This window comes from Tachyglossus aculeatus, chromosome 2 (genome assembly GCF_015852505.1).
Source record: "Tachyglossus aculeatus isolate mTacAcu1 chromosome 2, mTacAcu1.pri, whole genome shotgun sequence".
Classification (NCBI taxonomy): Eukaryota; Metazoa; Chordata; class Mammalia; order Monotremata; family Tachyglossidae; genus Tachyglossus; species Tachyglossus aculeatus.
Genome location: NC_052067.1, coordinates 135,044,438 through 135,098,309, shown reverse-complemented (window position 1 = coordinate 135,098,309; position 53,872 = coordinate 135,044,438). Strand labels below are relative to the sequence as shown.

At 46.1% G+C, this 53,872-nt stretch overlaps 4 protein-coding genes across 4 annotated transcripts; 2 read left to right on the top strand and 2 right to left on the bottom strand.

The window, feature by feature from the left end:
• The first annotated feature begins 8,451 nt into the window (after positions 1-8,451).
• LOC119942851 (olfactory receptor 52D1-like) lies at positions 8,452-9,399 on the top strand. The gene has a single exon (XM_038763865.1). The coding sequence runs from the start codon at positions 8,458-8,460 to the stop codon at positions 9,397-9,399; it is 942 nt and encodes a 313-aa protein (XP_038619793.1). The 5' UTR covers positions 8,452-8,457.
• An 11,437-nt stretch (positions 9,400-20,836) lies between these two features.
• Positions 20,837-29,864, top strand: LOC119942843 (olfactory receptor 52D1-like). Its single transcript, XM_038763853.1, has 4 exons — positions 20,837-21,774; positions 24,380-24,449; positions 25,141-25,248; positions 29,856-29,864. The coding sequence occupies exons 1-4, from the start codon at positions 20,837-20,839 to the stop codon at positions 29,862-29,864; spliced, it is 1,125 nt and encodes a 374-aa protein (XP_038619781.1).
• Positions 29,865-31,180: 1,316 nt separating this feature from the next.
• Positions 31,181-32,128, bottom strand: LOC119942838 (putative olfactory receptor 52P1). The gene has a single exon (XM_038763838.1). It carries the CDS (start codon positions 32,126-32,128, stop codon positions 31,181-31,183), a length of 948 nt encoding a protein of 315 aa, XP_038619766.1.
• A 5,412-nt stretch (positions 32,129-37,540) lies between these two features.
• On the bottom strand, positions 37,541-38,479 carry LOC119942834 (putative olfactory receptor 52P1). The gene has a single exon (XM_038763825.1). It carries the CDS (start codon positions 38,477-38,479, stop codon positions 37,541-37,543), a length of 939 nt encoding a protein of 312 aa, XP_038619753.1.
• Positions 38,480-53,872: the final 15,393 nt, after the last annotated feature.

Below are 53,872 nucleotides of genomic sequence, written 5' to 3'. Positions count from 1 at the left end.
TTTGGGCAGTGCATATTATAATTTTAAAAAAGCATAATTATCTGTGTTTAATATTTGAAAACAATTTGGGGTTTCATCAAGTAAAACCCTGAAATCCAGTCTCCTGCTCATAGGTCTGTAGCATGGCTCAGTGGAAAGAGCACAGGCTTTGAAGTCAGAGGTCATGGGTTCAGACTCCGGCTCCTCCAGTTGTCAGCTGTGTGACTTTGGGCAAGTCACTTAACTTTGCACATCAGTTACCTCATCTGTAAAATGGGGATTAAGACTGTGAGCCCCCTGAGGGACAACCTGATCACCTTGTAACCTCCCTAGCGCTTAGAACAGTGCTTTGTACATTGTAAGTACTTAATAAATGCCATCATTAATATCATTATTATTTTCTGAGACAACTCTTGGGTTGTTTTCTTGCTCCTGAGTTCTCTCTGGGTCTCCTGTGGTCTTAGCTGCCAGACCTTTCCCTCTCTGTATGCTCTGGAGATGGGCAGGGAATGTGTCTGTTAATTCTGTTGTATTGTTCTCATCTTAAGTTTCTCATAAAGTGCTCTGCACATAATAAAGGCTTAATCAGTACCATCAGGAAGCACCATGGCCTAGTGGATAGAGCATGGGCCTGAGTTCTAATCCAGGTTTCACCATCTGTCTGCTGTGGGACCTTGGATAAGTCACTTCATTTCTCTGTGCCTCAGTTACTTCATTTATAAAATAGAGATAAAGACTGTGAGCCCCACCTGGTACATGGACTGTGTCCAACCTGATTTGTTTGTACCTACCCCTGTGCTTAGAACAGTGCCTGGAACATGGTAAGAGCTTAACAAATATCGTAAAAAATTTGATTGATTCCACTGCTCTCCAGCATAGTCCTGGACTTGGTCCAGGGACAGGCAGAAGAATACAGAACAAAATAGCTGCAGAACCAGGGGATTCTGCACATTGACTTTCCTGTCTTTCTTTCCCTCCCCACTTCCCATCCATCTCCCTATTTTCAAAGGGTTTAGGGGGAGGGTGGCAAGGGGGTTCTTTGCAGGATCCCTGCCTCTAGGGTAGGATCTGGGATCTGCAACATTTGTCAATAAAACACTTTATTAATGATAGTCATTATCTCTACTCCAACTGAGGGTCCTTGCTCCTGGCATGCCTTGTGCTCACGGGGCTGAGGATGAAAGCAGCTCCCACATACTCCCGCACACATTGGAGAAGCGGCATGGCTCAATCCCTGCTCTGCCAACTGTCAGATGTGTGACTTTGGGCAATTCACTTAACTTCAAGGCTCTCCATCACCTTGTCCCCTCCTACCTCACGTCCCTTCTCTCCTTCTACAGCCCAACCCACACCCTCTGCTCCTCTGCCGCTAATCTCCTCACCGTGCCTTGTTCTCGCCTGTCCCGCCATCGACCCCCGGCCCACGTCATCCCCCTGGCCTGGAATGCCTTCCCTCCCAACATCCACCAAGCTAGCTCTCTTCCTCCCTTCAAGGCCCTACTGAGAGCTCACCTCCTCCAGGAGGCCTTCCCAGACTGAGTCCCCTCCTTCCTCTCCCCCTCCTCCCCCCTCCATCCCCCCGTCTGACCTCCTTCCCTTCCCCACAGCACCTGTATATATGTATATATGTTTGTACATATTTATTACTCTATTTATTTATTTATTTATTTTATTTGTACATATTTATTCTATTTATTTTATTTTGTTAATATGTTTGGTTTTGTTCTCTGTCTCCCCCTTCTAGACTGTGAGCCCGTTGTTGGGTAGGGACATCTCTATATGTTGCCAACTTGTACTTCCCAAGCGCTTAGTCCAGTGCTCTGCACACAGTAAGCCTCAATAAATGTGATTGATTGATTGATTGATTCTCTGTGCCTCAGTTACCTCATCTGTAAAATGGGAATTAAAACTGTGAGCCCCCTGTAGGACAACCAGATCACCTTGTAACCTCCCCAGTGCTTAGAACAGTGCTTTGCACATAGTAAGCACTTAACAAATATTATTGTTATTATTATTCTCGAGAAATCTTTGACCTCTGCAGAAAAAAGGCACCATCGTAACCACCACCTTCTCTTCTGACCATTCTCAGCATGCTCCATGCATTCCAGGATGGGGCTAAAAGCTGTCCCCACTTGCTTTTGTACTCCTCCAACCCTACTGAGAATTTAAGTCTATTTTGTGGATTTGTTTTTGTGCTATGTTGGGCTTTCGTGTTTCATCATTCCTAATTAGTTTGTTTCCATCCCTTCGCCCCATTCAAACTCTTAGATTGTGAGCTCCCAAGGGTTAGGTACCAGAAGCAGTGTGCCATAGTGGATAGAACACGGGCCTGGCAGTCAGAAGGTCATGGGTTCTAATCCTAGCTCCTCCACTTGTCTGATGTGTGACCTTGAGCAAATGACTTTACTTCTCAGGACCTCAATTCCCTCATCTGTAAAATGGGGCTTGAGACTGTGAGCCCCACATGGGACAGTTGGAACTATGTCCAACTGAATCTGTTTGAATTCATCCAGCACTTAATATAGGGCCCAGCACAAAGTAAGCGCTTAACAAATATTAAGCTCATGAGAGAGTGTAATAAAATAAAGCTGTCCAGAATCCCACTTTGCCCATCTCTAAGATGATACTTGCCTCTTGACCTGGATTCCTCAGGCTGACAGTACCCTGAGGAGAGGTCATCCTCTCCAAACTCCTGTCCCTTCAAGATTCTGAAGTGTCATTTATGTGGAGGATAGGGAACTGATGCCTCCATGTCTAGTATGGTAAAAATGAGAGGAAATTGTCTGAAAGGGCAACAGGTGGGATTTTATGTTCTTCTAGGTAAACCTTGTCACATGGGATTCCTTTGGCATAGAGAAAGTGGAGAAACAGCATAGTCTAGTGGATAGCATATGGGCCTGGGAGCCAGAATCAATCAATCAATCAATCAATCGTATTTATTGACTGCTTAATGTGTGCAGAGCACTGTACTAAACGCTTGGGAAGTGCAAGTTGGCAACATATAGAGACAGTCCCTACCCAACAGTGGGCTCACAGTCTAGAAGGGGGAGACAGAGAACAAAACCAAACATATTAACAAAATAAAATGAATAGAATAGATATGTACAAGTAAAATAAATAAATAAATAGAGTAATAAATATGTACCAACATATGTACATATATACAGGTGCTGTGGGGAAGGGAAGGAAGTAAGGTGGGGGAGAGGAAGGAGGGGGCTCAGTCTGGCAAGGCCTTCTGGAGGAGGTGAGCTCTCAGCAGGGCCTTGAAGGGAGGAAGAGAGCTAGCTTGGCGGATGTTGGGAGGGAGGGCATTCCAGGCCAGGGGGATGACGTGGGCCGGGGGTCGACGGCGGGACAGGCGAGAACAAGCTCGGGGGGTCACGTAACTATTCCTGCTCCTCCACTTGTCTGCTGTATGACCTTGGGCAAATTACTCAACTTCTTTGTGCCTTAGTTACCTCACCTGTAAAATGGGCATTAAGGCCATGAGTCTCATGTTGGACAGAGACTGTGTCCAACCTGACTGTCTTGTATAGTGCTGGCACATAGTAAATGTTTAACAAATACCATTTTAAAAAAAGAGGGTCTTCTTCTCCAACTACCTGGTTCCTCTACTTCCTTCCAAATCCGTCTCTCTGATTGGCTTAGCAAAGGCTTTACACTTCCCTCAAGAAGTGTCACCAAGGAATGAGCCTCCTGGCTTCCTCCTGCCCCTTCTAAGTGTGGAGGCTAGTGGAACTGGGCAACACAAGAGATTAGAACCTGGCACTCTGACACCCAGGCCCGGGCTCTTTACAATGGGTCAGGCTACAATGGAAAGTCCTAAAGATGAAAATATCAGTAGGACCCAGAAGGACAAGCAGCCTGTACTGGGTCTACTAGAGGTCAAGTTGGGGATGTAAGAGCCAGTGGAGGAGGAGGGTGGGGAGAAGGAAGTGGGAGATGGCGAGCGAGCTGAATATGCAGGGAACAAGGGGGAGAGGGAAGACAATCAGCAATGAATCTGCCATTTTCTATAGCTGGGAGGGGCCGTGAGAGGGTCCCCATAATGGTAATGGAGAATCAGAAAAGGTTTCCTTTTCTTTCTAGCCTCAACCTGGGATTCAATCAATAGTGCTTATTTAGCACTCACTATATGCAAAACACTGCACTAAGTACTTTGGAGCATGCAATAGACACAATCTCTACCCTCAAGAATCTTACAGTCCAACAGAGGAGGAAGCTCTGATTCATACCCAAGTGGGCAGGAACCTAGACTAATTCTCAATTGTCTCCTTACAGAGAGAATCCCAGTTCAAATCTCTGCCCTTCTGACCCCTGCTTTCCTCTGCCCTTCTCTACTCTGACCCCCCAGCTGACCAGCAGGCTGTATCCTGGCTCATAGCAGATTCAGACTGCCTGGCCCAGGCAAACCGTCTTCTTTATGCACATCTCTTGGGACTACACTCTGTCCCAACTCTGTGCTCCCTGAAGTCTCAGAGCTCTTTACTGCCTCCCCTTGACCCCACTCTCAGCTCCTGCTCCCCACCTCCCCACTCCTGACCTCGGATTAGTAGAGCAGATCTGGAAGTGTCATCCATCATGACCCAGAATGGCAAAGACTCCTCCATCCCCTCCTAATGAGACCCAACCTTCAGTCAGTTATTCCTTGAACAACAGTTTGGTCCTTGTAACCCAGGTAGGCTTGACACACTTAATCTTAGTTTGTTCACAATCTGACCTCAGTGGCTTCTGGTACCTGAACTCTGCACTTAATTCTCTGAGGAGAGGCAGAGAGGGAAGGCACGGGCTCTGCCCTAAAGGGACTGACAGTCTGATAGAAACAGGAGGAAAGGAGAACCCCAGCCTCTCCCAACCTGGCATATAACACTCTTGGTGTTGAGGGGAAGGACCCAGAGAGGTGAAGATGTAGTAGTTACTGCTCTCAAGGAGCTGTCAGTCTGAAGGAACACAAGAGCACAAAAAAACGCACACATACACACAATCACATACACATATAAAGAATCAGCGTTGCCTAGTGGATAGGCATGGAACTGGGATTAAGAACGACTTGAGTTCTAATCCGGCTCCTCTATTTGTCTTCTGGGTTACTCTGGGAAAGTCACTTCACTTCTCTCTGCCTCAGTTACTTCAATTGCAAAATGGGTAGTTAAACAGTGAGCCCTATGTGGGACAGAGACTGTGTCCAACCTGATTAATCTCTATCTATTCCAGCACTCAGTACAACACCTGGCACATAGAAAGTGATTAACAAATACTATTAAAAGTAAATAAATAAATGACATTTATTGAGCACTTACTATAAGTAGAACACTGTATTAAGCACCTGGGAGAGTAATAATAATAATAATGCCATTTATTAAGCACTTACTATGTGCAAAGCACTGTTCTAAGCACTGGGGAGGTTACAAGGTGATCAGGTTGTCCCACAGGGGCTCACAGTCTTCATCCCCATTTTACAGATGAGTTACCTGAGGCTCAGAGAAGTGAAGTGAGTTGTCCAAAGTCACACAGCAGACAAGCGGTGGAGCCAGGATTAGAACCCATGTCCTCTGACTCCCAAGCCCGTGCTCTTTCCACTAAGCCACGTGCATACACATCTTCCCTTCCATACTCTGACAAGGTCTCAGCAATAATATGAGCTCTATCCCCGACATTAACTGCATCACAGAATAGTGACATTCAGCACTACAGCCAATTGCAAGAAACCATCAATTTTGTTAAGCAGCAGCAAGCTCAAAATGCAAGATCACTCTTCTGCGGAAGCTGAGTTGGGAAGCCGAAGCTAATATATGCTCAGGGGAAGAAGGAGCTTCACATTTCAGGGATCTTCTTAGAGCTCAACTTCCACAGAGGATCTGTTTCATTATTTTTTCTCATTTGAGGAGGAGGCATGAATTCTGGGAAAGCCGGAAAGGAGAAAGAGGAATGATCTTTTGAGACTAGTGACTTCCAAGGGGGTATTGCTCATATGGGCCAAGGAATAAAAGATTCCCTCAGGGAAAGATGATTACTCTAGACTGTAAGCTCCCTGTGGGACAGGAATGTGTCTATTTGTTATACTGTTCTCTCCCCCTGTACAATGCTCTGTTCATAGTAAATGCTCAATAAAAGACTGAATGAATGAATGAATGAATGAATAGAAGCAGTGCGGCTTAGTGGAAAGAGCCCGGGCTTGGGAGTCAGAGGACATGAGTTCTACTCTCTGCTCTGCCACTTGTCTGCTGTGTGACCTTGGGCAAGCCCCTTAACTTCACTGGGCCTCAGTTCCCTCATCTGTAAAATGGGGTCAAGACTGTGAGTCCCAGGTGGGACAACCTGATGATCTTGTATCTACCCCAGCACTTAGAACAGTGCTTATAGAACACAGTAAGCACTTCACAAATATCATTATTATTACTATTATTATTATAGACTCCTGTTTCACATCGAACTTTGAACACTACCGAGTGACCTAGGAGAATGAGCACGGACCTGAGAGTTAGAGAACCTGCGTTCTAATCACAGCTCTGACACCTGTCTGCTATGTGACCTTGGGTAAGTCACTTCACTTCTCTGGGCTTCGGTTTCCTCAACCGCAAAAGGGGAGGTCAGTATCTGTTCTACCTCCCATTTAGAATGTGAGCCTCATGTGGGACAAGGACTTGTATCTACCTCAGCATGTAGAATAATAATAATAATGGCATTTATTAAGCGCATACTATGTGCAAAGCACAATACAACAGAGTTAGCAGGCAGGCTCCCTGCCCACAGTGAGTTTACAATCTAGGTGGGGAGACGGACATTAATATAAATAAGCAATTTAAAATTATAATTTAAAGCTATGTACATAAGTAATAGTAACGATGGTATTTGTTAAACGCTCACTGTGTGCCAAGCATCTTTCTAAGTGCTGGACTGTTCTAAGCGCTGAGTGTCGTGGAGTTGAGAATGGGGAAATTATCAAATGTTCAAAAGTCACAGATTCGAGGGAATCAATGACGCAGAAGGGAGAGGGAGCCAGGGAAAAGAAGGCCTAATCAGGGAAGGCCTCTTGGCGGAGGTGTAATCTTAATACAAGGGCTTGATGGTTGAGAGAGTAGTGTTCTGGCATATATGGAGCAGGAAGGACTTCCAGGATAAGCAGAGGACATGGGAAAGGGGTTGGAGGTGAGATAGATGAAATTGGGGCACGATAAGTAACCCAGTACTAGAGGAGCAAAGTGTGAAGGCTAGGCTGTAGTAGGAGATCAGTGAGATGAGTTAGGTTGGAGCAAGCTGATTATTTAAAGCCAATGGTAAGGAGTTTCTCTTTGATGTGGAAGTGGATGGGCAGCCATTGGAGGTTTTGGAAGAGTGAGGAGACAGAGACTGAAGTTTTTTGGAATAATGATCCATGTAGCAGAGCGAAGTATGGCCTGGAGTAGGGAGAGACAGGAGGCAGGGACATCAGCAAGGAGGTAGATGGAGTAGTCAAGGAAGGGTAGGATGACTGCTTAGATCACTGTGGTAGCAGTTTGGATGGAGAGGGAAGGAAGGATTTTATCAAAGCCTTGTAGTTAGAACTGACAGGACTTGGTAATTGAATATGTAGGTAGAATGAGAGGGATGAGTTGAGAATGCCAAGCTCACCAGCTTAAGAGACAGGAAGGATGATGGCACTATCTTCAGTGATGGGAAAGACAGCAGAAGGACAGAGTTTGGTGGGAAGATAAGGAGTTCTGCTCTGAACATGTTTAGTTTGTTGTCCAAGAGATATCCAGGTAGAGATGTCCCGAAGGCAGCACAGAGAGAAGCAGCGTGGCTTAGTGGAAAGAGCCTGGGCTTGGGAGTCAGAGGTCATGGGTTCTAATCCCGATTCCACCATTTTCAGCTGTGTGACTTTGGACAAGTTACTTCACTTCTCTGTGCCTCAGTTACCTCATCTGTAAAATGGGGATTATGACAGTGAGCCCCACATGGGACAACCTGATAACCTTGTATCTCCCCCAGAAGTTAGAACAGTTCTTGGCACATAGTAAGCACTTAAGAAATAGTGCTTAGTACAGTGCTCTGCACACAGTAAATCCTCAATAAATGTGATTAAATGAATGAAGACTGTATTCAAATGTGAGACTGCAGGGAAGAAGTGAGGTCAGGGCTGGAGATGCAGATTTGGGAATTGTTCCCATAGAGATGATAGCTGAAACCCTCAGGGTAAAAGAATTCTCCAGGGTAGTGGTTGTAGATGGAGTTCAGAAAAAGACCTAGGAACTGTCATAGGAAGAGAAACCTAAAGCCTAAGATCACAGACAGAAATGTATCCATATGATGACATAGGTATATAAGGACTTGAAGGGACTGGAATGACAGAATTGACCAGAGGTAGAAAATAAAGGAGAAGTTTATCTGGAAAAGCTTCCTGGTGAATTTGTGTCTTGAGTTGGCATTGAGTAATTATTCTTTTTGGGATAATTTTAGGGTTTGTCCCTCCCCACTTCTTCTTTTCTGCAGGTCACCATGTCAATTCCAAACAATACCAGCTTCCATCCCTCTGCGTTCCTCCTGTTGGGCATTCCCGGGATGGAGGATCAGCACATCTGGATCTCCATCCCGTTCTGCTCCATGTACATCATGGCTCTGCTGGGCAATGCCACCATCCTGTTGGTCATAGCCTCTGACAAGACCCTCCACAAGCCCATGTACCTCTTCCTCTGCATCCTCTTGCTCACAGACCTGGTGCTTTGCTCCATCACATCACCCAAGATGCTGGCTATCTTCTGGTTTGGTGCCCAACCCATCTCCTTCCATGGCTGCCTCACCCAAATGTTCTTTGTCCACACGGTCTTTGGCACCGAGTCAGCTGTCCTGCTGGCCATGGCTTTTGACCGCTTCGTGGCCATCTGCCACCCGCTACACTACTCATCCATCCTCAGCTCCAGAGTCATTGGGAAAATCATAGTGGCCTGCATATCCCGAAGCCTAATCGTTGACATCCCGTTCATCATCCTGATCTGCAGATTGCCATTCTGTGGGCATCATGTGATCCCCCATACCTACTGCGAGCACATGGGCATTGCTAAGCTGGCATGTGCTAACATCAAGATCAATATCATCTATGGCTTGTCAGTTGCACTTTTGGTCACGGGAATGGATGTGGTGCTCATTGCCTTTTCTTATGGCTTCATCCTCCATACTGTGCTTCACCTGCCCTCCCAGGATGCACAACTCAAGGCCTTCAGCACCTGTGGGTCCCACGTGTGTGTCATCATGATCTTTTACATCCCAGCTTTCTTCTCCTTCTTCACCCACCGCTTTGGCCACTGGGTGTCACCTCAGGTTCATATTTTCGTGGCCAACCTCTACCTCCTGGTGCCCCCCGTGCTCAACCCACTGGTGTATGGCATTAACACTAAGCACATCTGCCAGAGGATGCTGATTCTAATCCTGGGGAACAAATAGGGCCCTGCACGCCTTCTCACTGCTATCACTGGCTCCAGCAAAGGGCTCCAGAGAGACTTCATTAACGGAGAGACCAGAGACTCCTGAGGTGGGTTCAGGGCAAACACGGACACATTCCAAGAGGTGGTTTAACACCCAGTTGGCCACTCCATACTGGGCAAGAGTTGTTGTTTATAGTCTCTTTATGGCTATCTCCCAAATGCCCCTTGAATCCAACCCTGGGAAAGAGCCAAAACAGCTAGAGGTTGATTAAATCACATTTAATGACCTTCCTTCTGATTGATTTGTGGTCCATTGTTTGATTTCTCATCTCCAGATTTGGCTGTTGGGACAACAGTTGTTAAATATTTCTGTGGGGTGGATATTAAAACTGTGAGCCCCACGTGGGACAACCTGATCACCTTGTAACCTCCCAAGTGCTTATAACAGTGCTCGGCCCATAGTAACTGCTTAATGCATGCCATTCTTATTCTTATTATTATAAATACCATTGATTAATTGATTGATTTTGGGCAACTACTGCTCTGAAAAAAGTAAAGTCCCCATGCTTAGATACCTAGCGTATGCATATCCAGAAAACTGGGTTACGAAATTTTTGGTTGTGATAAACATTTAGAGGGGTGTGCTATTTATATTCAAGTCACTATGTATATATGTTTGTACATATTTATTAGTCTATTTATTTATTTTACTTGTACATATTTATTCTATTTATTTTATTTTGTTAATATGTTTTGTTTTGTTGTCTGTCTCCCCTTTCTAGACTGTGAGCCCACTGTAGGGCACGATTGATGTTGGGTAGGGACCGTCTCTATATGTTGCCAACTTGTACTTCCCAAGCGCTTAGTACAGTGCTCTGTACACAGTAAGTGCTCAATAAATACGATTGAATGAATGAATGAATGAATGAATAATAATGCAAAGAAATGTGGTATTTGTTAATTGCTTACTTTGTGCTGAGGGAAAGTGGTTCCTGAAACATACATGGAGAAGTTCTATTATCTCAAACTTCCTGCCCTCCATCCTACTTCTCATTCAAGTTGTTGGCCTTCCATTCTTGGAGAGGTGCAGTACTCCTCTTTTCTCTCTCTCTCAGGTAGGCAAGCCATCAGCTGGGATGAGGACTTGTCTTGCGGAAGGGAGTCCCAAGATGCAATCAAGAAGAGTTTGAACCTGCGTGCGTTTCCGCCTTGGCCCTGAAATAGAGGCCAGACCCTGTTCCTGCCTCCATCATTCACAGGGGATCGCACTGATGAATTTGTGTTCCAACCAGGCTTCCTGGCGCCTGTAGTTCTCCAGTAACAATAATTATTCATAATAGTAATAACAATAATAATAAATATCTATTAGTAAATGATATCTGCTGAGAAAATGTGTGGCCTAATGCACATTTAACCGGCCTTGGAGTCTGCGTCTAATCCTGGCTCTACCACTTGTCTGCTGCGTGGCTTTAGGCAATTCGTTTCACATCTCTGTGCCTCAGTTACCTCATCCGTAAAATGGGTATTAAGACTGTGAGCCCTATATAGGATAGTGAGTATGGCCCAACCCAATTATTTTGTATCTACCTTGACACTTATTACAGTGCCTGGCACATAGTAAGTGCTTAACAAATAACATAATCATTATTAAGTACTTACTGCGTGCCAAAAACTTTACTAAACACAGCGCTAGATAGAGGATAATAGGTAAGACACAGTTTTTGTCCCACATGAGGCTCACAGTCTATGATATTAGACCTTAGAGAAGCAGCATGGCCTAGTGGATGTCAGCGTGACAAGGAGCATGGACTTGGGAGTCAGAGGACCTGGGTTCTAATTCCAGCTCTGCTACTCATCTGCTCTGCAACCTTGGGAAAGTTATTTCACTTCTCTGTGCTTCATTTACCTCATCTGTGAAATGGGGATTGAGATTATGAACCCTAAGTGGGATAGGGATTGTGTTTGGCCTGATTGTCTTGTATCTACCCTAGTGCTTAGTACAGTGCCTGGCATATAGTAAGCACTTAACAAATGCCACAATCATCATCATTAAGACGGAGCTCACAATCTAAGCATGCTAACACTTTCCTACTGCAAAATTTCCAGAGGCTCCAAAGCAGCAAGATGCAGAGGCGCTCCACTCTCCTGCACGCACCCCAAGCAGCCCTTGGGAACTTCAATATGCACATAGATGTCCCTGACGACCCTTCCACTTTTCGCTTTATATCACACCTCAACTCCACCAACCTCTGGCTCCACTCCAGATCTCCCACTCACCAAATTGGACACACTTAATTAATCATCTCCAGTCACTGTACAGTCTTTACCCTCACCACCTCTGAAATCCCTCAACCACAACCTCCTCAGTTGCTTTCTCACCCACACACCTCCTCCACACAGCCTGTCCTGTTCCCCCACAGAAATTTCTGATCTTTTGACCCCATCCAATTTTTTCAACTCATCATGCCCTATTTAACTTTCCCTGATGACCAAATTGACACCCTCAACACCACCCTCTCTACTGAACTCAATGCACTCACTCCCCTATTCCTTCATCAATCCTGGACCACTAGCTCATGGCCCTGGATCACCTCCACAGTCTACTTCCTTTGCTCCTGTGCACAAGCTGCATAGTGCAGCTGGTGGAAATCTAGATATCAGGCTGACCTCATCCACCTCAAGTTCAGCCTTGCGAACTTCAACGCTGCTGACCCCTCTGCCCGGCAAAATTATTTCTCCTTTTTTATTAACATCCATGCCTATTGCCTTTGCCAGTTATTCCAGATGATGAATTCCCTCTTCAAATCCCCTGTCCCCCCACCCCCGCCTCCACCATTCCTTGCCCCTAATGACCTGGCCTACTTCATTGAAAAAATTGAAGCTAACAGGCATGATCTCCCTAATATCTCCCCTGCTCTTCTGCAGTCCCTCCCTCCTCCTGCCCCTTCAACTCTCCCATCTTTCCCAGCGTATGTCAGGAGGTGATCTCTGGCCTTCTCTCAAAATCCACCTCCTCCATCTGCTCATCCAACCCCACCTCCTCACACCTTATCAAAACTCTTGTCCCACCCCTTCTTCCCTCCCTGAGTGCCATCTTTCAACTGTTCGCTCTCCATGGCTTCTTCCCCATTGCTTTCAAATATGCTCATAAATAATAATAATAATAATGTTGGTATTTTTTAAGCATTTACTATTTGCCAAGCACGTTCTAAGCACTGGGGTAGATACACGGTAATCAGCTTGTCCCATGTAGGGCTCAGTCTTCATCCCCATTTTACAGATGAGGGAACTGAGGCACAGAGAAGTTGCTAATGATGGTATATGTTAAGCATAAGCACTTACTATGTGTCAAACATTGTTCTAAGCATTGGAATACAAACAAGCTAATCAAGTTTGACAGTCTCTGTCCCACATGGGGCTCATAGTCTTAATTCCCATTTTGCCGATGAAGTAACTGAGACAAGAGAAGTAAAGTGACTTGTCCAAGGTTAAACACACAGCAGAAGTGGCAGAGCCAGGATTAGTACCTAGGTCCTTCTGACTCCCAAGCCCATGCCCTATGCGCAAGGCCATGCTACTTTCCCTATCCTAAAAAAAACTCACTTGATCTCACTGCTCCCTCCAGTTATAACCCCATTTTCCTCCAACCATTCCTCTCCATGCTCCTTGAGCAAGTTTTATAAACCCACTGTCCCAAGTTCCTCTCCTCCAATTATTCATTCACTCATTCATTCATTCAATCGTATTTATTGAGCACTTACTGTGTGCACTAAGCACTTGGGAAGTACAAGTTGGCAACATATAGAGACGGTCGCTACCCAACATTGGGCTCACAGTCTAGAAGGGGGAGACAGAGAACAAAACCAAACATATTAACAAAATAAAATAAATAGAATAAATATGTACAAATAAAATAAATAAATAGAGTAATAAATACGTACAAGCATATATACACACATACAGGTGCTGTGGGGAGGGGAAGGAGGTAAGGCGGGGGAGATGGGGAGGGGGAGAAGAAGGGGGGGGCTCAGCCTGGGAAGGCCTCCTGGAGGAGGTGAGCTCTCAGTAGGGCTTTGAAGGGAGGAAGGGGACATTGAAAGGAAGGGGGCCTTTAATAGTCCCTGCTCTATTTTTACCACCTGGTTGCTGTCTGGAGACTTGGGCCTGCCCCTCCCAACATCGGTCCCCCAGAGGATGAGAAAGATAAAAAGTCTGTGGCCTCTGCTCTCAGGCCTGACTCTCACCACCCAACTGCAGCGTTCTGAGTGTCCCTGGGAAGAGCAGAACCAGGTAGGAGGCGTCTGCCTTGTGGTGGGTTAAGAAGGGCTGGGGAGGGAAGTAATGCTAAGGAGAAGGGAGGGCTAGGAGGATGGAAAAGGCCAGATAGAGGAAAAGATGCGTGCAGATGTTCAATATGTATTTATATAAATGTCTTTCTTTCTCTTTAAACTGTAAGATTGTTGTGAGCAGAGAACATGTCTACCACTTCATTCATTCATTCATTCATTCAATCATATTTATTGAGCGCTTACTGTGTGCACAGCACTGTACTAAGTGCTTGGGAAGTACAAGTTGGTTATGTATAGAGACGGTCCCTACCCAATAGCGGGCTCACAGTCTAGAAGGGGGAGACAGACAACAAAACAACACTTATTAACAAAATAAAATAAACAGAATAGTAAATATGTACAAGTAAAATAGAGTAATAAATCTGTACAAACATATATACAGGTGCTGTGGGGAGGGGGAGGAGGGGGAGAGGAAGTGAGGGGGCTCAGTCTGGGAAGACCTCCTGGAGGAGGTGAGCTCTCAGTAGGGCTTTGAAGGGAGGAGGAGGCGAGAATGAGGCACAGTGAGGAGGTTAGCGGCAGAGGAGCGGAGGGTGAGGGTTGGGCTGTAGAAGGAAAGAAGGGAGGTGAGGTAGGAGGGGGCGAGGTGATGGAGAGCCTTGAAGCCGAGAGTGAGGAGTTTTTGCCTGATGCATACATAGTACGCAGAGAGTTTTGGCACATAGTAAGTGCTTAACAAATACCATTATTATTCCTTGAATGTAGTCATTGTACTATTTATTGCTTATCTCATTGTGCCCTCATAACATTCCTGTTACGGAGAGACAGCAATTATTATCTCCACCTTACAGAAGAGGAAGCTGAGGTTCAGAGTGGTTAAGTGATTTGCCCAAAGTCCAACATCAGGCCATCCTCAGATATGGGAGTTGAACCCAGGTTCTGGCCACTAGGCTAAACTGCTTCCCTAAGGTTATGTCATCTATCCCTCTGCCTCTAGACAAAACCACCCTGAATGCCATCCAGGCAGAAGAACATGTCTCCTGTTCTTTATGGTCCTCAGGAAAGGTGCCCCAATGCCCTTCAATTATCCCTTCCCCATCTCACCACTCTCTCCGTTTTTTTCTGTCTAATCTAAATCCTTCCTGCTACAATATGAAGTCATTTGCACTTACCACGAATTGGTGAGTTTGAAAAATGGTTGACACTCTTCTAGCGATAGCTATTTTCATCTTGAAGGCTCTTTATAGGCCTCCCCCAAACCTTCTCTTCTCCTTGGTATATAATTCCTGATCCCCTTTCTTCATTAGTTACTAGGGAGTAGAGGAATTAAAAACTACATATAATATCATATAATTTCAGGGGTTTACTGCTTTTAAACTTCAGGTTTGCAGTTTGAAAATTTCCAATATGTAGAATTCTACCTTCAACCGCTCACTCTCCACTGGTTCCTTCCCCTCTGCCTTCAAACATGCCCATGTCTCTCCCATCCTAAAAAAAACCCTCTCTTGACCCCACCTCACCTTCTAGTTATCGCCCCATATCCCTCCTACCATTCCTTTCCAAACTCCTTGAACAAGTTGTCTACACGCGCTGCCTAGAATTCCTCAACAACAACTCTCTCCTCGACCTCCTCCAGTCTGGCTTTCGTCCCCTGCATTCCACGGAAACTGCCCTCTCAAAGGTCACCTCCTGCTTGCCAAATCCCATGGCTCATACTCTATCCTAATCCTCCTCGACCTCTCAGCTGCCATCGACACTGTGGACCACCCCCTTCTCCTCAACACGCTATCTGACCTTGGCTTCACAGACTCCGTCCTCTCCTGGTTCTCCTCTTATCTCTCCAGTCGTTCTTTCTCAGTCTCTTTTGCAGGCTCCTCCTCCCCTCCCATCCTCTTACTGTGGGGGTTCCCCAAGGTTCAGTACTTGGTCCCCTTCTGTTCTCAATCTACACGCACTCCCTTGGTGACCTCATTCGCTCCCACGGCTTCAACTATCATCTCTACGCTGATGACACACAGATCTACATCTCTGCCCCTGCTCTCTCCCCCTCTCTCCAGGCTCGCATCTCCTCCTGCCTTCAGGACATCTCCATCTGGATGTTTGCCCACCACCTGAAACTCAACATGTCCAAGACTGAACTGCTTGTCTTCCCTCCCAAACCCTGCCCTCTCCCTGACTTTCCCATCACTGTAGATGGCACTACCATCCTTCCCATCTCACAAGCCTGCAACCTTGGTGTCATCCTCGATTCCGCTCTCTCATTCACCCCTCACATCCAAGCTGTCACCAAAACCTGCCGGTCTCAGCTCCGCAACATTGCCAAGATCCGCCCTTTCATCTCCATCCAAACCACTACTCTGCTTGTTCAAGCTCTCATCCTATCCCATCTGGACTTCCCCTTCCCTCCTCTCCCCCTCGTCCCCCTCTCCATCCCCCCATCTTACCTCCTTCCCTTCCCCACAGCACCTGTATATATGTATATATGGTTGTACATATTTATTACTCTATTTATTTATTTATTTATTTATTTTACTTGTACATTTCTATCCTATTTATTTTATTTTGTTGGTATGTTTGGTTCTGTTCTCTGTCTCCCCCTTTTAGACTGTGAGCCCACTGTTGGGTAGGGACTGTCTCTGTGTGTTGCCAATTTGTACTTCCCAAGCGCTTAGTACAGTGCTCTGCAAATAGTAAGCGCTCAATAAATACGATTGATTGATTGATTGATTGACTACTGTATCAGCCTTCTCTCTGATCTCCCATCCTCATTTCTCTCCCCACTTCAATCCATACTTCATGCTGCTGCCCGGATTGTCTTTGTCCAGAACCTAGCTCTCTTCCTCCCTTCAAAGCCCTACTGAGAGCTCACCTCCTCCAGAGGCCATCCCAGACTGAGCCCCCTCCTTCTTCTCCCCCTCCTCCCCCTCCCCATCGCCCCGACTTACCTCCTTCCCCTCCCTGCAGCACCTGTATGTATGTATATATGTTTATACGTATTTATTACTCTATTTATTTATTTATTTTATTTGTACATATTTATTCTATTTATTTTATTTTGTTAATATGTTTGGTTTTGTTCTCTGTCTCCCCCTTCTAGACTGTGAGCCCACTGTTGGGTAGGGACTGTCTCTATATGTTGCCAATTTGTACTTCCCTAGCACTTAGTACAGTGCTCTGCACATAGTTAGCACTCAATAAATACGATTGATGATGATGATGATTCTACCTTTATCCACATTCCCTTAGGATTTATAGTATAACAATGTCAATTTGGTAAATATTTCTTCACTAATATTCCTTTCTGGTGTCAGCAAATGACACAAATGTCTTCAGGAACCCTCAGTATCACTGATGTCTGTTGTCACTCATGCAGTTTAAAAAACAATCTTACCTGTTTTAGAGAATCAGGCCACATGACGTTCAGTAAGTTAGTCATATTTATTGAGTGCTTACCATGCACAGAGCACTGTACTAAGCACTTGGGAGAGTACAATATAACAATGTAAGACATTCCCTGCTAACAAGGAGCTTACATTCTAGAGGGGGAGATAGACATTAACATAAATAAATGAATTACAAGAAATGTACATAAATGCCATGGGGCTGGGAGGGGGGTTGAATAAAGAGAGGAAGTCCAAGTGCTAAAGTGACACAGAAGGGAGTAGGAGAAGAGGAAAGGAGGAGGGCTTAGTCAGGGAAGGCCTCTTGGAGGAGATGTGCCTTTAATAAGGTTTTGAAGTGGGGAAGAGTAATTTTCTATCATATATAAAGTGGGATGGCATGCCAGGCCAGTGTCAGGACAAGGGTGAAAGGTCGGTGGCAAGATAGATGAGATGGAGGTACAGTGAGAATATTAGCATTAGAGGAGTGAGGAGTGTGGCCTGGGTTGTAGTAGGAGAGCGCAAGGTGATTGAGTGCTTCAAAGCTGATCATAGGAGTTTCTGTTTGATGTGAAGGTGAATGGGCAACCACTGGAGGTTCTTGAGAAGTGGGGAAACATGGCCTGAATGCTTTTGCAGAAAAACGATTCAGGCGGCAGAATGAAGTATGGACTGTACTTCAGACAGGAGGTTGAGAAATCAGTAAGGAAACTGATACAGTAATCAAGTTGGGATAGGATAAATGCTTGGATGTTTCGATGGAGAGGAAAGGATGGTTTAGTGAAGTTGTGAATGTGGATCCGACAAGATTTAGTGATGAACTGAGTATATGTGTTGAATGAGAGAGAAGAGTCAAGGAAAATGCCAAGGTTAAGGGCTTGTAAGACAGGAAGGATGGTGGTGTCAACTCCAGTGATGGGAAAGTCAGAGGGAGGACAGGATTTGGGTGGTAAGATAAGGAGTCTGCTGTAGACATGTTAAATTTGCACTGATTGGAGGACAACAAAGTAGAGATATTTATTCATTCATTCAATCATTTATTATTAACAATAATAATAATAATGGCATTTATTAAGCACTTACTATGTGCAAAGCTGGGGAGCTAAGTGCTGGGGAGATTACAAAGTGATCATGTTGTCCCACGGGGCGCTCACAGTCTTAATCTCCATTTTTACAGATGAGGTAACTGAAGCACAGAGAAGTTAAGGGACTTGCCCAAAGTCACACAGCTGACAACTGGCGGATCTGAATTTTGAATCCATGACCTCTGACTCCAAAGCCTGGGCTCTTTCCACTGAGCCATGCTGCTTATTGAGCTCTTACTGTGTGCAGAACACTCTACTAAGTGCTTGGGAAGTACAAATCGGCAATAATAATAATAATGATGGCATTTATTAAGCGCTTACTATGTGCCGAACACTGTTCTAAGTGCTGGGGAGGTTACAAGGTGATCAGGTTGTCCCACAGGGGGCTTACAGTCTTCATCCCCATTTTACAGATGAGGCAAGATATAGAGACGATCCCCACCCACCAACATCTAGAAGGGGGAGACAGACAACAACACAAAACAAGTTGACAAGTGTGAATACCATCAGAATAAATAGAATTATAGCTATATACACATCATTCATAAAATAAATAGAGTAATAAATATGTACAAATATACACAAGTGCTGTGGGGTGGGGAAGGAGGCAGCGTAGATGGATGGATGGGGGTGATGAGGAGGGGAGGAGGAGGAGGAGAGGAACAAAGGGGGGCTCAGTCTGGGAAGGCCTCCTGGAGGAGGTGAGCTCTCAGTAGGGCTTTGAAGGGAGGCAGAGAGCTAGTTTGGTGGATGTGTAGAGGGAGGGCAGTCCATACCAGCGGTAGGATGTTGCCCATGGTGGGACAGGCGAGAACGAGGCACCGTGAGGGTAACCGTGAGGAATGTGAGACTGGAATGTGAGGAATGTGAGACTGCAGAGACTGCAGGAGGAAATGTGAGACTGCAGAGAAGGAGAGAAATCAGGGCTGCAGATATAGATTTGGAATTCATCTGCATAGAGGTGACAGGTGAAGCCCTGTGAGTGAATGAGTTCTCCAAGGGAGTGGGTGTAGATGGGGAATAGAAGGGGACCCAGAACTGAACCCTGAGGGACATCCACAGTTAGAGGGTGGGAGGCAGAGGAGGAGCCTATGAAAGAGACTGAGAATGAGTGGCCAGAGAGATAGGAGGAGAACCAGAAGAGGACAGAGTCACTGAAGCCGAAGTTGGATAATGTTTCCAGGACAAGAGGGTGGTCGACAGTGTTGAAGGCAGCTGAGTGGTCAAGGAGGATTAGGATAGGGTAGAAGCTATTGGATTTGGCAAGAAGGAGATACTTTGTGACTTTCGAGAGGGTCACCCTTCTGGAGTGAAGAGAACAGGAGCCAATTCAAGGAGAGAATTGGAGAGGGAACTTGAGACAGCAGGTGTAGACAACTCACTCAAGGAGTTCGGGGAGAATGGAAGGAGAGAGCCATTGGGTCAAATGAGGGTTTTTTTTTTAGGATAAGGGAGACATAAGAATGTTTGAAACCCGCCGGGGAGAAGCTATTGGAGAGTGAACAGTTGAAGCTGGCAGTTTTGGGAGGGAAGAAGGGAGGGGGCAAGTGTTTGATAAGGTGCAAAGGAATGGGGTTGGATATGCAGGTGGAGGGGGTGGATTTGAGAGAAGGCAGGAGATCTCCTCTAGAGATAATCCTGGGAAAGATGGACGAGTTGAAGAACGGGCAGGAGTGCGGAGGGACTAAGGAGGGACTGTTAGGGATATCATGCCTGATAGTACGAATTTTTCAAAAAAGTAAGTAGTCAGGTCATTATTCATTAATTCATTCAATCATATTTATTGAGCTCTTACTGTGTGCAGAGCACTGTCCTAAGCACTTGGGAAGTACAAGTTGGCAACATATAGAGATGGTCCTTCCCCAACAGTGGGCTCACAGTCTAGAAGTCATTAGAGGCAAGCGTGGATTTTAGTGATGTTGTGAAGTTAGAACCCACTGTGATCTTCTGTTGGGTAGGTACTGTCTCTATATGTTGCTACCTTGTACTTCCCAAGAACTTAGTACAGTGCTCTGCACACAGTAAGTGCTCAATAAATACGATTGAATGAATGAATGAATGAACCCACAGGATTTAGTGATGGATTGAATATGAGCATTGAATGAGAGAGAGGAGTCAATGGTAATGGTGCCAAGGTCACAGACTTATGTGACAAGAAGAATAGTGGTGTCATCTACATTGATGGGAAAGTCAGGATGAGGACAAGTTTAGGGTGGCATCAAGGGCTGTGGGTCAGTGGAATGAGTTTGATGAAATGATAAGGGAGTGAATTAGTTGAGTTCAGTAGAAAGGGGGCTGTAGAAGGAGAGAAGGGAGGTGAGGAGGAGGGGTTGAGGTGACGGAGAGCCTTGAAGCCAAGAGTGAGGAGTTTTTGCTTGATTTGTAGGTTGACAAGTGTTTAGTACAACACTCTGCTCGCAGTAAGCACTCAATTAATGTGATTGAATGAATGAATGAATAAGTACAGAAGGCACTGGGTTGATGAGACTAACCAAAGCTAGAAAAATGGTAAGGGATTTACCTGGCAGGCTTCCTGAATAATGCTATTTATTATTTGGGGTTTGTTAAGCACTTACTGTTCTAAGCACTGAGCACTGCTCTAAGAAGGATTTGGGTCTTGAGTTGACTTTGAGTAATTACTCTTCTTGGGATAATTTTAGAGTTTATCCCTCCCCACTTCTGCTTCTTCTTCCCAGGTCACCATGTTGATTTCCAACACTACCAGCTTCCATCCTTCCATGTTCCCCCTGTTAGGCATTCCTGGGATGGAGGATCAGCACATCTGGATCTCCCTCCCCTTCTGCTCCATGTACATCACGGCTCTGCTGGGCAATGGCACCATCCTGTTGGTTGTTGCCTCTGACAAGACCCTCCACAAGCCCATGTATCTCTTCCTCTGCATCCTCTCGCTCACAGACCTGGTGCTTTGCTCTACCACATTACCTAAGATGCTGGCTATCTTCTGGTTTGGGGCCCAGCACATCTCCTACTATCCCTGCCTCACCCAAATGTTCTTTGTCCACAGGGTCTTTGGCACTGAGTCAGCTGTCCTGCTGGCCATGGCTTTTGACCGCTTTGTAGCCATCTGCCGCCCACTACACTACTCATCCATCCTCAGCCCTGGGGTCATTGGGAAAATTGTAATGGCCTGCATAGTCCGAGGCCTCTTATTCGTCTTTCCATTTATCACCCTGATCCACAGATTGCCATTTTGTGGGCATCATGTGATCTCCCACACCTACTGTGACCACATGGGCATTGCTAAGCTGGCATGTGCCAACATCAAGATCAACATCATCTATGGCCTGACAGTTGCACTCTCAGTCACAGGGATGGATGTGGTGCTCATTGTCTTTTCTTATGGCTTCATCCTCCATACTGTGCTCCACCTGCCCTCCCAGGATGCACAGCTCAAAGCCTTCAGGACCTGTGGGGCCCATGTATGTGTCATCCTGGTCTTCTACATCCCGGCTTTCTTCTCCTTCTTCACCCACCGCTTTGGTCACTGGATGCAACCTCAGGTTCACATTTTCATGGCCAACCTCTACCTCCTGGTGCCCCCTGTGCTTAACCCACTGGTGTATGGCATTAACACCAAGCATATCCGCCAGAGGATCCTGACTCTAATACTGGGGAACAGGTAGGGTCCTGCACAACTCCTCACTGCTACCACCAGCTCCAGCAAAAGGCCCCAGGGAGACTCCATCAACTGAGTTCCTTTGGTGAACTCATTCGCTCCCATGGCTTCAACTATCATCTCTACACTGATGACACCCAAATCCACATCTCTGTCCCTGCTCTCTCTCCCTCCCTCCTGGCTTGTGTCTCCTCCTGCCTTCAGGACATCTCCATCTGGATGTCTGTCCGCCATCTAAAACTCAATATGTCCAAGACTGAACTCCTTGTCTTCCCTCCCAAGCCCTGCCCTCTCCCTGACTTTCCCGTCACTGTAGATGGCACTGCCATCCTTCCCATCTCACAAGCCCGCAACCTTGGTGTCATCCTCGACTTCGCTCTCTCATTCACCCCACACATCCAATCTATCACCAAAACCTGCCACTCTCACCTCCACAACATTACCAAGATCTGTCCTTTCCTCTCCATCTAAACTGCTACCTTTCTGTTTTCATCTCTCATCTTATCCCAACTGGATTACTGCATCAGCCTCCTCTCTGATCTCCCATCCTCCTGTCACTCCCCTCTTCAGTCTATACTTCACTCTGTTGCCCGGATCATCTTTGTGCAGAAACGCTCTGGAGATGTTACTCCCCTCCTCAAAAATCTCCAGTGGCTGCCTGTCAACCTACGCATCAAGCAAAAACTCCTCACTCTCGGCTTCAAGGCTCTCTATCACCTAGCCCCCTCCTACCTCACCTCCCTTCTCTCTTTCTACAGCCCACCCTGCACCCTCTGCTCCTCTGCCACTAACCTCCTCACTGTACCTCGTTCTCACCTGTCCCGCTGTCGACCCCTGGCCCACATCCTCCCCCTGGACTGGAATGTCCTCCCTCCACAAATCAGTCAATCAATCAATCAATCAATCAATCAATCGTATTTATTGAGGGCTTACTGTGCGCAGAGCACTGTACTAAGCGCTTGGTAAGTACAAGTTGGCAACATATAGAGACAGTCCCTACCCAACAGTGGGCTCACAGTCTAAAAGGGGGAGACAGAGAACAAAACCAAACATACTAACAAAATAAAATAAATAGAATATATATGTACAAGTAAAATAAATAAATAGAGTAATAAGTATGTACAAACATATATACATATCTACATATATACAGCTGCTGTGGGGAAGGGAAGGAGGTAAGATGGGGCGATGGAGAGGGGGACGACGGGGAGAAGAAGGAAGACGCTCAGTCTGGGAAGGCCTCCTGGAGGAGGTGAGCTCTCAGTAGGTTCTTCAAGAGAGGAAGAGAGCTAGCTCCTCCAAGCTAGCTCTCTTCCACCCTTTAAAGCCCTACTGAGAGCTCATCTGCTCCAGGAGGCCTTCCCAGACTGAGCCCCTTTTTTCCTCTCCTCCTCCCCATCCCCCCCACCCTACCTCCTTCCCCTCCCCATAGCACTTGTATATATATATGTACATATTTATTACTCTATTTATTTTACTTGTACATATTTACTATTCTATTTATTTTGTTAATGATGTACATTTAACTTTAATTCTATTTGTTCTGACGATTTTGACACCTGTCTACATGTTTTGTTTTGTTGTCTGTCTCCCCCTTCTAGACTGTGAGCCCGCTGTTGGGTAGGGATCATCTCTAAATCAATCAATCAATCAATCGTATTTATTGAGCGCTTACTATGTGCAGAGCACTGTACTAAGCGCTTGGGAAGTACAAATTGGCATCACATAGAGACAGTCCCTACCCGATAGTGGGCTCACAGTCTAAAAGGGGGAGACAGAGAACAGAACCAAACATACCAACAAAATAAAATAAGTAGGATAGAAATGTACAAGTAAAATAAATAAATAAATAAATAAACAGAGTAATAAATATGTACAACCATATATACATATATACAGGTGCTGTGGGGAGGGGAAGGCGGTAAGGCGGGGGGATGGAGAGGGGGACGAGGGGGAGAGGAAAGAAGGGGCTCAATCTGGGAAGGCCTCCTGGAGGAGGTGAGCTCTCAGCAGGGCCTTGAAGGGAGGAAGAGAGCTAGCTTGGCGGATGGGCAGAGGGAGGGCATTCCAGGCCCGGGGGATGACGTGGGCCGGGGGTCGATGGCGGGACAGGCGAGAGCGAGGTACAGTGAGGAGATTAGTGGTGGAGGAGCGGACTTGTTGAGGACTTGTACTTTCCAAGTGCTTAGTGCAGTGCTCTGCACACAGTAAGCGTTCAGTAAATATGATTGGATGAATGAATGAATGAATGAATGAATGAGAACCCTGAGACCCCTGAGGTGGCTGAGGGGCAAAAATGGACATGTCCCTAAAGTCTGACCACTCTGCTCTATGTAAGTGCTGCTGATCCTTGTCCCTTTATGGATGCCTCATACATTCATTCAATCGTATTTATTGAGCGCTTACTGGATGCAGAGAACTGTCCTAAGTGCTTGGGAAGTACAATTCAGCAACCTATAGACAGAGTCCCTATCCAACAATGGGTTCACAGTCTAGAATGCCCAAGTCAATATGGGGAAAGAAACATGACAGCTAGAAGTTGATTGAATCATTTTTAGGCCTTCCCTCTGATTGATTTGTGACATATTGTCCGATTTCACTTGTTTAGATTTAAGGGCTGGGTCCTCTCTGACTCCACCACCTTTCTAGCGTGCCCAGGAGCACAAATGCCCCCAAAGGTAGAATAATAATAATAATAATCATGATGGTATTTACTAAGCGCTTACTATGTGTCAAGAACTGTTCTAAGCACTGGGGTGGATACAAGGTTATCATGTTGCCCCACATGGAGCTCACAGTCTTAATCTCCATTTTACAGATGAGGTAACTGAGGCACAGAGAATGATAATAATAATAATAATAATAATGGCATTTATTAAGCACTTACTATGTGCAAAGCACTGTTCTAAGCACTGGGGAGCTCACAAGGTGATCAGGTTGTCCCACGGGGGGCTCACAGTCTTAATCCCCATTTTAGAGTTGAGGTAACTGAGGCCCAGAGAAGTTAAGTGGTTTGCCCAAAGTCACACAGCTGACAATTGGCAGAGCCAGGATTTGAACCCATGATCTCTGACTCCAGAGCCCATGTTCTTTTCCACTGAGCCACACTTGTCCAAAGCCACACAGCTAAGTGGAGGAGCCAAGATTAGAACCCATGACCATGACTTCCAAGCCTGTGCTCTTTTCACCAAGCCATGTTGCTTAGGTGTGAAGGCTACTCCAGAGAGGGAAATATAGTCTGGAGACCCCTTTCTTGCCCTCTCCCTCATTGCACTGTGTACAATAGGCTCTACCCCAGAGGGGAATCTTTCACTTATTATGGGCCAAGCATTGAACGACACAAACACTGCTGCAGCTAAATTCATGCAGCACTGCATGCCTACCTCGGACCCTAGTGATCCCCTGGTGATCACCCCCAACCCAGTAGTTCCATTAGGATGGGAGGAAGTTCCTGTTGTCCCTGATTCAGTCAGGAAGGTGAGTTCCGTGCTTAGAACAGTGCTCAGTGCTTAGAACAGTGCTTGGCACATAGTAAGTGCTTAACAAATACCATTATTATTATTACCAGCCAGGACAGTGTCCCAGTTAAAAAAAAGGGCTTGGCACATAACATTTAATAAAAAGATAAATAAATACCATTATTATTTTATTAAAAGCTTTCCACAGCCAATGGTCATCCCCTTTCTGCCACTCAACTGGAACTGAGGAAGCTGAACTTGACTGGGCCTAATTAGTGTATCCTTTAAGGGGAGGAGTGGCTGGGTGGGTGGTAAAGAGATGTATAGAAGGAAGGACAAGGAATGTGTCCTTTATTCCAGCGGTAAGGGGGCACATGCAAACCAAAAGAGCAGAATAAATGACCCAGTGAAGCAGAGCTTTAAACAATGGGAAACAGCAGGGAGGCCATGACAGCAGTCAGACCAGCCTGGAGCAGGGGTTGCTATCCACAAATTGAATCTGCAATGACCTGGGCACCAGGAGACTGGCTTAGATATAGAGGCAGACCCTGCATAAGGAAATGCATCAGCCCAGCAAGAGGTTATATGCCCATGCACACAATGTGGAAGGGAGTGGAAGGGCACATCCAGGGTTGTTTTCCCAAAGTGCTCAGGGTTATGTCTGGGCATGGGAGGGGGCAGGGATGGAGAGGTAGTCCTGCCATTTTGCTCCTGGGTAGGGGGATGGAGTGATGGAGACCTTGGAAAGGATTCAGGGTATTACACTGTGGACAGTGATCAGCAGGTTACCAGGATGAGAGTAAATGGTCTTTCACTGCAGCAAAAGGGACTTCAGTGAGACCTCATGAAGAACTTCCTCCAAGTGAATGGTGGAGAGGTGAGAATTAGGACCTACCACTAAAGACTATGGTGTCTCCTTTTCCTGAAGAGCCTAAAATAGATCAGATCTCCAACACCCCATTCAATGACTTTCATGAAACATTTATGAAATTTTGTTATAACTTTGGTTCTCCTCCTTCAGCCACTATTTTAAAATAATGTCTGTCAATCTGTCCACTTCATTAGACTGTAAGCTTCATGGGAGCTAAAAGCAGGGATCATGTGTCTTGCTTCTGAGGGGCTCTCCCATGTGCTTATTACAGTGCTTCACACTTAGTTGATGATCAATAAATGCCATTGGTGGTGTGGATGATAACAGCCTAGTTCACACCCATGCCAGAGGCAGAAGGCTGAAGCAGATGAGAAGGAGAAGGTCCAGCCCAACTGGGGATTCTCTGCTTCTCTATTGAAGTCGCAGGGTGTCTCCCGGGGTTCATTCATTCATTCATTCAATCGTATTTATTGAGTGCTTAATGTGTGCAGAACACTGTACTAAGCGCTTGGGAAGTACAAGTTGACAGCTTATAGAGACGGTCCCTACCCAACAACGGGCTCACAGTCTAGAAGGGCGAGGCAGACAACAAAACAAAGCATGTGGACAGGTGTCAAGTCATCAGAATAAATAGAAATAAAGCTAGATACACATCATTTACAAAATAAATAGAATAGTAAATATGTACAAGTAAAATAAATAGAATAATAAATCTGTACAATCTTTTAGACTGTGAGACCACTGTTGTGTAGGGACTGTCTCTATATGTTGCCTACTTGTACTTCCCAAGCGCTTAGTACAGTGCTCTGCACACAGTAAGCGCTCAATAAATACGATTGATGATATACAGGTGCTGTAGGGAGGGGAAGGAGGTAGGGTGGGGGAGATGGGGACGAGGAGAGGAAAAGGGGGGCTCAGTCTGGTGGGGGGACAGGCAGAAGTGATGGAGGTCAATTAGCATTTACCCTGCTATTACTAATCCCAGCATAACCCCTGCTATTAAAGAAGCAGCCTGGCTCAGTGGAAAGAGCCCGGGCTTTGGAGTCAGAGGTCATGGGTTCAAACCCTGGCTCCGCCAATTGTCAGCTGTGTGACTTTGGGCAAGTCACTTAACTTCTCTGTGCCTCAGTTACCTCATCTGTAAAATGGGGATTAAGACTGTGAGCCCCCTGTGGGACAACCTGATCACCTTGTAACCTCCCCAGTGCTTAGAACAGTGCTATGCACACAGTAAGTGCTTAATAAATGCCATTATTATTATTATTATTACAATTAATGTATTGGCCACACAGTCCCTTGCATCACTAGCATCAGCCCCTTAAATAGAGTTTCTGGGGATTTCCCCAGATCAGCCTCTATTTGATTTGGGTGATTAACAACCTTTATTCACCCCTCCCTCAGTCCTAAAACACTTACAGACATATTCACAATGTATTTATTCATATAAAGGTCTGTCTCTCCCTCTAGAGTGTAAGCCCATTGTGGGCAAGGAATGTGTCTATCAAGTTTATTACATGGTACTCTCCCAAGTGCTTAGTACAGTGCACTGCAGACAGTAAGTGCTCAGTAAATATGATTGTTTAACTGATCATCTAATGCTTTTTTATGGTATTTGTTAAGTGCTTACTAAGTGTCAGGCCACTAGATACAGGGTAATCAGGTTGTCCCATGTGGGGCTCACATTTTTAATCCCCATTTTACAGATGAGGTAACTGAGGCATAGAGACGTTAAGTGACTTTACCAAGGTCACCCAGCAGACAAGTGGTGGAGGTGGGATTAGAACCCACGTCTTCTGACTCTCAAGCCCATGCTCTTTCCACTAAGCCATGAAAGTACCTTTCTGTTCCTCCTTGCCCCTTCCTGCCTGGGCCTGGTTTCCATGGTAGCCAACTGAAGTACTGTCCTCCCTGAGGTGTTGTGCCTTTATTCAGTTTTCAGCACTGGTTACCATGGGAATGGCTGGAAGTGCCTGACTGAGGTGCCCTGGGAGATCAGCTATATGATATTGGAATGCACTGTCCAAATCAAATGCTTCCTGGATGCCCATCTGTCCAGTCTGGGTTTTCCCATCAACTGCCTGTTACCTGGCCCTTTAAGGGCTGGCTCTTTCAAGGATATTCCCATTTCAAGTTGGGGCAGGGGAGGGCAGGGAGGAAGGAAGAAGTTTCTCTTTGTAAATTCACATAAAATAAGCCCTTCCCACTGCCTATTTCAGTCAAACACACGCACCTTCTTTGTGAGTGACTTTCTAAAGACTAGGTAACCCTGATAGCTCCATCTGAGTGAGTTTTCAAAGTTAAAAAGTCAAACTTCAGGGGGGTCTGAACTATCTCAGATCCACTGTTCACTCAGCTCTGCATCACAGGGGCTGGGTTCATCCAAAACCTCACTTGGAGGAAAAAGTCAGTAGTTGTCAGCTGCACTGCTGTCCCATGGGCTCCCAAGCATATGTAAAAGCCGTTTCCTCCAATACCATGATGTGACATAAGCAGACAGGCTCATGTTGCTGGATGAACATTCCCTAATTCCCTTATATCAACCCTGTCAAAACATGACCTGAAAACACAGAATATAGGAGGACAGGGTAATAAAAATAATTATAATAATGGCATTTGTTAAGTGCTTACTATATGAGAAGCACTGTTCTAAGTATTGGGGGATATACAAGATAATCAGGTTGTCCACGTGGGGCTCAGAGTCTTAATCCCCATTTTACAGACGAGGCAACTGAGATACGGAGAAGTTGAGTGATTTGCCCAAAGACACAGCTGACAAGTGGCGGAACTGGAATTAGAATCTATGACCTCTGACTCACAGGCCTGTGCTCTTTCCACTAAGCCACACGGCTTTTCAAGTGTTTACTATGTGCCAGGCACTGGACTAAGTTCTGGGGTATATACAAACTAATCAGGTTGGACAAAGTCCTGATCTCACATGGGGCTCACAGTGTTAATCCGCATTTTACAGATAAGGTAACTGAGACCTTATCTAAAGGTCCTCTAATGCTCAGGCCCTTGTTCTTTCCGTGAGCTCACATTACCTCCTGTTCAATGTGTCTGGGTTTCTGGTTCTGACCCTCCTCCTCCATGAGACTGTCAGCTTCTTACAATTAGAGACTGTGCCTTCTTCTTCAACTGTCCCTCCTCCTATCGCCCAGTATAGTATGTGTGCGTGTGTGTGTGTGTGTGAGAGAGAGAGAGAGAGAGAGAGAGAGAGAGTGTGTGTGTGTGTGTGTGTGTGTGTGTGTGCAACTTCTGTATCCTCCCATCAGACTCTCAGGCTTTCAAGGACAAGGATTATTATTATTATATTTATTAAATTCTTACTACATGTCGATCAGTTTGAAGTGCTGAAGTAGATACAAATTAATCAGGTAGGACACAGTCCCTGTCCTACGTGTGGCTCACAGTCTAAGTAAGAGGTAGGATTTAATTCCCATTTTCAGTTGAGAAAACTGAGGTCCAGAGAAATTAAGTGACCTGCCCAAGATCACATGGCAAACAATACAAGGCCTAATGCTTTCATTGCCAATGGAATAGATTCCCTAAGAAATAATAATGGTGGAACATGTTAAGAACTTACTATATACCAAGCACTGCATTAAATGCTGCAGTAAATACAAGATAATCAAGTCCCACGTGGAGTTCACAGTCTAAGTAGTAGGGAGAACAGGTATTGAAAGGGTTGTTGCAAAATTTTGTTAAAGGCTGACCTGTCTTTGTTTCCTAAAAATTTCCCTTCACCTTTCTTACAGGTCACTTGAAGTCAGCTCCACTATTATGGTGCCTTTCATCTGACCTGGCTCATACTGTCCCTGTCCACATGTGCCTGTGCCTGTCTGTGCTGTCTCCCCTCCCAGGAGTTCTGACGGACTGTCCTGGACATCATCTTCCTGGGGATGCTCTTTGAAAACTTGGGGACTGACTGACACCAAGCCCCTTGGTCTGTGCTCTCTCTCTCTCTCTCTCTCTCTCTCTCTCTCTCTCTCTCTCTCTCTCTCTCTCTCTCTCTCTCTCTCTCTCTCTCTCACTCTCTCTCTCTCTCTCTCACTCTCTCCCTCCTCCTAACACCACTGCCCCATTCCTGAATTTGGTTGCCATAGGGCATGCTGGCTTGTATAGATTCCCTGCCTCTTCTCTGTTACTTCCTCCTGCACAGCATGGCATCCCCTCCAGTGGCTACCAATCAACCTACACATCAGGCAAAAACTCCTCACTCTTGGCTTCAAGGCTCTCCATCACCTCGCCCCTTCCTACCTCACCTCCCTTCTTTCCTTCTACAGCCCAACCTGCCCCCTCCGCTCCTCTGCCGCTAACCTCCTCACTGTGCCTCATTCTCATCTGTCCCGCCGTCGACCCCCCCCCCCCCCCGCCACGTCCTTTCCCTGGCCTGGAATGCCCTCCCTCTGCATATCCACCAAGCTAGCTTCCTTCCTCCCTTCAAAGCCTTACTGAGAGCTCACCTCCTCCAGGAGGCCTTCCCAGACTGAGCCCCCTCCTTCTTCTCCCCCTCCTCCCCCTCCCATCCCACCTGCCCTACCTCTTTCCCCTCCCCACAGCACCTGTATATATGTTTGTACAGATTTATTAGTCTATTTATTTTACTTGTACATATTTACTATTCTATTTATTTTGTTAATGATGTGCATCTAGCTTTACTTCTATTTATTCTGATGACTTGACACCTGTCCACATGTTTTGTTTTGTTGTCTGTCTCCCCCTTCTAGACTGTGAACCCGTTGCTGAGTAGGGACTGTCTCTATATGTTGCCAACTTGTACTTTCCAAGTGCTTAGAACAGTGCTCTGCACACAGTAAGCACTCAATAAATATGATTGAATGAATGCATGAATAGGGTGAAGAACAGACATTAATGTAAATAATAAGTACTGTAGGGCTGGGGTGTTTAGTAAAGTGCTTAAGGGGTTCACAGCCAAATGCACAGTCAACACAGCGGGGAGGTCAGATAGGGAAAATAAGGGCCTAGTTTAACACAGTGGTTGGCACATAGTAAGAAACAAATTGATCATTGAATAAATGAAACAAAAGGGGGCTGACCCCCACCCCCATTACTACATTCTCTACTGGGCTCGTGTCCCAGGGCAGCAATTCAGATGCTTGGTGACCATGTCCCGAATCTCCTTGGTCCTCACCCCAAAGATGACTGGGTTAAACAGAGAGGGGATAAGGAGGTAGAGGTTGGCCAGGAGGATGTGGATGTGGACCGGGATGGAGTGGCCGAAGCGGTGGACGAGTGCAGAGAAGAGGCCAGGGCCATAGGCAATGAGAACGACTGAGAGATGGGAGGAGCAGGTGCTGAGGGCACGGAAGCGGGCCCCATGGGAAGACAATCGTAAGACGGCCCGCAGGATCAAGGCATAGGAGGTTCCAATGAGGACACAGTCGAGGCCCACCACCAGAATGGCCACACAGAGGGCGTAGATACGGTTGGGCCCCGTGTGCCCGCAGGCCATCTTGACCACGGCCATGTGGTCACAGTAGGTGTGGGTGATGACTGTCCGGCAGAAGGTCAGCTGTCTCAGCAGCAGGGGGACGGGCAGAATCAAAACCACCCCTTTGGCCAGTGCCATCATCCCCAGACGGCACACCAGGGAGCCACTGAGCACAGTTGTGTAGCGCAGGGGGTCGCAAATGGCCATGTAGCGGTCGTAGGCCATGGCCACCAGCACGGCAGAGCGCACCACTGAGGTGCCATGGATAAAGAACATCTGGAGCAAGCAGGCATCCAGGCTGATATCCTGGACGCCGAACCAGAGGAGGCTGAGGACCTGGGGCATCATGGAAAGGGTGGAGACCAGGTCAGCTAGCAAAAGCATGGCCAGCAGGTGGTACATGGGCTTGTCCAGGGCAGACTCCATTGCCAGCAGGAACAGGATGGCGCTGTTGCCTAGGAGAATGGCCACGAACATAAAGGAGAAGGGCAGGGAAAGCCACAGGTACAGGTCCTCCAGGCCAGGGATGCCCTTCAGGGTGAAGGTCATAGGGTTGGACTGGTTGAACCTTGGCATGGCCGACTGCCCTGGGCAAAGTTGGCTTGAGAAGCTCTCTGGTCTCCTGAATGAGGACTGGTGATGGAAATACTTCTCAGTACTTGGACATTAGGCCTGTTCCCCCTTTGCTCCTGCCTCCCCTCTGCAGCTCAAGGTCACCTCCTCCAGGGAACACTCCCCAATTAGCCCCTCCCACTCACTTATCCCTAAACAAAACCTGTGACGCTTTTCTCCCCTTTAACTCATTCATTCATTCAATAGTATTTAATGAATACTTACTGTGCATAGAGCACTGTATTAAGTGCGTGGTAGAGTACAACACAACAACAGACACATTCCTTGCCCACAGTGGGGCTCACAGTCTAGAGGAGAAGGAGAACCAGTAGTCGATTCCCATTTTTCAAATGAGGAAACTGAAACACCGAGAAATTAAATGACTTGTTAAGTGACATGAGAAGCAGCGCGGCTCAGTGGAAAGAGCCCAGGCTTGGAAGTCAGAGTTCGTGGGTTCTAATCCTGGTTCCACCACTTGTTAGCTGTGTGACTTTGGGCAAGTCACTTAACTTCTCTGTGCCCCAGTTACCTCATCTGTAAAATGGAGATTAAGACTGAGCCCCATGTGGAACAACCTGATCACCTTGTATCCCCCCAGCACTTAGAACAGTGCTTTGTACATAAAGCGCTTAACAAATGCCATTATTATTATTATTATTATTATTATTTATTATTGCCAATGCATGCTTCTCACCCTTCTGTTTGGGTCTACCTGGATGGCATCCTGTGTGTCTATCCTGTCTCTTCTCTCCTCCCTATCAGACTAGGAGTACCCCAGGATCCTGGAAACAGGAACTGGACACCGAGCACCGACTTGATGATGACGATGATTCTACTCTCTCTGTAAGCCCCATGAGAAGCAGCATGGCCTAGTGCATAGATCATGGTTCCAGGAGTCAGAAGGACCTTAGTTCTAATCCAGGTTCTGCCACTTGGATGATGTGTGACCTTGAGCACGTCACTTCACTTCTATGTACCTGAGTTACCTCATCTGTAAAATGGGGCTTAAGTTTGGAAGCCTGATGTGGGACATGGACTGTGTCAGGCTTGATAACCTTGTATCTACTCCAGCACTTCTCACCTATGAATCGATGCCATATTATGGCAGGAAATTTTGCATTCGCTGATAAAGCTAAGAGTTATGCCCTATGGGCTACACATAATGGAAAGGTCTTAGCCGAAACATCTGAGATACAAAGTCAATTCACTTGTGCTGGGCAGCAGCGGCTTGGGAAAGAGTCAGAGGCGGATGAGCAAGTGATCAAAATGTTGAGATCAAAGACAAGGCAGAGACTCAAGTTTTACTATGCAGAAGACAATGATAAACCACTTCCCTATCTTTACCAAGTAAACTCTACAGATAAACATACCAGATAACCCTATGATAAAAGATGGGTCGTTCTGAAGAGGATGTGTCCCTGGAATCACTATGGGTCGGAAATGACTCGAAGGCACTGGAAGAAGACCCCAACACTTAGTTCCTGGTGCATAGTGAGAGCTTAACAAATACTGTTTGAAAATCCCCCATCTGTAAGGATTTTACCTTTTACATATTTTGACTATCCTCGTAAGCCTTAAGTATAGTTCCTTGCACCCAGGAGATGCCCAGTCCACCCTGGAGATGGTGACAGTGATAATCAATAGCAACATATTCATCATTTTTATTCTACCAACTCTTTTGTTTTATTATTAGTGGTACTTGTTAAGCATTAGACTGGATTGCTTGACTTCTCTGTGCCTCTGTTACCTCATCTGTAAAATGAGGATTGAGACTGAGCCCCATGTGGGACAACTTGATTACTCTGTATCTACCCCAGCTCTTAAAGCAGTGCTTGGCACATAGTAAACACTTATCAAATACTATTATTATTATTATTAAGCCCTCCTCTAGGAATTTGAGGAGTCATAAAATAAATGAAAGGTGTGGACCCTGCCCTCAAGCACTTACAATCTAAGAGGGAGCATGAGAAGCAGAGAAGCAGCGTGGCTCGGTGGAAAGAGCATGGGCTTGGGAGTCAGAGGTCATGGGTTCAAATCCCAGCTCCGCCACATTGTCAGCTGTGTGACTGGGCAAGTCACTTAACTTCTCTGTGCCTCAGTTACCTCATCTGTAAAATGGGGATTAAGATCGTGAGCCCCACGTGGGACAACCAGATCACCTTGTATCCGCCCCAGCACTTAGAACAGTGCTTTGAACATAGTAAGCACTTAACAAATGCCATCATTATTTATTATTATTTATGAGAAGGCATAACAGGCACAAATTCCTTATTTATGAGTGCGCGAATAGATGTAAATGAGAACTAACAAGACATTAAATAAATCAGTCACCCTAAACAGGTAAATATGTAAGAATTCTATGGCCAGGAAGAAGGAGATGAATGTGTTTGCAGTGCCTAGCACTGATTCCACTCATGCCCCTTAGTCTTACAGTCCATTTTTGATGACAGGGTGCCAGCCTGGTCTGTCTGTGCTACTGACTCCTAGCTTTCAACTGGCCTGCAGCAATGTTTGAAGCCCTCGGACCTGTCCCCTTGAAACACCAGATATCCACCCAAAACTCAGACTCCCAGTGGCTATGTACATTATGTCTTTTTTAGTGTCTAGCTCCCCCTCTAAACTCTAATCTTCTTGTGGGCAGGGAGTATGTCTACCGACCCCACTGTATTCAAATCTCCAAAGTGCCTGCGCATGGGAAGCATTCAATAAAGAGAAGCAGCGTAGCTCAGTAGAAAGAGCGTGGGCTTTGGAGTCAGAGGTCATGGGTTCAAATCTTGGCTCCGCCAATTGTCAGCTGTGTGACTTTGGGCAAGTCACTTAACTTCTCTGTTGCTCAGTTCCCTCATTTGTAAAATGGGGATTAAGACTGTGAGCCCCCCGAGGGACAACCCGATCACCTTTAACCTCCCCAGTGCTTAGAACAGTGCTTTGCACATAGTAAGCACTTAATAAATGCCATAATTAATAATAATAATAATAATAAATATTATTGATTGATTGAGGAGCCTGAAGTGTTGCTGTGGTTGTGGAAGTGGAGGCATCAGTGAATTTGCAGTCCCTAGACCTGTTTTCAATTATGCCTCCTTGTCTCCAGATACATTATTGACGGCCGCATGTCAGCCTGGTCTGTCTGTGCCATCTGACTTCTAGTTTTCAGCTGGGCCGTAGCAAAGCCCTAAGCCATCAGACCTGTCCCCTTTAATAATGATGACATTTATTAAGCGCTTGATATTCAGCCCACTCTCATACCCTCAGCACTTAAATATACATAATTTATTTTTATGTCTGTCTCCCCTTCTAGTCTTTAAACTTCTTGTGGGCAGGGAATATTTCCACCAACTAAGGTGCATTGTACTCTCCCAAATTCTTAGCACAGTGCTCTGCCTACAATAAGCACTCATGATTGATGGATCAATTGGTTTTATTAGCACGTAAACACCACCCTGGTCATTGGGCTGAGAAGACAAACCATCCTCCATGACCTGTTCCAATGTTTCCCACCAACACCCTGCTAAGAAACTCTTTTGACATCTCTCCTAAATGGGTTTTCTTCCCTTCTGCCTTGGCAGGAGACAGAGTAGAGCTTGCCAATCCTCCTCAATAACCACCTCTCCCTTCCCCTCCCTTCAATCCCCTTCACTTACCCAACAGAAGGCAGCTTTCTTCAAATGATCAGGATGCCCCCAAAGGTAATCTTTTCCATTCCCCTGCTTCCAAGTTGGACAATCCCTTCTGTCACCCAGATGAGCTGGCTATCTAGTTGTTCCTCTCTTCAATAATCTCTGGGAATGAAGACTCCAACCCCTCCCTTGGTCACTTACATCAGTGTTTAAAACCTCTAAATATTAGGAAGGTCGTTATTTCACCCATCTTAATTTTGTTCCCCTGAACCTTAAGTCTGTTAAGTCTGCTATTAACAAAGCAAATGATGGGTCAGTATCAACCTCAGGAAAACCTTTCCTAAACTTGAAGAGGGCTATCCAGTTCCTTCATGCCTTACTTGTCCTTTCCTTTTCCAAGTTAAACACTCTCAATTCCCTTTAGGAAACCTTTAATAATTAATAATAAATACAGTATTTGTTAAGTGTTTACTATATGTACCTGCACTAAACTACTCGCTGGGGTAGATAGAAGATCATCAGGTTAGACACAGTCCCTGTCTTACATAGTGCACACATTCTAAGTTGGAAAGAAGATGATTAAATGCCCGCTTGACAGATGAGTTAACTGAGGCACAAAGAAGTTAAATGACTGCTCAAGGCTACACAACAAGCAAGTGGCAGAGCTGGGGTTAGAACCCAGGTCTTTCTGACAACCGGGACCATGCTCTTTCCATTAAGCCACACAGCTTTCCATTCATTTAATCACTCTGGGATCCCAATAAGGACCCTTTCCTTACCCAACCCTGGGAACCCTGGACTACGGGAAGCCATGGACTTAGTCCAGCTTGGCCAAGGATATAATCAAGGGTGAGTAGCCTGCCTCACTCACCTTGGGACTCTGCCTGCTCTTCACTCTCAGATGGCACGGGACCTCTGTTGCTGGCCCACCCCTGGCCACTCAGGAGAGTGCTGGCCACTCAGGTCCCCCTGCCCGCAGCTGCCCAGGCTGAGTTTGCAGCTCTCCAGGCTGGCAAGTAGAGCTGGATGCTTTATCAGGACCTGGGCGAGAGGAAGGTCTGTCCTTAGAGAAAAGAAACCTTGCCCAACTGTTGCTCTCAAAAACACTGCTGGGAGTGGTGCCACATAGGGAGGGCTGGATGGAGAGAATGGAACAGAATCCAAATCAACAGCATTCCCCCCAGGGGCAGAGGTGCGGCAGAACATAGTCATTCCCCTGATTCCTGGTCATTTTCTTCATCTCCTTACATCCCAGCATCACCTCAGGGAGAGCCAACCTCCTTCAGAAGTCATTCGAGCACAACATTTGACAGGCATTATGTCTGACCCCTTCCTTGGTATTTACCCAAGGATCTATCAATCAATCAAACAATCAATGGTATTTATTGAGTGCTTACTGTGTACAGAACACTGTACTAAGTGCTTCAGAAAGTTCAATGCAATAGAGTTGGTAGAGATGATCTGAGCCCACAAGAAACTTAGAGACCACAGGGAGAGACAGGCATTAAAATAAATTGCAGAGAGGGGAAATAATGAAGTAGAAAGCTATTTACATAAGTGCTGGGGGGTAGGGTGAGTAGTAAGTCTTAAGGGGTACAAAGCCAAATGCATAGTCAACACAGGGGGAAGGGCGGAAGGGAAAATGAGGACTTTGTTTAGCCCAGAGGTTGGCACATAATAAGAACTGGTTCAATCAGGGAGCAGATGGAGCAGAAGGGGTTGTCCTTTGGCCTTCTCCCTTCATTCTCTACTGGGCTTATGTCCCAGGGCAGTGGCCCAGGTGCTTGGTGGCCATGTCCAGAATCTCCTTTGTTCTTACCCCAAAGATAATGGGGTTGAACACAGAAGGGGCAAGGAGGTAGAGGTTGGCCAGGAGGATGTGGATATGGACTGGGATGGAGCGGCCAAAGCGGTAGACGAGTGCAGAAAAGAGGCCGGGACCATAGGTGACGAAAACGACTGAGAGATGGGAGGAGCAGGTGCTGAGGGCACGGAGGCGGGCCCCACGTGAAGACAACTGCAACACAGCCCACAGGATCAGGGTATAGGAAGCCCCGATGAGCAAACAATCAAGGCCCCCAACCAGGACAACTACACAGAGGCCATAGATACGGTTAGGCCTGGTGTGCCCACAGGCCATCTTGACCATGGCCATGTGATCGCAGTAGGTGTGGGCAATGACTGTCCGGCAGAAAGTCAGCTGTCTGAGCAGCAGGGGGATGGGAAGAACAAGCCCCATCCCTTTGGCAAGCGCCATTAGCCCCAGGCGGCACACCAAGGAGCCGGTGAGCACAGTTGTGTAGTGCAGGGGATCGCAAATGGCAACGTAGCGGTCGAAGGCCATGGCCACCAGCACGGCGGAGCGCACTACCGAGGTGCCGTGGATGAAGAACATCTGGAGCAAGCAGGCATCCAGGCTGATGTCCTGGTCACCGAACCAAAGGAGGCTGAGCACTTGGGGCATCATGGACAGGGTGGAGACCAGGTCAGCCAGCAAGAGCATGGCCAGCAGGTGGTACATGGGCTTGTCCAGGACAGACTCCATCGCCAGCAGGAACAGGATGGTGCTGTTGCCCAGGAGAATGGCAGCAAACATGAAGGAGAAAGGCAGGGACAGCCACAGGTACAGGTCCTCCAGGCCGGGTATGCCCTTCAGGGTGAAGGTCACAGGGTTGGACTGGTTGAACCTTGGCATGGCTGGCTGCTCTGGGCAAAGTTGGCTTGAGAAGCTCTCTGGTCCCCTGAATGAGGACTGATGATGGAAATACTTCTCAGTACCTGGACACTAGGCCTGTTCCCCCTTGCTCCTCCCTCCCCTCTGCAGCTCAAGGTCACCTCCTCCAGGGAGTTCTCCCCAATTAGCCCCTGCAACTCACTTATCACTTAAGAAAACCTGTGATGCTTTTATTCCCTTCAACTTGTGCTTACCATACAACCCTGTTTGGGTATCCTGGATTTGGCGGCCGGGGGCCAGTCTTTGTGTCTGTCCTGTCTCCTCTCTCCTCCCAATCAGACTGGGAGAATCCCAGCATCCCAGAAAAGGATAATGGACACCCAATACGGACTTGCTGATAACAATGATGCTCCCTAGTCTGTAAGCAACATGGTCTAGTGGATAGAGCACACTCCTAGGAGTCAGAGGGCCTGAGTTCTATTCCAGCCCTGCCACTTGTTTGCTGTGTGACCATGGGCAAGCCACTTCACTTCTCTGTGCCTCATCAGTAAAATGATTAGGATTGGGAGCCCCAATGTGGAACATGGACTGTGTCCAACCTGATTATCTTACATCTACGCCAGCACTTAGTACAGTGCCTGGCACAGAGTAAGAGATTAAAAAATACTGTTTAAAAAAAAGGAGCCTCCTGAGGTTTGGGATTGTACATTTTAAGTGTTTTGACTACTCTCCTAAACTTCCAGTATAGTTCCCTGTACCCAAAAAGTTCCCAGTCCACCCTGAAAGTGAGTATAATGGCAATCACCAGCAACACCTTCATCATCTTCATTCTACCAACTCTTTTTTTTTATTATTATTAATGGTATTTGTTAAGTCTTACTATGTGCCAAACACTGTTCTAAGAACTGGGGTAGGTACAAGTTAATTAGGCTGGACACAGTTCCTGTTCCTCTTGAGGCCCAGATGCTAAGTAGGAGGGAGAACAGGTATTAAATCCCCCATTTCACTGTTGAGAAAACAGGCACAGAGAAGTTAAGTCAATTTCCCAAGGTCACACAGCAAGCAATTAGGAGAGCCAGGATTAGAGCCCAGGTCCTCTGACTTGTAGGCCTGTGATCTTTCCACTAAGCCATGCCCCTTCCCCAATCTCTCTTGTATTGTTGTATTGTACTCTCCCATGTGCTTAGTGTAGTGTTCCGCACACATATATCATTAATGATCAGTACAACTTTCATCATCATCATCATCAATAACATTGATCAGGCACCTCCTGGGTGCAAAGCCCTTCTCTAGGAATTTGAGGGGCCTCAGAAGAAATGAAAGGTGTGATCCCTGCCCTCAAACACTTACAATCTAATAGGGAGCACAATCAGACATAATAGACACAAATTCCTTAGTTATGAGTGAGACAAGATGTAAATGAGAACTAATAAGACAATGAATCAATCGGTCACCCTAACAGGTAAGTACATAAGAATGCTGAAGAGCATGAGGGGCTGCTGTGGCCGGGAAGGTGGAAATGAGTGAGTTTGCAGTACCTAGGCCTGATTCCACTTATGCCCCTTTGTCTTATAGTCCATTTTTGATGGCAGTGTGCCAGCCTGATCTGCCTGTGCCACCTGACTCCTATCTTTGAACTGGGCTCCAGCAAAGACTGAAGCCCTCAGACCTGTCCCCTTTAAACACGAGATAGTCACCCCAAACTCAGATAATAATAATATTAATAATAATAATAATAATAATAATAATGGTATTTGTTGAACACTTACTATGTGCAAAGCACTGTTCTAAGTGCTGGGGGGGATACAAGGTGATCAGGTTGTCCCACGTGGGGCTCACAGTCTTAATCCCCATTTTACAGTTGAGGTAACAGAGGCACAGAGAAGTTAAGTGACTTGCCCAAAGTCACACAGCTGACAAGTGGAAGAGCTGTGATTAGAACCCATGACCTTTGACTCCCAAGCCTGGTCTATTTTCACTGAGCCAGCTGCTTCTCGATCCACAGCACTTAAGTACAGATCCATAATTTATTTTAATGTCTGTCTCCCAACATAAGCTCTAAGCTTCTTATGGGTAGTTCACATGTTTACCAACCCTATTGTATTCAAATCTCCAAAGTGCTTTGTAAAGTGCTCTGCATATAGTGCACACTCAATAAATATGATTGATTGAAGAGCCTGAGGTGTTGCCATAGCTGTGAAAGTGGAGACATCAATGAGTTTGCAGTTCCTGACCTTTTTTCAATCATGCCTCCTTGTCCCTGGGTCCATTTTTAAAGGCATCATGTCAGCCTGGTCTGCTTATGCTACCTGACTTCTAGCTTTCAGATGGACTGCAGAAATTTCTGAAGCCTTCAAACTTGCCCCCTTTGATAATAATAATAATAATAATAATAATAATAATAATAATAATAATGGTATTTGTTAAGTGCTTACTATGTGCCAGGCACTTTACTAAGCAGTGGGCTTTTAGAAAAGCAGCATGGCTCAGTGGAAAGAAGACAGGTTTGGGAGTCAGAGGTCATGGGTTCTAATCCCAGCTCCTCCACTTGTCAGCTGTGTGACTTTAGACAAGTTACCTTCACTTCTCTGTGCCTCATTTACCTCATCTGTAAACTGGGGATTAAGACTGTAAGCCCCACATGGGACAACCAGATCACCTTGTATCCCCCCTAGTGCTTAGAACAGTGCTTTGCACACAGTAAGCGCTTAACAAATGCCATTATTATTATTATTATACCAGCAAATTATGTTGGACACAGTCCCTGTCCCATTTAGGACTCACAGTCTCAATCCCCATTTTACAGATGAGGCAACTGAGGCATAGAGGAAGTGAAGTGACTTGCCTAAATCCACAAGGCAGACAAGTGGAGGACCTGGGATTAGAACCCATGACCTTCTGACTCCCAGGCTCAGGCTCTATCCACTAAGAGAATGGGCTTGGGAGTCAGAGGTCATTACTTCTAATCCTGGCTCTGCCACGTGTCTACTGTGTGACCTTGGGCAAGTCACTGCACTTCTCTGTGCCTCAGTTACCTCACCTGTAAAATGGGATTAAGAGTGTGAGCCTCGTGTGGGACAGGGACTTTGTTCAACCTGATTATCTGGTATCTATCCCAGAATTTAGAACAGTTATTATTATGCCATGCTGCTTGAAGCACTTGATATTCACCTCATCCTCAGACCCACAGCACTTAAGATACACGTAATTTATTTTAATGTCTGTCTTCCCTTCTAGTTTTTAAACTTCTTGTGGGCAGGGAATATTTCCACCAACTAAGTGGCCCAGTATTATCCCAAGTTCTTAGCACAGTGCTCTGTACACAATAAGCACTCAATAAGTACGATTGTTGGATCAATTGATTTTATTAACATAAATGCACCACCTTGGTCATTGGGCTGAGATGTCAAACCATCCTCAATGACTGGTTCCAATGTTTCCCACCCCCGCGTGCTAAGAAGCTCTTTTTCACATCTCACCTAAATCCTTCAGCCTCACTTTTAGTTCCTTTCCCTTTCTTCTGCCTTGGCAGGAGGCACAGAACAGTTTGCCAATCTTCTTCCATAACTCTCTCTCCTTTCTCCTCCCTGATACCCTCTTCACTTACCGAATGGAAGGCTGCTTTCTTCATATGACCAGAACTCCCTCAGAGGTCATAGTCTCCATTCCCCTGCAACCAAGATAGACAGTCCCTCTTCTCACCCAGATGAGATGGCTATCCTGCTGTTCCTCTGTTCAGTAATCTCGGGGAATGGAGATTCTACACTATCCCTTGGCCACTTTAGCATTTAAACCCTCTAAGCATTCAGGAAGCTCTGCTTTTCACCTATCCTTTATTTTTCCCTCTGAGCTTAAGCCTGCTATAAACAAAGAGTGTAAGTCTGCTATAAACAAAGGAAATGATGGTTCTGCATCCACCCCAGGAAAAACTTTCCTAAACTTGAAGAGGGCTCTCCAGTTCCCTCAACCCTTCCTCATCCTTTCTTTTACCAATATAAAAATGCTCAGTTATCTTTAGGAATCTTTTAATAATTAAAAAGCTCACTGTGAACAGGGAATATGACTGTTATATTACTACGTTGTACTCTCCCAAGTGTTCAGTACAATGTTCTGCACACAGTAAGAGCTCAATAAATAGGATTGATTGGTTGATTGATAAATACACATAGAACTTTTTTTAAGTGCTTACTGTGTGCCTGCACTGTACTACACAGTGGGGTAGCTAGAAGATCATCAGGTTAGACACAGTTCCTTTCTCACATTACACTCAGAGTCTAAGTTGGAGTGGGGAGGTTTAATCCCCGTTTTACAGATAACAGACACAGGGAAGTTTAAGTGATTGACAAAGGTCAACACAACCTGCAAGTGACAGAGGTGGGATTAGAATCCAGGTCTTTCTCATAAATAGGTCACACTTTTTTCCATTCCTTAAATCACTCTGGGACCCCTATAAAGACCCTCTGTTCTCTGATTCCTTGCCCAATCCTGGTTCCCATTACTGTGGAAAGCCACAGACCCCATCCAACTTGCCTATGGCTGTGGTCAAGGGTCAGTACCCTGCCTCACTCACCTTGGCACTCTGCCCACTCCACACTCTCACCTGGCACAGAGCCTTTGCTGCTCGCCCACCCCCGACTGCTCAGGAGAACGTTGGCCACTCAGGTCTGCCGCCCACAGCTGCCCAAGCTGAGGTTGAAGCTCTCCAGGCCGGCAAGTAGAGCTGGACACTTTATCAGGATCCTGAGGAGAGGAAGCCCTGTGCTTAGGGGAGAGGAACCCCGCCCATCTGTGGCTCTCAAGGATATGGTGGGGGGGAGGTAGGGAGGGCAGAATGGAGAGGATAGATCAGAGTCCAAATCAGCAGCAGCCCCAGGAGGCAGAACACAGATGCTCCCCACATCCCCGAGCACTTTCTATGTCCCCCTAGGCCCCAGCATCTCCCTAGGAACAGCCAACCTCCCTCAGAACTCACATGCACCCTGTCACTGCCCTTCCACCTGGAACCTCCTCCTCCTCCAACCTTCCCCCTTCCCCAAATAAGCTGAAAATCTCACCTCTTCCAGGAGGCATTGCCCTAACTAGAGTGTGTCATCCCAGGAGATATCCTTAGTACTTTGTACTTAGTACTTAGGGTACAGTCATTTCTGCTACCACATGATAGTCGTGTTCTCCAACAACCGCACCTTATGGACAGTTCTCAGTCCTTGACAAGTTCCGTGTTTCTGTGCACAATCATTTTTTCCCTCACCAAATCTTCCTGTGCCAACTTGAGGATCATGTATTTGTCCAATCAGAGACATAGCATTCTACCCAAAATAAGTAATGAAAATGCATGTTGGAGCTGACTGAGTGAATCATCTGCCTCAATCTCATCTCTCTCACCATCAACCCCTTGCACTTGTCTTCTCTCCTGCCTGGAACTCCCACCCCATAAACTCCCTCCCCCTACACATTCACCTGAGCACCATGCCCCATCTTTAAAGCCTTACTAAAGGCAGAACCCCTCTGTGCTGACTGTTTGGGTGTGTACCCCTTAAGCTCTTTGATACCCCAGCCCCACAGCATACACTACTATTTCCCCTATCTGTAATTTATGTTAATGTCTGTTTCCCCTTGTAATAATAATTAATAATTATGTTATTTATTAAGTGATTTTATTGTGTCAGGTACTGTAGTATGCATTGGGGTAAATACAAATTACTCAGATTAGATGAAGTAGTCCCTGCATAAAGCTCACAGTCTAGAAGAGAGGGAGAACAGGTATTGATTCCCCATTTTACAGATGAGGGTACTGAGGCACCAAGAAGTTAATTGACTTGCTCAAGGTGCACACAGTAGGAAAGTGGCAGAGCTGAGATTAGAACCTAGTTCCTCTGACTCGCAGGCCCATCATGCTCTTTCCATTAGGTAACATTGTCTTTGACTCTTCAGACTGTAAGCTACATGTGGACAAGGATCATGTCTACCAACTTTATTGTCATGTACTCTCCCAATCACCTAGCACAGGGCTCTGCACACAGTAAGTACTCAATAAGTACTATTAATGGAATGATTGACATCTCCTCCAAGAAGTCATTCCTAAGATCTCTTTCCTCACCTTATTTTCTCTCCCTACTGCTTCACCCATGCACTTAGTCCTGCCCCTTAAACACTCCCACTCCTACTCCCACAGTACTTATGAACGTATCTTAATATTTGGTTGCTTCTCTTACCTGTAATTTACTTTCATATCTGTCTCCTCCAGCAGTTAGAGGTCAGAGGGGAGAGGGATGGGGGAGATGATGGGAATAGGGGGTTTGAGGAGGGAGTTAAACATCTGGAACAACATTCCAGGCCCAAGTCAGAATGTGGTCAAGGGGTCATTGGCAGTATAGATGAGAGGTCTTTATGGGAGAGAGCTGATTGAGTGATTTAAAGCTGATGATAACGAGTTTCTTTTTGATGCCTAGATGAATGGGCTTTTGAGGAGTGGGGAGACATGGAATGAACAATTAAAAAAAAATCCAGGCAGCAGAGTGAAATATGGGCTGGATAGGGGAGCAATAGGATGCAGGGAGGTCAACAAGGAGGCTGATGCAGTAGTCAAGGTGGGAAATGATGAGTGCTTGGATCAGGGTGGTGGCAGTTGGGATGGAAAGAAAAGGGCAGATTTCTGAGGTGTTGTAAAGGTAGAACTGACAAGATTTGGTGACAGATGGAATATGCAGATTGAATGAGAGAGATGAGTGGAGTATAATGGTTATGGGCTTGTAATAATAATAATAATAATAATAATGGTATTTGTTAAGTGCTTACTATGTGCCAAGCACTGTTCTAAGTGCTGAGCACTGTTCTAAGTGCTGTAAGACAGACAGGATGTCTATAGTGAAAGGAAAGTCAGTAGGAGAACAGTGTTTGGAAGGGAAGACAAAGAATTCTGTTTTGGATATGTTAAATTTGATGTGTCAGTTGGACATCCAAGTAGATATGTCCTGGAGGCAGGAGGAAATGCAAGACTGTGGAGATGGAGAGAGATCAGGGTTGGCGATGTAGATTTCAGAATCACCACGGAGAAATGGTAGTTGAAGCTGTGGGGGCAAATGATCCTGGCTCCACAACCTGTCTGCTGTGTGACCTTGGACAAGTCAGGTAACTTCTCTGTGCTTCAATTACCTCGTCAGTAAAATGGGGATTAAGTCTGTGAGCCCCAGGTGGGAATGGGATTGGGTCCAACCTGATTTGCTTGTACCCACCCCAGCGTTTAGTACAGTGCCTGGAACATAGTAAGCACTTAACAATTATCACAATTATTATTATTTTATTATCTGTAGGTGGTGAATAGAAGGGGACAAAGAGCTAATCCTTGGCTCACAGTTAGAGAATGGGGGACAGATGAGGAGCCTGCAGAATAATAATAATAATTCTGGCATTTGTTATGCACTTAACATGTGCAGAGCACTGTTCTAAGTGCTGGAGTAGAATCAAGTTGCCCCACGTAGGGCTCACAGTCTTAATCCCCATTTGATGGATGAGATAACTGAGGCACAGAGAAGTTAAGAGGCTCACCCAAGGTCACACGGCAGGCAAGTGGCCGAGCCAGGACTAGAACCCACATCCTCAAACTCCCAAACCCATGCTCTTTCCACTAAGCATGCTCCCTTCCAACAGCCAAGCTTACTCTCCCAAACACTTTATGCAGTGCTCTACACTGTCCTACGTAGGTCTTACAGTCTTAATCTCCTTTTGACAGAAGAGGTAACTGAGGCACAGAGAAGTTAAAAGGCTTGCCCAAGATCACACAGCAGACAAGTGGTTGAGCCAGGATTATAATCCACATCGTCTCACTCTCAAGCCTGTGCTCTTTCCATTAAGCTATACTCCCTTCCAACAGCCAAGCTTACTCTCTCAAGCATTTTATACAGTGCTCTACATACAGTAACTGCACAATCAAGCAAGTGTAGAGCTTTCATTCATTCAATCCTATTTATTGAGCACTTATGGTGTGCAGAGTACTGTATAAAGCGCTTGGGACAGTACAACAGAAGGAGTAGATGTGTTTCCTGCCTGCAATGAGTGAATCCTATTAATTGAATGATTGATCTGGGTTATGTCAAGCCTGCTACCACCTCAGCATTCTTAGGAACTCATAGATTTATTTGTTCTTGATTTAACTACGGACTACATGATTATTCCAGCTCTCTCTTCTCACCCTATCATGCCCTCATCTAATCTCCGACGACTTGCCTTCCTCCCTTGGCTTCCTTCACTACTAGTGCCTGGTAAGACCCCCAAAACATCAAGTTCAATCAGCGCTCTGCCCACCACAGGGACCCCAGAAATAACAACAACCCCAACACCCCCAGTGCAACCATTCCTGATTGACAATCCAAATCAGTTGATCAATCAATCAGTGGAATTTTGCAACCACTCACAGATAACGTTCCAATCAATCAGTGGCATTTACTAAGCACTTACACTCTGTGCTCAGAACTGCCTTAAATGCTTGGGAGAGTATAGAATCACACGAAAGCAGAGTTGACAGACACGTTCCTCCAAAATTTCAAAGCTCTGCTTCATGTACCGGACTTGGATAACTGAGGATTCGCAGAAATGAAGGACTTCAGATCTCTGAGAAATGTAATTACAGGCAGCTGGTGTTACAAGAGTAATTTTTCAGTCAATTCATAATACTTAATCTGTGTGCCTCAGTTTTCTTACCTATAAAATGGAGATTAAATGCTGTTCTCTCTCCCTCTTCAGCTGTGAGCCTAATGTGGGGGAGGAGGTGTATCTGGTCTGATTGTATTTTATCTGTCTCATTGCTTAACATAGGGTTTAGCACATTGTTAGCAATGAACAAATACTACAGTCATTATTATTATTATTATTGTTATATGACCTGGAGAAAAAATTAAGTTGGGTAAAAGCCTCTTGGAGGAGATAAGATTTCAGGGGAGCTTTGAAGATAGGCAGAGCTATGGTGGTAAATCTGGCAGATTTGAAGGGGGATAATGGAGGGAGGGCATGAGCCAGGGGCTGGTGAGAATGGGTGAAGTGAGAGTGAGGGACAGTGAGAGGGTTCTCTTGGGAGGAGCTAGGCACCTGATCTTTTACATAGAGCAGTTAACTAAGGAAAAAATAAGTAGGATGCCAATGGTCTGGATATTTTACTTGATACAATAGGCAGGAATGGGTAGTCAATGCAAGTTTTTGAGCTCAGCAACTTTTTAGGAAGATGATCCAAGCAGCAGGGTGAAGTACAGACTGAAGAGGAGAGAAGTTGGAAGCAGGGAGAATAATGAGAAACCCGATCTAATAGTTTAGCTGGGAGACAATGAGGGCTTTGCACATTTTCCTGGGCCTCACAGAGCCAATCATGGCCCTGTGTGGTCAGAAGGGGGGCGGGTGGGGCTGACCATTTGGGTGCTGCATGTGGAGTCCCTGGGGTCTGATGCTGCTCCACATCCTGCTCAGAAATTATATTTCCTCCTAGGAAATCTGTGAAAGGCCATACCCCAGGACCCCCATGTGGTGAGCCCACAAGCTGCCTTATTAATGACTGTTTATGATCCCGTGAACAACAAGTAAGAGACTTTGCGAAGCCACTGATGGTCTCTACCTGAGATAGGTGATTGCTGGCCTGTGGGGGTGGAGCATGAAGGGAGGCGTGGCTTTCTCTCACTGTTCTACACAGTAACAGGCCTGGACCAATCAATGACCATCAAGTGGAGCCCCAGCTGCCACACCTAAGGCAGATAATAATAATGATGGCATTTGTTAAGCACTTACTATGTACGAAGCACTGTTCTAAGCACTGGGGGAATACAAGGTGATCAGGTTGTCCCACGTGGGGCTCACAGTCTTAATCCCCATTTTACAGATGAGGTAACTGAGGCACAGAGAAGTTAAGTGGCTTGCCCAAAGTCACACAGCTAACAAGTGGTGGAAACGGGATTTGAACCCATGACCTCCAACTCCAAAACCCGTGCTCTTTCCACTGAACCACGCTGCTTCTCATTTTGAATCTCACAGGGGCACACGCAAAGAAGCAGCACAGAGGCATGCCAAAAGAGGGGGCACCTGGAGGCAGCACGGGGGCACCAGGAGCAGAAGCATGCAGACAGAGGTGCGCTGAAATGCAGAGAGAAGCAAGCATTGGAGCAGCAGAAGCATCAGGAGAGTAGCACTCAGAAGCAGCAGAAGGCAGCAGTGCTTGGAAGCAGAAAGAAGAAGAATTGGCATAATGGACTCCTTTGACCCAGACTGGTATTGTAACCTTGGGTGGTGGAGTGATTCATTCATTCATTCATTCAATCATATTTATTGAGCGCTTACTGTGTGCAAAGCACTCTACTAAGCTCTTGGGAAGTACAAGTTGGCAACATATAGAGACAGTCCCTACCTAACAGCGGGCTCACAGTCTAGAAGGGGGAGACAGACAACAAAACAAAACATATTAACAAAATAAAATAAATAGAATAGCAAATATGTACAAGTAAAATAGAGTAATAAATATGTACAAACATATATACAGGTGCTGCAGGGAGGGGAAGGAGGTAGGGCAGGGAGGATGGGGGGAGGAGGGGGACAGGAAGGAGGGGGCTCAGTCTGGGAAGGCCTCCTGGAGGAGGTGAGCTCTCAGTAGGGCTTTGAAGGGAGGAAGAGAGCTAGCTTGGTGGATGTGCGGCGGGAGGGCATTCCAGGCCAGGGGGAGGACATGGGTCGGGGGTCGACGGCGGGACAGGCGACAACGAGGCACAGTGAGGAGGTTAGTGGCAGAGGAGCAGAGGATGCAGGCTGGGCTGCAGAAGGAAAGAAGGGAGGTGAGGTAGGAGGGGGCGAGGTGATGGAGAGCCTTGAAGCTGAGAGTGAGGAGTTTTTGCTTGATGCGTAGGTTGACTGGCAGCCACTGGAGATATTTGAGGAGAGGAGTAACATGTCCAGAGCATTTCTGCACAAAGATGATCCGGGCAGCAGCGTGAAGTAAAGACTGAAGTGGGGAGAGACAGGAGGATGGGAGATCAGAGAGCAGTCTGATGCAGTAATCCAGTTGGGATAGGATGAGATTATGTATGAGTGTATGAGATTATGTATGAGATGAGTGTATGTATGTGTCACTCTCTTGCATGTTGGTAAAGCTAAGTAAAAAACTCTTTTCACAGTAACCTTGGTGATCAGAGGTGTGGTTTGAACTCTACTCCGTGTTACCGAGGCTCCCCCGGTCCCGGAAGGTCCTGGTCGGTACAAGTGGGCGGGGGGGCTCGTGACACCCCAAGAGGCCACCTGGGTCTCTCAGGCCCTCTGGAAAGGAGCAGGAGGATGGCTAAGTGATGGAAGAAGATCTCTGGGGTCTTGGAGAGGGGAGGGGAGTCCAGAGGGAGGCCCAGCGGGCATCGCAAGACAATCAAGAGGTTCTATAGGGACACAGGTAGGCAGAGCTAGAAAAGGCATGATGATAGAGGCTCCAGTCACAGTGAGTCCCACATAGAGCCTACACTCTGTGTTCCATCATGCAATCCTGCGCTCCCCAAATTGCCTCTCCACTCCTGCTCTTTCCATCCCACGGTTACCACTGCCGCTGCCATGGATGGGCTTTGTGAGTCTTTGCTGGGATCTAAGAGAGCTGGGGAAAACTTGTTCCATTTTATCAGAGAACTGCAGGAGAAGGGATGCAGGATAGAGGGGCTGGAAAGATTTATTGACAGGAAAGGTGGGGAAGATTTTCAAACAAGAAGGAGGAGGGATGGAGAAAGATGTTGTAGCTCTTTTCTCTGTACATCTAGAAGGGCAAGAGAGATCTTCAGCTGTCTGGGGTGGGGTAAGGGTGATTCATTCATTCAATCGTATTTATTGAGCGCTTACTGTGTGCAGAGCACTGTATTAAGTGCTTGGGAAGTACAAGTTGGCAACATATAGAGATGGTCCTTACCCAACAGTGGGCTCACAGTCTAGAAGGGGGAGACAGAGAACAAAACAAAACATATTAACAAAATAAAATAAGTAGAATAAATATGTACAAATAAAATAAATAAATAGAGTAATAAATACGTACAAATATATATACCTATATACAGGTGCTGTTGGGAGGGGAAGGAGGTAAGGCGGGGGGATGGGGATTTGGAGGAGGGAAGAGGAAGGAGGGGGCTCAGTCTGGGAAGGCCTCCTGGAGGAGGTGAGCTCTCAGTAGGGCTTTGAAGGGTGATGATGATGACAATGATATTTGTTAAGTGCTTACTATATGCCAGGCACTGTACTAAATGCTGGTGGGGAGACAAGCAAATCAGGTTGGATACAGTCCCTGTCCCAGGTGGGGCTCATTTTTCAGATGAGGGAATTGAGGCCCAGAGAAGTGAGCTGACCTGCCCAAGGTCACCCAGCAGACAAGTGGCGGAGCCAGGATTAGAACCCATAACCTACTGACTCCCAGGCTCTGGCTAGGCCCTGTCAGGAGACAGAGGGATTGAAGAGTAGGCCTTTGAAGGGGATTTACTAGCTAAAGGAGTAATAATGATGATGATAATAATATTAATAATGGTATTTTTTTAGCACTTACTATGTGCCAACTGCTGTTTTAAACATTGGGGTAGATACAACATATAAGGTTGGTCAAATCCCTGGTCCCACATGGTACTCACAGTCTCAATCCCCATTTTACAGATGAGGCAACTGAGGCACATAGAAGTTAAGTGATTTGCTTAAGATCCACACAGAAGACAAGTGGCAGAGTCGGGATTAGAATCCATGACCTCTGACTCCCAAGCCCATGCTCTTGCCACTAGGCCATGCTGCAGGGAGAGAAAAGGAGTCTCCTGTAAACTGTAAGCTTGTTGTGGGCAGGAAATGTGTCTACCAACTCTGTTATATGATTATATTGTAGTGCTATTATACTATTGTATATTGTAGTACGATTATATTATAGTGCATAGTACAGTGCTCTGCACACAGTAAATGCTCAATAAATATAATTGATTGATTGAGGGACTAGGGTTTAGATCATTTGGATTAAACTACGGTAAATCGAAGGTCTCTCCCTAAATTTCTCTCCAGGAGAATATTATCCATACTAGAGAAAGGGACTGCAGTAGAGACCAGGAACATCTCAAGGTGGGTAGTCGGGGAGAAGATGTGTTCCACAAATGCCATTGATTGATTGATTAAAGAGATGAAGCTTTGATGAGGTGCCCAGAGTCTCACCCATGTCCACGGGTGCATCAGAAAATGTCATCTTTGGGGTTTGAAGTCACCACCTCAGCTTCTCTGGGACCCCCCTGTTTGCCCCTTGAAAGCCCCTGGAAAGCAAGCGGGGTTGGAAAGGAGGGAGGGAATGAGGAAAGGACAGTTTGGGGGCTTCCCAATCCAGCAATCCCCTGTCAGTGACCCCATCCAGGTTAATGACTGGTTGGTCCCCATTAAGGCTGGCCCATCTGCACTTTGGTCATCACTGACCTCAGCTGCTTTAGCCTACGGGGGGGGGGGGGTCTGCTCCTGCAGGGACAGACCCACTGGTTGACAGCCCGGGGTCATCATAGAAGAGAAGCAGCATAGTCTAGTGGAAAGAGCACGGGCCTGGGAATCAGAGGACTTGGGTTCTAATCCTGCTCTGCCAATTGCTTTTCTGTGTGACTTGGTTAAGTCACTTAATCAATCAATCAATCAATCGTATTTATTGAGTGCTTACTGTGTGCAGAGAACTGTACTTTTCTGTGCTTCAATTTCCTCATCTGTAAGATGGGAATTAAATCCTATTCCCTCCTACTTATTCATTCATTCAATCGTATTTATTGAATGCTTACTGTGTGCAGAGCATGGTACTAAGCACTTGGAGAGTACAATTCGTAACAAATAGAGACAATCGCTGCTCACAGTGGGCTCACAGTCTAGAAGGGGGGAGACAGACATCAAAACAAGTACACAGGCATCAATATAAACAAGTAGAATCATTGATATATGCACATCATTAATATAAATAAATAGAATTATAAATATGTACATATATACACAAGCGCTGTGGGGCAGGGAGGGGGTAGAGGAAAAGGAGTGAGTCAGGGCGATGGGGAGAGGAGGACGAGCAGAGGAAATGGGTGGCTTAGTCTGGGAAGACCTCCTGGAGGAGGTGAGCCTTCAGGAGGGCTTTGAAGGGGGGAAGTGTGTTTGGCAGATTTGAGGAGGGAGGGCATTCCAGGCCAGAGGGAAGGTGTGGGCCAGGGGTCCACAGTAGGACAGGTAAGAACGAGGCCCAGTGAGAAGGTTAGCACCAGAGGAGCGGAGTGTGTGGGTTGGGATGTAGGAGGAGAGAAGAGAGGTGAAGTAGGAGGGGGAATTGTGAGAAGTTTTTGCTTGATATGGAGGTTGATAGGCACCCACTGGAGATTTTTGAGGAGGTGGGTGACATGCCCAGAACATTTCTATAGAAAGATAATCCAGGCAGCAGAGTGAACTATAGACTGAAGTGGGGAGAGACAGGAGCCCCAAGTGGGACAGAGTCTGTGTCCAATCTGATCAACTTGAAACTACTACAGAGCTTAGAACACTGCATGATACTTAGCAAGCACTTAATGAGTATGGTAATGATGATAATAATAGCAATAATAATAATAACAGAGAAGTCAGATAAATGGATGTGCTGGCTAGAGAAGCAGCGTGGCTCAGCGGAAAGAGCACGGGCTTTGGAGTCAGAAGTCATGGGTTCAAATCCCAGCTCCACCAACTGCCAGCTGTGTGACTTTGGGCAAGTCTCTGATCTTCTCCGTGCCTCAGTTACCTCATCTGTAAAATGAGGATTAAGATTGTGAGCCCCCCGGGGGGCAACCTGATCAACTTGTAACCTCCCCATTGCTTAGAACAGTGCTTTGCACATAGTAAGCACTTAATAAATGCTATCATTATTATTATTATTGTAAGTAGGGTTTCCATGGCCAAGAGGCAGAAGGAGGAGGTGTTGATCTGAGCCCTTAGGACTTTTCATTCAATCATATTTATTGAGCACTTACTGTGTGCAGAGCACTGTACTAGGCACTTAAGCGCTAGCCAGGTATAGTGGATTTAGACAGTCGGTGTGGAGAGTAGCCTGATGAGCTGGGGGCCAGCTCTCTTATCCTGGTGTCTCCTCCTACTCTGTGCTATATCTGAACACTTCTGTTGGCCAGACTCTACCCATATAAGAAGCAGCATGGCTCAGCGGATAGAATGTGGGCCTAGGAGTCAGAAAGACCTGGGTTCTAATTCCGGCTCTGCAAAATGTCTACTATATGACCTTGGGCAAGTCATAAGTGCTCAATAAATACGATTGAATGAATGAATGAATTTCTCTGTGCCTCAGGGACAGGGACTGTGTCCAACCTGATTAACTTGTATCTATATTAGTGCTTAGAACAGTGCTTGGCACATAGTAAGTGGTTAAAAGTACCATAATTATTATTAGTGTTATTATTACAA

Coding starts and splice junctions, on each gene's coding strand:
- LOC119942834 (XM_038763825.1), bottom strand. CDS start 38,479: ATGCCAAGGTTCAACCAGTCCAACCCTGTGACCTTCACCCTGAAGGGC.
- LOC119942843 (XM_038763853.1), top strand. CDS start 20,837: ATGTTGATTTCCAACACTACCAGCTTCCATCCTTCCATGTTCCCCCTG. Junction 21,775..24,379: donor ACTCTAATACTGGGGAACAG/GTAGGGTCCTGC, acceptor TCACTTGTTTAG/ATTTAAGGGCTGGGTCCTCT. Junction 24,450..25,140: donor GAGCACAAATGCCCCCAAAG/GTAGAATAATAA, acceptor AAATTCATGCAG/CACTGCATGCCTACCTCGGA.
- LOC119942851 (XM_038763865.1), top strand. CDS start 8,458: ATGTCAATTCCAAACAATACCAGCTTCCATCCCTCTGCGTTCCTCCTG.
- LOC119942838 (XM_038763838.1), bottom strand. CDS start 32,128: ATGCCAAGGTTCAACCAGTCCAACCCTATGACCTTCACCCTGAAGGGC.